Raw genomic sequence first — 56,233 nt, 5'->3', positions numbered from 1 at the left:
GGGGACCCGAGGGAGAGGGAGTTGGTGGGAATCCTTGGTCTCCAGGGGGGAGAAAGGCCATGCTGGGAGAGCCGGAACCCATTCACTGGGGCACCTGGTTCTGCTGATCCCCTCCTGCCCATGCCCTTGGCACACTTGGGATGCTCCTCCTCTGGGCAGCACCCCCTAAACCCACACCCCTCCTCTGGGAAGGCTGCAAAGCAATGGCACCTTCTGAATGATGGGGCAGGGCCTGAAGGCTGAGCTGGGCTCAGGCTAGGTTGTTGCTTTAGTTCTGTGCAAATTTGCTGTTCATGAAAGCAAGGGCCACACTGGCTGTGGCCAGGTGTAGTGTGCTTTGACAGTTTCCTTCAGCTCTGCCAGTGCCCCTCAGTCCCAGCCTGCAGCCCCCTGCTATTCCACTCCCAGGTTCCCCATGCAGCCTGCTGCCAATGACCCTCAGTCCCAACCTGCAGCCCCTGCTCCTCCAGTTTTGCCCTTCCATCCCTACACAAACAAAATTGCCAGTGCTGAGTCCTGCCCTGTCCCCCACCCCTGCTCCTCCAGTTCTGGGGTCTCCTCTGGGCACATGCTGCCAGTTCTGACAAATTCTGGTTTTTGTTCTTCGAGGTGGGCACATGCTTATGACCTGCAGGCAGAGATGCCATCAACTTGCTTCCTGGGTGATGTGAACCAGGAGCACCTGGTTCCAAGGCTGAGCGTTTGGACAGGGTCTGTGACTAAGAGTCTTGCACATCCCCTGCCTGGCAGCTGGACAGACCCAGAACAGAGATCATCTGCTCTCACTCCACTCAGAAATCCTGCTGGGCGGGGAGTCCAGGACGGCTGAGTCTTGAGCACTAACACAGCCAGAACCCCCCGCCCTCCGCCTGGGTGCAGGAGTGAGAGACCACAAAGATCTCAGACCACTGACCCTGCCAGCGGCTTAACCCCTTCGGTGTCTTGCGGGGACAGACAGTACCCACTGGATGAAGGAAAGCAATCTGGGTGCTGTGGACACACAGGGACCCAGGTGTCCTGCTGCCTCCTTGTCTCTAGCACCACTTCAAACCGGAAGGGACCAAAAGTCCGATGCATCCAGTGGCTGTTTGTGGCCTCCGTCAACTGAGCTTGTAATGCCAGGCCTGGTCCCAGGGGCTATTTGTGTGCAGGACGGGCCACTGGCTCAAGGCCTCTTTGGCAGGAAGTGGCCAAAGACCAGATGGACCCTGGAGCCTGAATTCACCGCTCACATGAGGACAGGGCTGAGCAGACTGGGTACAGGCTGGGTAGGGGGCAAGCTTGGCCACATGGAGAAACGAAGGATTTGGTCTCTGGGGCCATGGAGCCAGCACTAAAGAGACAAGTGGGGAGGTAATATCTTTTTCTGGCCCAATGGCTGCTGGGGAGAGAGAGGAACGATCCTGGGATGGCCACGGCTACTACATGGCACACAAGCCGGCACTAATACCCGTACAAGACTAGCCTGGCCATCTGGTAGATGTGGCTATACGCATGGGTGTGGGCTGAGAAGGGTTAAACCCAGCTCCCCACAGGGTGAACCCAGGACCCTGCATTTGGGGGAGGGTGTTGGGGGAGTCCCTCCATGGCCAGGGGAGGGAGGTTATCAGGTCTCCAGCACCCCATCTGTCCGTAGCTGCATCTCAAAGTGGTGGGCTGGCAGTCGCAAGAGGGCAACGTTATCTCCGCCTCCTCTCCCCCCCAGCCCTCTCTCCATGTCTCCCTGGGGCTGTGGGAGAGGGGTGTTCACAGATTGCCAGGCCCCAGGCCATGGCCTCCTGTCACGGAGGCTGCAGGAGGTTGTTTTTGGAAGGTCTCACTTTCCCCCCTCTCCCAGCTGCGTCTCACCCTGGTGCTGGGGGATGTTCAGGAGTGGGTCCTTCCCCATGTTACCAAGGATTTGCAGGATTTGCCTGCTACCAAGAGGGGGCACTGTTGGACTATAGCCAGTGTTCACTAGCTCCTGGCTGCCCCCTGGGGGCTTTCAATCCTTCCCTGGCAAAGATTCTGGGAGAGCAGATTGGGATAGAGCAGATCCAAGCCAAGAGAAGGAGGCCTCTAGAAGACCATCGGTCCCAGCCACTCAGCCCCCAGGGGAGGGATTAGAGAGGCTGCACCGCCAGACCTACTCCTCCCAGCCACTTCTAACCAAAGGGGCAGAGGCAATGAGCATTATAAACAGGCCCTGGCTGAGGAGCTGGGGCTGGACTGACTCTCCTGATTTACCAGCAACCAGTGGCAGCTGGTAACAAAGGGTTAATGGGGCTAAGCCCCACCCCTTCTGTCATTACTTTAAACAAACACACTCCTTTGTAGCAGGTGCGGTGCTGTTCTCCTCCCCTGCCTATTGGGATGGGGAGCAGGGGGTGGCTGATCCAAGTTCCTTCCGCACAGCAAGGGAGAGACATCAAGTGCCTTCCTCTGTGGAAAGCTAGAGCAGGGCTGGGAGCAGCACGTACTCCCTTTTCAACCCCCAGCCTCTGAAGAGCAGGTGCAGTGCAGAGAAACAGCTGGGGGAACTGGCCAGGCTGTGATTTCACGGTGTCTGTGCCTGATGCAAGAGGGAGCAGGGGGGCTTGTGAGCCAGCTTTGGGGCTGAAAGGGGCCTGTGACCGCCGGAGGCAGGGGCTCATGATCTTGCCTCAGGCAGGAAGTCTGGGAGTGGAGTGGGATGGGACTGTGGACTCATTTTCAGGAGGAAGAGCAGCGGGAATCAGATGAGCCCCATATTCTGTAATTGGTTAATTTGGGGCCAGAAATATTTTCATTGGGGGTGGTAGCTGCCTGCCAGCCTCAGCACTTACCTAAGGTACCAGCTGTCTCTGCTCGCCACCAGTGACAGGCGGAATGGGCATCCGGGGTAGGGGAAAGGAGAGCAAGTGGCAAAGCATTCTCCATCTTCTCTTAAAAGGGCACCACTGCAGGAGATTCAACTTAAGGAGCCTTTTGGGGTTGGGCAGCTATGTCTGCGGGCCAGCCTGTGGCTGGAGAAGGCTATCAAGGCCCCTTAGAGAGCTGCATGGAAGGGGTTGGAGTTGACGCCCAAATGTGGGGGCTAGTCCGAGGTTTGGACCCTAGAGCACCTCTGACAGCTAAAGGGCCAGGTGAGTGCTGTGCTGGTAGCACGTTTGGAGGGGCCTGTCTCAGCTGCGGGCAACTGGCTTGGGGATGTTGTTGCTCGTGGACGTTCTAAGGAACATGACCGGAGCTACTGGCCCAGATACACAGACGTGCTGCTGAACTCTCTGCAGGTTTGTGCAGTGCTTTTATATACTGTAAAGACCCTTGCCCTGCCACTCCTGGCCTTGTGCTGACTTGTAAGCACTGGGAGAGCACAAAGCCACAGTGATGGGACATAGTCTCCAGGCCCTCTCCTTTATCCCTGCTTGGCTGGCCTGTGACTTTCTGGATCCCCTGCCATGTCCTAATTAAGGAAGCATTCGCCCTGCCCAGTCTGCGCTGTGAATCTGCAGCGCTGAAGAGGATGAGGGGAACAGCTGCAGAGGGTATCAAATGTAAAGAGCTTGGCAGAACATTTACTGCGCCCCCAATTACGTCCTTCCTGGGGCTCTACCTGTGAGTTGTTGCAATTTAATTGGGCTGCATCCAGCCCTGCCTGTGAGGAGAGGAGTGACTGACTGATGCCTTCTCGGTGTCTGTTCTAAGGATTTGCTCTAAAGGACCAGGAGCCTGGAGACCCAAGAGGCCACGTGGGATGGGGGTGGAAGGACCTGGAACTGCTCTCCAAGCCGCTTACGCTGACATGTGCTTGCCACTAAAGAGAGATGGTTTTCTGTGCAAAATGCTCAAGTGTAGCTTTCTTATGTCTTCGCTTGATAGCCGGGCTCTTTGGAAAGATCCAAGAGCTTCCTCCGAGCAAAGGACAATGGAGTTTTCATCAGGCTACTGTGGAAGTGGAAATGTGGCAATGCCAACATCATCCCAGTCTGCTGGGGCAGCCACAAAATATCAGGAATCAGGTCAGAGGGTAAGAGACCTGCTGGGCAGGGCTAGCATGCCCCACTGTGATAGCATTCTTTGGGCTGCCAGTCGACACGTACATGGCAAGCAGAAACTCAGGGCAGCGAGTTTACAGACTCTGGCTCCGGTGCTCAAAATAGTCCAAGCCAAACGTCTACACAGCTCTGAAGCGTAGGGAGAGGGCTGGCCTGAGCCAAACGTCCACACAACTACTTCTAATGCCATAGAGCGAGCCCGGATCTGTAGACTTGCTGCCATGGGTTTCTGTTTGCCATGTAGACCTCCCCCGGTGGCAAAGTTGAAATCTGATGTCTCGTCACGTCCCTATAGCTAACAGGTCTGACTGGAGCTTCGTTCCCAGCTGCCACCATCCTGAGCTTTAATGAATGTATTTACCAGCTGCCCACATGGTGCTTAGCTCTTGCCAGTGCTGCTCACGCTGCCCTTTCATGCTCAACTGAAAAGTACCCACAAATTGAGAAATAGTCTAACCTTCTATTGTTACATGGGAAGAAAATGTTGTAATCACTCTGGGTTCTCTGGTGATTCCCGTGCTGCTCTTGTGGCTTAGGCTGTCTCCAGAAACCCTTCAGGGAATTTCTTATTTTTACTTAAGAAAATCTTTGTAGTTCGGTTGCTGTTGAATCATTTCCAGTGAGGACACTGGCCTTTTCCATGAGTCTATTGTCAGGGATGGAGAATCCTCCAACCCTTGGTAAATTGTTCCAATGGTTAATTACTTTCACTGTTAAAAATTGGCTCCTTATTTTGGGTCTGAATTTATCTAGCTTCAACTTTCAGCCATTGGATCACGTTATATTTTTCTCTGCTAGATTGAAAAGCCTATTATTAAATAGTTGTTGCCCACATATGTCCTTATAGACTGTGATCAAGTCAACCCTGAACCTTCTCTTTGTTAAGCTAAAGAGATTGAGCTCCTTGAATCTATCGCTATCGGGCAGTTTTCTAATTGTTTAATTGTTCTCATGGCTTTTCTCTGAACCCTCTTCAATTTATCAAGAGATGGGGGTAAGGTCCTTCGAAAGGGAATTCACAGACTGCTGTGGGGCAAGTTCCTATAGATCTGCCAATGTGCATCATCTCTCACCTGGAGGACTCCTGCTATGGCAGATAGGGGAGCTCAGTTTCCATGGGGCACTCAATCACTGGACTCTCTGAGGCAACCAACAAGGATACCCCTTGGAGTGGTGTGTGCTTTTTATTGTGGACATCTGTGTGTTAGGAATTGGACCGAGGCCTGCCAACTCTTTAGCAGCCTGGGTGAATGCCATTAGAAGGTGACCACTCTCAGTCACTCCCTACCTGGGCTGACCTTGACCTGAGAACCTATTAGCGACAGGCTTTAATAGCAGTCTCCCGAGTGAGCCAGTAGTGTCCCCAAAAGCTTGTTAAACAATGGGCCTTAGGTTTTTAATTTGTACTTAGAACTCCCGTTGAAACTCTTGAGAACAGACCTTGGAATTTGAGTCACTGTGAACGAATTGAACTGGCTGGCCTGTAACAGGGAATGCGATGCTGTTCTAAAGATTAGCTACCCTACATACTGAAGTTGTTTAGATACATAAAATGATTTTTTGGAATAAATACCTTCTTAGTAGTTGATCTGATATTATAGGAATAATAACCTGACACCATTGGCTGAAATTAGGCAGCTGCTTTTCTGTTGCTTATCCTGAGCCTGAACAGGACAGAAAGTAGCAGTATTCTACCAGTACTGAGAGCAACTGTTCGCTCTCTTCCTTTTCCTGGGATTTTTTGTCTCTGCACTTCTCTTCTGTCTTTCTCCCACATTCCCTCCTTTTATCTTTGTATTTCTCCACTCCAGTTTTTACTTTTTCTTGATTTGTCACTTTAAATCTTTTTTTTTTTTTTTTTTTTTTTTTTACGATCTCCTTCCCCTTTCTTGCCTCTTTGCCAAGATCAATGTTAAAGAGATTGCAGCAGGGAATTGACTAATCCTAGGCCCCAATCCTGCTACACAGACTTGCCAGCATGCTTAACTTCGTGCACTGTAAGTGGTTCTGTTGACTTCATTGGAGCTACTCCGTGCATAAAGTTAAGCATGCACACATTACCAATTCTTGTGATATTTGGTAGTTTTGTTTTGTTTTTTTCTTAAGGCACCAGCTTTAAGAGAATCTCAGCTGTCACTTCAAAATTTTAACTTTTCTGATTGCAGAGAAAAGCTTGTAAATGTGACCGCTATAGGCTCAAAACCCAGAAAGCAAATAAAAAGTATCCACAATGTATTATTTATTTAAGACAATTTCATGATTTTCTGGGGCCTCACTCATGATTTTTGAATGTACTATGCATAAATCTTTGCAGGGTCAGGGTTTAGGATTGTTCAGTTTTTCTCCTGCATCAAACTCCCTACACACAGAGCTATATTATTACAAAGGGAAACCGGCTAAGTCAGTTTCTGCATAAAGCTGAACTAGATGCAATAGGAAACTGACTAGGATTAGTCAATTTCCTTTGGCCTCCACCTCCCCTGCTGCTGGGCTCATCTTGGACCTGTCCCCTCCCCCAACTTTGGCTCCTCCCTTCCAGCTGCAGAGCAGCAATGTGAAATTAAGACTATTAATTTGTAGGGGGAATCTGCAAAGTTTCAGTACGTTTTACCAGCCCCTGGCACCACCTGTTCCTTTTCCTTCATCAGTGGGCCTACTTCTTGCTTTCACACTTGATGTTTACATCACAAGAAGTTTGATATGACTCAGGCTATGTCTACGCTACAGAGGTGATGCTGGCGGTGTCCTGGAGTTAGACACAGTTTACGCTGACAAGTTTTTCTGCTGCTGTAGGAATGCCACCTCCCTGGACAATGCCAGTGATGCCAACAGAAATACTCTTGGGTCTCGCTGTATCTACACTGGGGGTTTTCAGGGGCTCTGTCGTCAGAGGTGTGGTTTTTTTTTTTTTTCACTTCCTGATCAACATAGCTATGCTGGTACAAATTTTAAGTGTAAACCAAGCCTGAGTCTAACCACCACTGATTTGGTCCATATTCACCTCTGTTACAAGGTTAGTTGCTTACCCCAAGAGCTCCTTTCTGTAACCTGTTGCTACTGTGGGAAGCTATTTCTTGTTACTGTGGAATAGCTTTATTGCTGTGTCCAGTCTTGGCTTCACTAACATTACTACAATATTACAGTCCTGTCCAAACACACGTACCTACTGCTGGAGAAAAGACCTACCACTGGAGTTTGTGTTAAAATACAAACTTTGAGAGGAACACCTGGCTCCCGCATTATTAATTGGACATCTGTATTAACAGCTGGAGACTGTTTTGACAACATTGCTAGCAATTCAATTCCAACTGTATTTCTCTGATCTAGTGGTCAGGGCCATTGTCTGAGAGTCAGAAATCACAAGAATTATTCCTAACTCTGCCATTAGCTTTATGGCTTCGCACAAAACCCAGCGGACGTGCCCCAGTTTATCCATCTGTTACTTGGGGATGATGCTTACCTGAAGAGAAGGGGAAATTATTGTATAGTGGTTTGTCCAAGGATAATCTGAATTTCAAAGTTGGTGTCAAAGTCTTTCACAGTTTTCTTATATATGTTGTGTACATTAACTTGTATGGAATACTGTGTGTCCCTCTCTCAAGGGGAAGTATTGTATGTACCTTATCTTCTCTTAAATCCCTGGATACACTGACTGGGGCCTCTTACATGAGATGGAAAATTAAAACTGGCTCAGTTTCTCTGGCCTGGCTACATAAGGAAATTAGGTTGGTATAACTACATTGCTCAAGGGCATGAAAAATCCACATTCCTGAGTAAGGCAGTTAAACCCACCAAATCCCTGGTGTAGATAGCGCTAGCTACCACCTCTGGGGAAGGTAGATGAACTATGACTACAGGGGAACCCCATCTGTTGGCATAGGTAGTGTCTTCACTGAAGTACTACAGCAGCCCTACTTTAAGTGTAGACAGGCCCTAAGTTATCATCACCAACAGCAGCTGATAACAGCTCTTTTGTAGCACTCCTCATTCTCAAAGTGCTTTACTAAAGAGGGCAGTAGTGTTAGCCCCATTTTGTGGGGAAACTGAGATGCAGAGCGGGGACGTGACTTGCCCAGGTCTCCCAGCTCTGCCATTGTGCCTGCTGTGTATAGTACCCAAATCTCCTGAGTGCTAGTTTGATGCTCTATCCATTAGGCTGCACTGCCTCCCACTGTGCACAACTTGGGAAGAACAGGTATGGCATTCCTCTCCTCTTGTTTACCTCCCTCACCCTGTGGAGCTGGGGGCCCAGCTGGCTCAGCATAGGAGGAGTTCAGCAAAGCAGAGCAGGGCACATCTGCTACTTTCTCTTGTTTCAGGCTCCCAAGGGCCCTGAGGTGGGAGGCTGGCCTTCATGCACAGCCTGGCCTTGCCTATTGGTCTGGTCAGTCTGTGGGGCACAGACACACAACAGGGTGAGTCTCCTCCTCACACCTGCTAGTCAGACAAACAGCAAAGTAGCCTGTGGGTGGCTGGGTGCCAGAGGGACCCCTGGCAGCTGGGGATGGTGGCAGGTAAAGGGGGGATGCAATGACATCAACAGGGTGTGGGGGTGCAGCCAGGGCACAGTATGTACAGGGGGTAGAGCCAGGCCTTAGCAGGGTAGGAGAGCAGTGCTAGGGCAATGATCCCTTGCTGATGCCAGCTCGCCCCCTCAAGCTGACAGGCATAGATTCCCTGCCCCGGGATGGGCTGGAAGCAAAGATCCCACCTGAGGCCTGACAACTGGCAAAGCCAGGCAGTAAGGAAGGTAGGGGCTAGGAAAGGGGGCTCCCCAGGCAGGTGAGTGGCCCCGGGGAGGAAGGGTATGCACTGCCGGACATGCCCCTGGAGATTGATCCTAGGCAGCCTCTGTACTAGACTGGTGCACGATTCAAGCTGCGGGGGACTCTGGCCTGGTGCACTAGCCCCCAGCTTCACGCTGCCACCACTGGGAGCAGGGTGGGGAGAGAACCGGGCTGGCACCCTCCGCCAGGGGAGGGGTAATCTTGGGTCGGGCAGAGGCAGGGCCAGGTGTGGGGTTAGGGCTCCCGGTCCCGGCGATCCCCGCGGAGCGGTGCAGGTTAGGGGGCGGGCTGCCGGCCGGGGGGCACGAAGGTGCTTTCCGCGAGGGGGCGGCGCTGCGGCCTGTTCCCGAGCTCCGGCAGACCGGCCCGGCGCCCGGCAGACCGGCCCGGCGCCCAGCAGGGCCCACCCGCGCGGGGAGCCGAGCGCGTCCCGCGTCGCTCCGGCCCACGCAGCCGGGGGAGGCGCCGCTCCTGGGCGGGATGGATCGGCACCGCCCCGGGCCGGGGCTGGCTGGGCCGTTCAGCTGCTGGCCAGCCGCTACCCCGGGCCGGGCGGTGTCACTGCCGAGCGAGCCCGCGGGGACCGAGTACTGGCCTCCCTAGTGTGCCCGGCTCCCTGGCCGTGCCGGACACGGATCTGTGCAGGGGGACTCCCCACAGCGCAGACGCTAGCTGCCGCCTGCATCCCCGCTGCAGCTCTGGCTCCGGGTCCCCTCCCCGGCCGTGCAATGTGCGCCCCGATCGGCCATGCATCCTCCCCCATGTGCGGAGCCAGCCCTTCCCCTTGCTCCCCTGTGCGGGGCCAGCCCTCCCCCCAGGTGCGGGGCAAGCCCTATCCCTTCTTCCCCCGTGCGGGGCCAGTCTCCCTTCACCACCCTCCCCCCCCCCAATGTGTGGAGTCGACCCTGCCTCGTGCATCGCCCCATCTGCAGGGCCAATCCTATCCCCCCGTATTGACCCCTCCCCGTCCGGGGCCAGCCTCCCCCCCCCCCCCGCCCGTGCATCCCCCAATGTGGGGCTAGCCCTGCCCCTCCCCCCCATGTGCGGAGCAAGCCCTACCCCTCTCTCCCCTTCCCCCGTGCGGGGCTGGCCCTGCCCCTTTCCGCCCCGTGCATTTCCCCCATCCCCCATGTGTGGGGCCGAGCCTGCCTCGTGCATCCCCCCACATGCGCGGGGCCGGCTCTGCCCCTCCCCCGGCCGTGTATCCCCCGCCCCCCGTGGCTGCTCCGGGCCCGCTTGCCAAGCTGTCAGCTGATGGGCCGCATCACCCCGTAGTGGCGCAGGGAGCCGGGCAGCCCGGGCGCGGCTGGGGGCGGCGCGGGGGCGCGGGCTGCAGCGGGGTCGCTGCGGGAAGGCGGCGCGGCGCGGCAGGAGGCGTGCGAGGGGGCGGGGGGGCCGCGGGGGCGGTGCGGAGGGGGCCGGGGCGGCGGCAAATAGTCCTTTGTTTACATGGGCCGGTGGCTGGCGGAGGCGGCGCCGCCGGGGGAGGGAGCGCTGCGCTCGCACCAGCTGTTTCCCGCCTTGAGCGGCAGAGGCGCGGCGCGCTCAGCTGGGGCCGGCGCCCGCATGGAGTACTTCATGGTGCCCGCGCAGAAGGTGCCCGCGCTGCAGCACTTCAGGAAGTCGGAGAAGGAGGTGATCGGCGGGCTCTGCAGGTGGGTGCCGCCCGCGCGCCCGGGGGGGGCTCGCGGGGCGCGGGCCGGGCGGCGCGGCTGGCCGGAGCACGTGGGGCCGCGCGCGGCGCTGAAGCCCGGGGCCGCGTGCGGGGCCTGGCGGGCGCACCGCGCCGCCCGGCTGTGGCGCGTCTCCCGCCCCGGGTCGGGGTGCGGGCCGGGCCGCGCGTGCCCTGCCTGCCGGCCGCATGTTGGGGGAGCTTTAAAGAGGGGTGTGTTTACCACGGGGCCTGGCCGTGACTCGGCAGCCCTCCCGCGGGGGGCGGGCCCGCGCGCGCCGGGGCCGCCGGGACATGTAGTGCGGCGGCCGGGGCCCTGTGGGGGATGTAGGCGCCCGGCCACGCTGCCCCGCACAAAGCGGGCCCGGCCCTGGCGGCCGCGTGGGCCGGGTGCCGCGGCGGAGCGAGGAGCCGCCTGCGCCCCGCGGGGGTTGCAGCGCCCCGGCCCACGCGTGCGCGCCCCACGGCGCGTGCAGCAGCTGGCAGGGGCGGGCCCAACCGCCGCTCGCCACAGGCTGCGGGGAAGGAGCGGGCCCGGCCCAGCGCCCTGGCCATGTGGCCGCTCCGGCCGCCAGTGCTGGGCAGGTGCCTCCGGCGGCCCCTGCTCTCTGCCTGGAGAGCTGGTTACAGCCCGGGCCTTCGCCCCGAACGCGCCTGGAGCCGCGTGCGGGCTGCACGTGGAGATGCACCCCCTGCTGGGCCTGGGCCACAGCCCGCGGGCAGCTGGCAGCACCGCTGTGCGGGGCCGGGAGAGCCTTTCGGCGCCTCCTGGGGAGGCACGAATGATACCGCTCGAAGCTGGTGTCTCTCCCCACCCCGGGGGAAAATTAATGCCCCTTGTATGTTTGGACTTTGGAGATCCACTCTGTTGGGTGACTAAGTTAAACAGCACCGCTGTGGCCAGAGCAACGTGTTAAGTTAGTACATACAGCGGGGGAAACACTCAATACCTGCAGAAAGATGTTTCATTTACAAATTGGGGATATGCAAATTGCCAGCTGTATGGATACCTAAAGGTCTAAACGGATGTGCTAAGTAAGGCTCCAGAAAGTCCCTTTCATCATCATCTTTCATACTCTTGCCCATCTTAGGGGCCTAGAGGGATTTACTGTATAGAAAGAGTTGGAGTCTTACACTTGTGTACTCATCTTCAGAATGAAAACTGGGAGGGAAGTAGCCAGAATACAAAAATGCTGTAACTAACTTGGATCCATTTACAAAGGGGGACCTTCTATTGAGCAGCCTGCATGAGAAGGAAATTGTCCTTCGTGGTATTGTATTAATATTAATGAGGATCACAATTTGGTGTAGTCTTTATGTCATATGGAATTGCTTCGTACTTTAGCATAAACTAATACATATATATTTTAAAAAGTGCTTTCAGGGTATTCTCTTAATTGTGGGAGCAGCACTAAAAGTTCCTCTCTGCCTGCAGTATGCTGGCTTTATTTGAAATGTCTCTCAGCTGGCCTATTTCCTACTCAAATATCGGTCCTGGACAAGTGGTGATGGCTGTCTTTTTAGTTAACCGCAGCGGAGATTATAACCTGTGTTTGAAGGCCTGCCCCAAGGCGTGCCACCAACAGTATTCTTTCTGTGGCTCATTAAGCTCTCTAGAAATTTAGGATAGGAAAAAGAGGAATCCTTCCATAAGCACCTTGAAGCTGTATTAATCTAGAACAGTGGTTCTCAACCAGGAGTGCAGGGGCTGCGAGCAGGTTTCAGGGGATGCATCAAGTAGGACCAGTGTTAGACTTGTTGGGGCCCAGGGCAGAAAGCCTAAGCCCTGCTGTGCAGGGCTGAAGCCCAGGGCCCTGAGCCCGCCACCTGGGGCTGAAGCAGAAGCCTGAGCAACTGTGGGGGGGGCCCAGTGGCAATTGCTCAGCGTGCTACCCCTTAACACCAGTCCTGGCTTTTCTGTGTAGAGAATAGTTGTGGCACAGGTGGGCCATGGAGTTTTTATAGCATGTGGCGGGGACCTCAGGAAGAAAAAGGTTAAGAACCCCTGATCTAGAATATCATGCTTAGAAGGGCACCGACCATTATTCTGGGTAGAATTTTACGGAACAATGTATTCACTCATCCCCTGTGAAGCTTGAGAATAAAATCTGCATCTTTTCAGTTTCACACACATTGGATAGTTACAGGATAGTTGCCCATGGGGGGTGTTTTCTGAATTTTATTTTTTATTGTTGGGGTGGGGGAAGCACTGAGATGCATTTGTTTTAGATTAATCCACCACAATTTATGTGAGAGAACAGGTTTGTATCTGTGCTTTCACTTGGTGATTGGAACATTTTCCACTTGCCACTAGGATGACATTAACATCTTAGATCAGAGGTGGGCAAACTAGGGCCTGCGGGCCACATCAAGACTGCGGGACCGTCTTGCCTGGCCCCTGAGCTCCTGGCCAGGGAGGCTAGCCTCTGGCCTCTCCCCAGCCACGCCGCTGCTGTACCTCCAGCGCTCTGGCCCGTCGGGCAGTGCGGGCGGCATGGCTGGCTCCGGTGGGGCTGCGAGCTCCTGCTGCTCTGAGCAGCATGGTAAGGGGGCGGGGAGCGGTGGGGTTGGATAAGAGCCAGGGGGTCCTGGAGGGCAGTCAGGGGACAGGGAGCAGGGGGGTTGGATAGGTGTAGGAGTCCTGGGGGGCCTGTCGGGGGAGGGGATAAGGGTCGGGGCAGTCGGGATGGGGAACGGGGGTGGGGTTGGATGGGGATGGAGTCCCAGGGGACCTGTCGGGGCTGGGGTGTGGATAAGGGTCGGGGGAAATCGGGACAGGGAGCAGGGGGGGTTGGGTGGGGTCCTGGGGGGGTGGTTAGGGGCGGGGGTCCTGGGGGGGGGCAGGGTACAAGGAGCAGGGGGGTTGGATGGGTCAGAGGTTCTGAGGGGGGCAGTCAGGGGGCGGGGGTCAGGCTGTTTGGGGAGGCACAGCCTTCCCTACCCGGCCCTCCATACAGTTTCGCAACCCCGATCTGGCCATTGGGCCAAAAAGTTTGTCCACCCCTGTCTTAGACTGTAAGGGGATGACTTCCCATAGTCTCTTTCACTGCTGAAGGAGAAGATGAAGTTCTGCTTCAACACCCAGAATGCTGTAGGAAGGCTGTATCCCTAGAGTTCTTTGGAATATCGTGGGTTTGTAGAAACCCTGTGATCACTTTCTGTAGGAATTTCATTTTATTCTTAGACTTCTTATTGGTTTGGGTACACTTCTGCAGGAACAACTAGCACAGGTGAAAGTGAACCTGTTTTCAAATATCACCTTCATACTGATGAACAAGTCATTGGTATACAGGCTGGAAGACTGACTACTGCTTACGTCTCCATATGTTCAGTGTCTGTATACTGGTTTATTAAGTGGGTCTCATACTAAGTATATAACTTCAAGAATCTCCTATGAGAACTGCTTTTTGTTTAGACTGACTTGTCTCCTTCAGCTGTTTCATAGCAGCTTTATTCTGCTTAATAACTAGCCTGTGTTTGTACTTCACTTGGAAGATACCTGCATGCTAAGTGTGGCTATTTAATTTATTCCCAATAAATGACAGCTGAAGTTACAGAGACATGGACGGGGAGGTGAGAGAAACAAGCTTTTGCGCTTATTCAGAGCTCATCTTCGGGTCTGGGTGAAGTTACAGATATTTCATGATGCTGCCATAGAATCCCCTAATGCTGTGCTGCAAATTCTAGTCCAAGACTGAGTATGTCAACACTGGTTTATGTTCGTTTCCTCTGTCCTGTAAATGAAACATGGGGCAGAAGTATCAGGAACCCCAAGGCAGAACTGGTCCTCTGTCAGAGACTTACATGCAATTGGTACTCTTCGGATCCAGCAGATTGGATGGAGCCTGGTACAGTGCAGGCAGGTTCTAGGCAAGCTTCTTCCTGCCTAGCTGTATGAAAGAATCTTGCTTCTCATCTGCAGTGTCCTACCCTGCGCTGGATCTTTTTTGAGCAGAGACTGAGTCGTATTGAATTGTATTTTGGTGTGTTTGTGCATGCGGGGAAAGGGCTATGAATAAAAGTCTGAAGGGACAAGCATGAAAATCCATTGAACTCGCTTTATTTGTGACCAACGTCTAAATCTGCACTCTAGCCTCCCAAGGTAAAAGATCAAGGTACTAACTCCCACTGTCGTATTTAATCCACCAGGCTAGCTTCTAAATGCATTTTTCTCTGTTTAGTTCTGTCACTTTTTAAAAGTCTTTCACCAGGAAGAACAGTTGGGGGGGAAGGTTATGAGAGGTCCCCTGATGAGGAAATGGGTTCTTCCTCTTTCTCTCTTCTTAAGAACCTCTGCTTCCTAGATGGCCCTCTTGAGCCACCTTTGTCTAATTTCCCCATGGGCCAAAGGTTTAGACTTTCTCAGACACAGATAGCAGCTGGGGCTCATAGCTGTTCTCAAAGGAAAGCCGTAGCGGCCACATGTGAGACCTGAGGGTTTCACTTACAAAAAAAAAAAAATGTAGGCATCTACAGTCTGCTCCATCTTTAATATGGGGATGATGCTCAGAAAGGCTACAGGCCCACCTCAGGCCAGAATGGAGCACATCACTGACCCGTTAAAGATGAGGATGGCTTGGGATTTTTAGTGTAGAACAGTTGGATGAGTGGGTCTTGTTTCGGCCAACCCTGGGTTGGTCTTCTGGCTTGTGGGCACAGACCAGGGTATTTCTGGACGGATCCAGCTGGAGTTTGTGGGATCACTGATTGGTTTTGTGAGGATGCAGGGTAGGAAAGAGTTAACCTCAATATATGGGCCAGAGCAGCCTTCTCGATGGTCCTGCCAGCACCTGCACTGGAGTCATGCTTGCCCCATGAAACCCTGCTATCCACCTTTGGTATCCCTACAGAACTGCAGGGCCAGAGCCGATCTGCAAGATTATTGTTTGTCTTGAGCAGTGAAGTGGCCTTGGAGTTAGCAGTAAGAGACTGTCTTGTCTTCAGATCCTTCTGAATATATTTGTTGAATAGTCATGTGCTTTCATCTGTGTTTTCACTTGTGCTTTCACTCTTGCTGTGTGACCAATAGCACAATGGGGTTCCACGTTCAGTGACAGCGGAGTAAGAAGGTATTTCCCCTAACTGTCAGGCTGTGAACTCAGTATGGGCTCAGAGAGACAGGCTGGGTTCCTTTTTGCCCATCTTCCCCAATAACCAAGGCACTGCCAGATGTACGGCCCTGAGCGATACTTGTGCAATCCCATTGCCTTCACTAGGGTTGTTCAGGAAAAGTTAAAGAAGGAATTTTGGCTCAGCAGTTGATTTAGTTAAGAAAGCTGGTGTTCAAGACTGAATAGAGCAGACCTGTGCTCGCTGGGCTAATGTGAGCCAGTATGTACTTTAGGGGACCCTGAATATACATGGGCACAGGTCTGACAACTGCTCTTCGGAACAGAACTGTGCTTTAATATCGCACTCTTGTGGCGTGAACCCCAGTCTCTGTTCTCTTGTTGCTCCTCCCTTGGGGCTCTGGCTTTCAGAGCCTTGTTTCCTGGGGTGGTAAGAACGTGTCATTTATATAATGGCAAACCCTTGTTCAGGGGCTTTGCTCTTTTTTTCTCTCCTGTCACCTTGGCTTTGATGTGATGAACTTGTGGGTGCTGCCCTGAAGTTCAGCAGCTTCTTTATGACTTGACACTACTGGCTACTGACTGCACCCTTAGAAATTGAACTTCAGCCCACAAAAGGAGGAGAAGGTTGAGAGGTCAGGCTGAGTCTCTGGCCCTGTTGTGCCCAGGGGCTGGCTCATACCTGGTGTATTGGATTAGCCCATTTTGCACTTCTGTTGTATAACATGAACGAAAATGGGCAAATAAACAAATCTCCATTTGCAATGTCAAGCAATGTGATCTTTCTTCGCTCTAGGAAACAGTCACTAGTCTTTAATACTTTGCATTTGTATAGCTTCTTCTGTCTGAGGCTCTCCTCGCACTTGCAGTGTCTTCCCTTGCTGGTTGTCTTTGCAGGTTGATTGTAGCGTACTTGACACAGCTGGCCAGGACTGGTGCCTGCAAGACACATCAGGGTAGTTAACAGAGAGGAAAGTGGTTGTTAGGGTGAGTTAATACGGAATCTCTCGGGCTGAGATCTTGCTGGCTGTTAACAAGTGACAGTGGATAGCAGGTGGCTGGAAGCGCAATTTTCATTGTTCTTGAATGCCAGCATGACTTTAGTAACTGAATTCTCATGCAGTCTTGGCTATTGTACATACATAATGGAATAGTTCATACCCTTAGAAAGCTGCTTTCTATGTCTAATTCTTGATATAGCGGCTACTAACATCATGATGGGAAAATACACGAAATACAAGATAGTAATCAGAAAGACGTGGTCTGTGGGGGTGTTTTTTTTTTTTTTTTTAAGGCATGCATCTCATAGCTGGTCAGGGCTAGAAACCACCTCTTTAGCATTGTTAAGTAACATTCCCAGCTCTCCAATGGCCTAAAGCTTTTCGGTGATTTGCAAGGTATGTGACCTTTGAAATTGCCAATAGTCTTTCCTAAAGTATTGTCTCTGTCAGTGGGCCAGGATTGCTATTCCAAGGCCTGGCACATGAATCAGTCTCCTGTTGCTCTGCGACATGGGCCACATGTGCAGGTTTGTTAGGAGGGTGAGGCTGCTGGTCGTGCATTGCATGGAAGGCATGGAGGGGTAGATCCAGAGCTGGGGGTACTGTGTAAACACTGCTTCACCTTGTTGTGGAGTTCAACTTTTGGTTTTAATAAAATATATTCTGTATTAGCATTAAGGCAGCCGGTTCTCTCTTCCTCTCCCGGGCCTCAAAAATGCCCTCTGTTGAGGAATAGTCTGGACTAGGAATATGGGTTGGCATGGTTTTAAACACTAGTGTAGACAGAGTTTAAAAACTTGTGAGCCGGTCTTGGTCAAGCCCAGGTTCCCCTGCAGGACTGACCACAATGTTTCTTCCTCCCTCTCTTCCTCCAGCTAGCTGCTTGGTGGCGTTTGGTGTGGGAAGTGTTTTCCTGGCCAGTCTGCCAGATCACTCGGGAACGGAACGCGCAGCAGAGGCAGCAGGAAGCAGGCGGGAGCCGTGGCTTTGGGTGGGGTGGGGGCTGCCTCTGCTGGGAGTGATCATCTGGAAGCCATCAGCAAGAGGGGGAGGGGGCCTCTCATCCGATTCTACCAGGGCCACACACACAGGCTGGCCCTGCAGGGACCTCAGCTTAGATGCTTGGCTCTTTCTTACCATGGAGAAGTTGCGGGGGGGGGGGGGGGGGTGGCGGTGGCGGTGAGTAACCAGAGGCCCTTGCTGCAGCTCACCAGCTCTCTCAATCTTTTAATCCTCCCTCTTCCCTGCCCAGCCCTGCACCTTTCACAGCCCTCAAACACATCCTGGAGGAGCTGTGACTCCTCAGCTGCTGCAGTGACCAGCTCAGGGCCAGGCTCTGCTCCGCTGGTACCGGAGGGTCCCTTTACCTTGGTCTTGCTTAGCACCTTCGAACTGAAGCATTCCAAAGACTCTTCCCATCTCTCTGTATTGGAGTCATTGTGTCCAGTGATGAAATGGAGCCCCGCAGGGACTGAACCTAGCAATTTCATAGTGCAGGTAACCAGTCCGCATCAGGGTATGACAGCAAGGAGAGGCAACTGCGTCCAGTTGAAAGTGAATTGGTTGTTCAATGGAGTAGAATGCAATGACCAAGTTAGAAGTTGGGCAGACTGCTGGGGTGACGCCTTGTCTTAGAAGAGGTACCCTGGGCTCTAATGAATACGTATGTCTAGGCCCTCCGTACTAAGCCTCATCTGAAAGATGCAGTTTCCCTAGTCTCATGCCGGGGCATTGGGTTTTTTTAATATTAATTCAAGGAGGAGTGCCACCTACTGCGTCACCACTTTCTTCAGCACCTTGGATTTTCTTTAGTGGCCTCCTAGCCAAGCTTTGTTCTGCTCTGACCCTGCATAGCTCTGGAGGTTGCAAGAGATCCCAGCCTGCGGTGGTGTGGCTGTGGAATGAGAGTTGGGGAGCAGGCAGTCTTTGAATCACACCTGCTTGCAGTGAGGGTGGGGAAACTCCTCTTCTCCCCCATCCCTCAAAAACAAGATGGTGTATTGGGCTCAAATAAACTGTTGTCATTAATAGGAGCAAAGTCCCAAAGCAGTTAGTCTCTCAGTTTGGAAAGCTGATTGCTCCCCCAACCACTGGAATGGTGTGATGTCCCTCCCAGGTGTGGTCCCCATTCCTAGCTCTTCCCTCCCTCTGCCCTAAAATCACCTGGATGCTGCTCTGTCCTTCAGGGGCAGCAGCACCTTGTCCTCTACCTCTTCTGGGCAGAAAGTGCTTTATGTAGGAAGTATGAGGCTGATGGGGCCTGGTTAGTTTCTGCCGGCACAGTGGCCCAAGAGGGAGTGACTGACATTGACTAGGTTTCTGTCCTTCCTTCAGGAGGATCAGCACCATCTTTACCCATAGGACTGTCCCATGTAGTAGATCTTAAAATGCAAGGTCCCAGCAATCCCTGAATTTAAATACCCGGAAAAGGACCTAGGGAGTGAGTTCTAGCCTCAATTTGGATTAGCTGCATTCCCCAGACGCCTCCAAATTCTCATGAAAATGACCCCCGCCCAACTCCAGGTGTAGGTGTGATCTCAGGTTGTGATCACTGCCTGGAAAAAGGACTGTAGATCTGTAGCTTGAGGTGAAGTGCAGGAACGGCTGCTCCTCCATCTCAGGAGAATAGTCTTTTGTTTGGTTCCCTGAAAGTTTCGTTGACTACCAATCTGGTCCTTGCAAAACAGGTAGCATCTGGGAAGAGCACCCTCTGGGGCTCTATCCTGTAATGTAGTATATCGTGGTAAAAAGACAGGTTTCGGAGTAACAGCCGTGTTAGTCTGAATTCGCAAAAAGAAAAGGAGTACTTGTGGCACCTTAGAGCTTATGATGCATCCGATGAAGTGAGCTGTAGCTCACGAAAGCTTATGCTCAAATAAATTGGTGAGTCTCTAATCTGCCACAAGTACTCCTTTTCTTTATGGTAAAAAGAGTGAACCTTCATCTTCAGGTTTGGAGTTGGCATTGCCTGTCCTCTTGAGCATTGCCTGTCTCAGCTAACCCTCTGTCTCCCTCTCAGCCTGGCCAACATCCCACTGACCCCAGAGACCCAGCGGGACCAGGAGCGGCGGATACGCAGAGAAATCGCGAACAGCAACGAGCGAAGGCGGATGCAGAGCATCAATGCTGGCTTCCAGTCTCTGAAAACCCTCATTCCACACACAGACGGGGAGAAGCTCAGTAAGGTGAGGGGGAGTCTGTGTCTGTATGGCTGTGAGGGTGTGCACATGCTCCAGGGTGGGTGTCCAGATTCTGTCTGAGCTGCCAGAATCCTCTAGCTATTAACTTGTTGCTGGCCCATTGCTTTGTAGCAGTGACGTTCTGTCATTAAGTAACTCAATCTCCCAACCATGTGAATCTAAAAAAATCTCCTAAGTAAAATAAGCTCACGCAGAAAACTTCAGCTTGTAGTTAAGGTTGCTCCTGTGATTATGTAATGAGACGACGAACTTGAGGGGGGCGGGGGGAAGGTAGCGTGAGCACTGAAATTATAGTGAAGGTAAGTAATATAGAAGTTCCCTTAGCCTTGCAATTCATAGACTACACTAGTGATATGTTAAGAGTGTGTAGACGTGTTGTAGAGCAAATATGCAAGCTGCATTTTTCATGTCAAACCAATGAGTGGCATGGCAAGATAACTAGAAGATTTAGCAAAAAGAAAAGGAGTACTTGTGGCACCTTAGAGACTAACCAATTTATTTGAGCATAAGCTTTCGTGAGCTACAGCAGCTCACGAAAGCTTATGCGCAAATAAATTGGTTAGTCTCTAAGTTGCCACCAGTACTCCTTTTCTTTTTGCTGATAGACTAACATGGCTGCTACTCTGAAACCTAGAATATTTAGGTAAATTACTGTCACTGGCCACTTCCCTGCTCTTTAGTGAGTAGGGATTGTAAAACTGATGGTCTTGTTGCCTCATATAAGGCTGTTACCAGTGAAGCAATTTTACCTGTGCTAGTAGAATGTTCTGTGTGGGGAATTCCTGGGACACGCACCTGTGATGTGCCTTAAATACCCAGGACATTGAAACAATCAGGGTGGCATAAACATGGAACACTCTGTGTGCATACGTTGGTGCTAGGTCCCGGAGCGCTGCTTCTGTCCTGAGCAATTCCTCCCAGGAGTTCCGGAGCAGGGAGTGGTGGTGGTGGTGACAGGACTAGTTCATACATTTTGGGGGCGGGTTTAGAAGTATCTTAAACCCTAGAGAGCTGAGAGCCCTTTCCCATCTCCTGCAAGACTTAGGAGCGCTGCAGGAGACAAGGAGCAGAGTCTCTTATCTTTAAGAGTTCTTGGACTTTGCAGGACAGGATTCTTTTGCCAGTGAGCCCCTTACAGCTTCTTGCGAGCAAACTGGCTTCCGATGAAGCACATCACGGCCTAGGCACACAGCCAGTTAGGCACTGAAGCACTTAGTTTCTACTAATATAAGACCAAGGAGCCCAGCAGGGCTTAGGTGCTCCTAGATCTCAGTGTTGCTAAAGTTCCCCATGTTGTTGTCTGGGCTACCTGGCTTGCTCTGTTCCCTCTTGACCTTTCTGGAGCATATAAAGTTGTGGCAAACAGTGCTAGTAACTTTGGTCTTTGCAGCTGCTATTTATGGATGCTGCTGTGAATGTCTCGTGTAGAGCCACAGCTTGCTATGACTTTCCTTTTGCACCTGAAATGTCTTTTAAAATTGCAGGCATCTGAACAGCCCTGCTATTCAAAAAGGATTAATTGAACCCCTTTGGATTGTGAAATGACTCCTGTGACTTACATGGAGCCCTGCAGCCCACCCTACATATCCCGTCGGTGTGAGAATGTTTGTCACATGTTTGCTCTCATCCTTATGCAGGGCTGTAAATGCTGCTCCTGCCAAGCTAACTAGGCAGCTGTTAATGATGCTTCCAGAAAGGAAACGTGGTGGTGGTTTGGGGCCTGGGGGTATGTGTGTGTGAAGGTCTCTGCTTATTGGTGCAGCATGGGCAGCAGCAGGGTGGGCATCTGCCATGTTGGCCTGCCATTGTGCTTAGCTGACCTGGAGAGAATGCCCTCCCCATGGAGGAGAGGGGACTTGAAGTCTCATTCAGTTCTTCTCAGATTGAGATCAAAGGGGTCGGTTAGTGTCTCATACACTGGTAGATTTTGTAACATAGAAACTTGTACACTAGGAATTGGGCTGAGACCAAGCAACTTGCATCGCAGGCCACCAAGTAACTCTCAGATGCTAACCCCTGGCTCTTTGGGGCATAGGCTCTGGGGCTTCCAGGAGGTGCTGTGGGTGGTCTAGGAGGCTGGTGCTGGCATGGCCCATTGGCAGAGTGCTAGGAGCAGGTGTAAAGGCAGGTCCAGAACAAGTTGGGGTTCCAGCTGGGGAAGGAGGTGGCTCACGGCTACCACCAGCGCACTGAGGGCCAAGGTACATTTCATTCTCTGGGGGGAGCTCCTTTTAGCACTTCACAAGCACTGAGGAGTCTTTCTGGTCAGGGGTTGAGTGGGGAACACTTGTGGCTTAGGGGCCTGGGAAGCAGATGACTGGGGGCTCATCTTCACAGGGAGCTACTACACTGACAGGAGAGTTAATCTGGGAGTAGTGGCAGTTTGTCTCCTACCCCCAGTCGCCATTTGGTGCAAGGACTCCAGCTGTCTGACAGATGCTTTTTGGAAGAGGTACAGGAACAAATCTCCAGTTATATTTGTTGGTTGGGGGGGAATATCGAGGGGTGGGGGGCATGAGAGGGGGGGTGACGACACACTGACCTTCCTGTGCCACTAACCCTCTTTGCTGGTTCTCCCAAGGCGGCGATTCTCCAGCAAACAGCTGAATACATCTTCTCCCTGGAGCAGGAGAAGACTCGGTTACTGCAGCAGAACACACAGCTCAAGCGGTTCATCCAGGTAGTACAGCTGCTGCTTTTCTCTCCGCTATTCCCCTTTTCTACCTCTCTGCCAGGAAAGCTCCAAAACACAGAATAACCCAGGCCCCTTAGCAAGCATGAGAAGCATTTGTATTGCCCAATGTAATCCCCACCCATCCCGGTCGGTATTGGTTAGCTGATGGAATGTCGCTGGGTCTCCCTCTGCGTCACCTGGTGGAGTTACTCTGCTCTCTCTGGGTGTGTGGCCAGTCAGGCCTCCTGCTTCTCCCACAAACTCTTCTAGATCAGGAGTGGAAACCCTGCGGGGATGGGAGGGGAGACTTCCTGCCGCTTATCCTTGTGACACGGTGAAGTTGGGTATAGGCCTCTTCCCTGCCTGGCTGTGTATCCCAGTCATCTTGACCTGTCCCTGTGCTGGCGTGATCCAGATCTCAGAGCTTTGCTGCATCTGTTTTGCTGGGAAACTGACAAGAAGCAGCACAAACCTGATGTAACCTGCCCCTGCAGAGGGCAAAGTGAATGGGGAGTTGCTCACTGGATAGGATGTCCTTAAGCTGACTGGCTGCTCCAGGTGCCTTGTTGGCAGTGACTTTCCACTCTGATAATGTGCTCCGTGCTTATGTAAGTAAGGGTCTGGTCTGTTTAAGGGTGTGGTTTGGGTTCCTGACCTGCATCCCCCCTGCTCTCCAGCTCTGGGACCCCACACAGCTGTGCCAGTGCACCTTGGCTTAGCTAGCTGGGACTGTGCAGGCAGAGGCTGCAGCCATGTAGCTGTCAGCACTAGTGGCGAATGCATGATGAGCCCACAGCTAACTTTTGCGGGGGTTTTAATATTCTGGCAGGGCCAAAGGCGAGCTCGTTTTAACCCCTCACTGGTGGGATGGCATTCACAGTGCTGCACTCCTTGCTACTCCATTTCGGTGTAGCAGGAACTTGGGCCCTAGCTGGGGAGCTGACTGTGTTTTAAAACTGGATAAATCTGTTCACATGTGACCAAAATATTGATGGCTTTTACAGGCTGGGTTACAGTTCTCGGGCGTTTCTGGAGAGTTGTCCGAGAAGGCTGTAGCGTGGCTGGAGTGTGTCAGCGGCTCATCCCTGGCTGTGATCTTGTTGGCTATCAAGTGAAGCAGGATCAAGCCTGGGGACAGAGTTTGTATGGGAGACTGACACAAGCTCAGGGACACAGCAGGAAGTGCTGGTGGTGACTGAGGGGAGAGAGCACTTTCCCTGGGCATGGGTCCTGAGCCCAGCATTGTGCCAGAAAACCACTGTGCTCCTGGAGGTGTCCCGAGCTGCTCTACCAGATTGTTTGCTGAAATATGTGTCACTAGGAGTTTTAACCCCCCAATCTGGGCAAGTGCCAGTGGGGTAATTAGTAACTGCTGGGACTTAGCCCTTTTCATCTATAGGTCTTTTTTTCACAAAGGGGCGGGGTGAAGGTTATTATCCCCCCTTCAGAAGCTGAAGGATACAGAAAAGCAGTCTCCTGACGCTAACCATTGCCACTGCTGCCCTCCGTTTACCCTGATATGGGTTCTTCACTTGCTGTTGTCCTGTTCCTGTGTGCTGCTGTGTTCCATTCCAGAGGTGGCTGCACTTTGCTTTGCAATCTGTGGCATGCTCTGGGATCCCTGTGGTGATGGAAGGGTATTCGTTGACAGGCCCTGTGGTCACTGTTTGGTCCCTTTGCCTCTGACTTTGTTTTATTGGCAGGAGTTCAGTGGCTCCTCCCCGAAGCGGCGGCGGGCAGAGGACAAGGACGAGGGCATTGGGTCGCCGGACATCTGGGAGGACGAGAAGGCAGAGGATCTGCGCCGAGAAATGATCGAACTCCGACAGCAGCTTGACAAGGAGCGCTCGGTCCGCATGATGCTGGAGGAGCAGGTGAGGCCTGTGCAGGGGGTGTAGACCAGCCGGTGCAAGGAGGGTGCTCTGCTCTCCAGGCAGGGGTGTCTGGGGGAGCTGACAGCCTCTGAGGAGCCTGTTCAGGGTAGTGACTGGAGGAGGAGAGGACCCAGCCTGTGCCACCTGCTCACCAGCAGATTGACTCCTCAGGGAGGCAGCCGTCTGTGCTCCTGGCCCCTTGTGCTTGCAGCAGGGTAGTGCAGGCAGTCTGCAGTCTTGTGGCGCCCTCTAGTGCACGATTGCAGATCAACCCAGATGAGATGTGCTGAGACACTAATTTCTCTGAAGTACTATCTGCCAGGAATTTCTTTTTGTCTTGGTGAAGCGACTACAATTTGTAAGCAGGTAGAGTGGGATCCTGGCACTCTGCCGGACGCTTTGTGCCGTGTCCTGAAGAATATACGTGCTGCCTTCCCCGTGTTCCAGCCATTTTCCCCCTTGGCTCAGGAGCTCCCTGACATGCTGTTGCTGCCCTTGTCATTGTTTGCCTGTCAGTTGCCTACGTTCTGTGGTCACAGCATGTTCTTGTAGCCCATCAGGGCTCTGGCTGTATCCGCCTCAGCCTTGCTGGGCACGCTCATGTCTCTTGATGGGCCACGTCTTCACTGGTGTGTGTTGGAAGGCGGAGCAGGGCTGCTCCTTACCTCCAGGTCACATCTGTGTGACAGAGCTGTGTCTGTGATGGATGCCTGTGCTGTCTCCCTAGGCCAGGATGTGCAGGTTGGCTGTTGTCTACGATTTTTGCTCCTGGCATTGAAATGTGGGGCACCTCAGTGCCCTCCTTGAGGCACCCCAGGGAGACTCCTGGAAGTCCGGTCTGTGGCTGGCCCAGAGTGCTTCAAAGGGTAAATCTCAAAACTCAGCCCTGAGCTAGTCAAGATAGTGGAGCACCAAACTCTGCGCTTGCACGCCGTGATGGTGCAGACTGGGCTGTGAACTACTCGGTCCAGTGAAGCACACGGCTCCATTCCCATTGAAGCCACGGGCTCTGCCCAGTGCTGGTTCCTTGGTGCGCTTGGGCCTTCAGGCTTGAAGCCTGGATGCGGAGCTCTAGGTCATGAAATGAGGTGGAAACTCCACAGTTAAGATGGAGGTGCTGACGCTCCCTCTCTGAGGGCTCTGGTTCCAGGCAGCTTTGCATCAAGGCCTTCAGATTTCTCCCCCTCCAGAACTCATCCACTGAAAGGGGAGAAGGAGTGCAGATTCTGAGTATTGGTGCATGCTTGGTGCCTACCCTGATTGCTCCTGGTTCCCTGCAAGGTTTCAATGAGGCCTTCCTTATCTGCTCAGAAGCATCCCTCTAGCCTGGACCCAGCAGATGGAGTTGGAGCACTTGTGCTGAGGCAGTTGGCTCTCCCAGCACAGGAGATTTTGATATCTCTGCTTTCCAAATCTAAGGCCTCCCAACTCCTCTCCCAATCCCCTCAATAATTCCAGCTGCCTGCATCAGGGCAGGCAGAGAACCAGGCTGACAGAGGCTGCTCTCTGGACTCAGATGATGCTAAATTCTCTCCCACTGTGGGAACGCCAAATTCGTCCTATTCATGTGAGGATTCTGCTCTTTCTTGGTTCCTACTGAAGCTCTTCAAGATGGGTGACTTAGAGCTGAAGCCAGTCTGGGATTCCACAAGGGCCATGACTGTGAAGTACCTGGGCTAGGAACTCTCTCCGACCAGGTTGTCATGCTCATTTACTTCATTTTGGCTCAGCTGGTGAAAGAGGGGTGGGTGGCAGGCCCCTAACGCAGACCCTCTCGCAAGAGCTGGAGGGGAAAAAAAACTGTTCCCAGAAGATGGTGCTAGCTGGGTCTCCCTCCCACTCTGAGACCATGTGGTGGAGTTGGTTGTCGCTACGGGGAAGACCAGCCATGCTCATAGTCCTGCACCCCTGTGCTCTCAAGTGTGTCTCCTGGCTTGCCCCTTGGGTCGCTCCGAGTGAGGGTAGGGCAAGGCTGTGCTTGGAAAGCTGATTTGACCTTCCTGTTGATCTTCAGAGGTCCTTAGTGGTTGCCAGACTTGGAGGTTCAGGTGAGTGCTATGGACTCTTGAGATTCCACCCCAAGACGGTGTCAGATGCCAGCCTATTGGCCTGCCAGCTCTCCTCACGCCCACCCTGGTGAGGCCTTTCCCCGTGTGTTCTGTGCTGAAAGGTCTTCGGCTTCTGCCTTGAGTGGACTAAAGCCCTAAAAGAGCCATCCAGGTTTTCGCAGCATTTGGCAGTGCCATGACTACGTCGAAGTGCCTGGAGTGATGCATGGTGCCATGGCCCGGCTAGCTTGGAACTTGGCTGCCGTTTCAAGGCAAAGCTGTCCCCGTGGGCAGTCTCAGTGTGTTTCTGTTGCAGAAATCCGGTAACACAGTGCTGCAGTCTCTTCTCCACACATATAGAGCCTCACTGCCTTGATTTGCTCTCAGTAGGGAATGCCATTTCAGCCTCTGAACCTGGTCCCAAGGCCTGGGACCCCTTGTTGTTCAGCCCTCAGGGAGGTCCTTTTTTCATTGCAGATGTCCCTTATTGCCTATCTTTTTGTATAAAGTTTTTTTTGTTTCTAATTTACTGTCTCCTCTCAGGTGCAAAACATCCAAGCAGCTGAGACTTTGAAGAGCTGTCTTACCCCACTGAGGTGTCTATATTAAAGCACAGCGTGTTCTTGCCACTCCATTGGCTGTACTCCTTCTTTTGGTCATTCTGTGAGCTGCTTATTGTGCGTGCACCTCCTGTGGGACGGTATCTTTACGGAGGAGAGAGTCCCCTCTCTTCAGAGAAGCAGAGTGAAAGGGATCAGTCAGACAGGGTTGTCACCTGCCCACCCAGTGCCTCTGATTTGGGGGCTCTTTTCCAGGTGTTCTGCTTGCACTGTGTTGCTGTTGGTGCTTAGGTTCTGATCATCGTGACTTGTTATGGGAACTTCACCTTCAGCAGAACTGAACGAAATGACTGGAGCTTTTGGAAGGCTGCATTTATATCCCCTCTGGAGCGTGACTGGTAGGGGGCCTGGCTCATGCCCCAACCTACTACCGCTGCCCCAGGGGCTGAAAGTCCTTTCAGAGCAGTGGGAGTCCTGTTGGTCTCATGCTAAGATCAAAGAGCAACAATCCTGTTGCAATGGTCTCCTCAGAGGAGTGGAGTTTCAGGTGGATAATTTCCCTGGTGGCCAAGCAGAGTGGAGGGAGTTGCCCGTCTCTTCCAGCGCTGGTGGTAGTGATGGCTGGAATTCTCAGTAGCATGGCACGTGGATCACACTGGTACGGGAGTTTGAAGACAATGAATTGGCCCTTGCGTTTGTGGAGCAGAAACTTTTCAGGAGTCCCCTGACTTGATCCTGTGCAAGACTGCACATAACAGACTCAGCCTTCCAGCAGGGGACATCCGTGCTGACCAAGGAGTGGAGCCCAGGCTCCAGAGTCATGTTAGATCTGCATCTGACTCATATCTTCCCTTATGGGACCCTGGAAATCTCCAAGCAGTGTTCACCTAACACCCAGCCTCACTGCATTCCTCCCAGAGGCACACTGTCGGGAAGACAGGCTCTTTCCTATCTCTTTGCTTCATTCATCCCTCTTCACTGCAGGAGCGCAGCATTAAGGAGTGTGTCGGCCACATGCTGCCACCTCGTGTACCTGAGGCACTGGTTGCAGGGGCCTCACCACAGAGGAACATCCTTTGGCATTTGGCGCTGGTTGCTCCCAGCAGTTGCCGAATTCTCTTGCTGCTGCTGCTTCTATGAGCAGCTCTCCCTCATGGAAGCCTTTGGGGGTGGGTAGTGTGAGGACCCGTGATGTGCTGTCGTGGAATCCCTGGCACTGAAATGGATTCCACCATAGTACCAAGCCACCAGACTGCCTTGGCGCCGTCTTGATAAGCAGGGTTGATGTATGTGTGAGGGTGGGGTTGTGCTCCTCTTCCACACCCAATGGTATGGGCTCCTCTCTCTGATTGGCTGGCAGGTGCGCTCCTTGGAGGCCCACATGTACCCTGAGAAGCTCAAGGTGATCGCCCAGCAGGTGCAGCTCCAGCAGCAGCAGGAACAGGTGAGATTGCTGCACCAGGAGAAGCTGGAACGTGAGCAGCAGATCCGAACGCAGGTGAGTGCGCTGACCCCGCCTCCCATCTCCCACCGCCCCAACCCCCTTGAGATCACATGTGGCCCAAACGCTGACCCTGTCCTTAGCTCCTCTGCAGGGAGATTTCAGATGGTTTTGCCCACAGCCTCATGTGCAGGTGTTTAAATCCAAGGGTGTTGGGGGGAGCGGCCCGATGACACGATGCACCTCTCATCAGGAAGACCTTGGAGTCTTTCCATCCTCGGGCTGGCTGGGGCTGAGAGCATGGCGTTGGCAATGCTCTCGGCTCCAGGGGAGGGGGAAGGGGCGCAGCGCGTATGGCCCTCTCGCACCTCTCCTGCTGGGAGGGGGCGACGTGGCAGAGAACTGTCTTCCCAGCTTGCAGGCTGAGGGCATCATTTGAAGCTGCTGCTGGGGGAAGGACTGGCTCCTGAGTGTGGCTATGGGGGCGGTGGGAGAACCACAGCTTGTAGCTTAGTCCTTTTGCTCTAATCCTCCATCCAGAAGTCTCGGTCACATTCCATAGGTCCACCTCTCTCTCCCTTGGGTAGCAAGAAGCTTTCTTCACCACTGGTGGTGGTCCCACCGGGGAATGACCATGTTGAGGAGGGCCTGGGTTATGTTGGATCAGATCTTGTGTCTGAATGCCACTCTGCGGGGGGAGAGCTAGACCTAGAGAACGTGACCTTTGGCTCTGCTTGGGCCCATGCCAGGTGTGGTCTGGTTAATGCTGGGTGGACAGCTCTGCTGGCTGGAGTGTGATGTCCCCCTAGCAGGTGCAGCATAGTTGGCAGGAAGGTGAGAATCTCCCTGAGTGCTGCCTGGAGGGGTCCATCCAGGAATAGGGGGAGTTCATTGCCAGTTCAGTCTTTGGCTCTTATGCTGAGGATAAGCAGGGGCAGTTCTTGGGTTCTGGTTTGCAGAAGTCTGTCTATGAGGACCTGATAGCTCTCCTCACGCAGGACATCTGTGAGCTAGCTGCCCTCACAACAGACCTGGTCTGTGTTTGGACTAGCAACCTAGCGCTGAAAGCACCTGCTCCACCGCAAGCCAGCCGGTTCCGTCAGGGCTGTCAGTGCCTCTTAACCTAGTAAGTGCTGATGTTACACCACTGCCCCCATTCAGAGCTTCTGACTCCACCCAGCATGTGATGTTTGTGCCCCCCCATGAACTTTCCATAGAAAAGCCTTTCCGTGCCCAGGGAAAATGAAATATCCTTAATCCTCACGGAAAAGAGCAGGCAGATGGATCGTGCGGGCTGTGAATGTCCAGTTTGGCCAGACCAAGCTAGCGTGCTAAGCATCCAGAAGTCAGGACGTGCCCAAGTGAAGGTTGCTGCATAATCTGACCGCTGTTCCCTCCTTGGGCATTAATGACCCTGTCAGTGCTGCAATCCTGATGGTCACATCATTAGGGTCTTCCTTGGAGCCTAACACAACGTGCTGGGGTGCCAGGCACGTGTGCACATGTTACCCTGAACACATAAGACTCATGGAGCAAGTCTGCAAGTCCTCCCTGAGGCACCCTAGGGGGAGACCTGTATGTCCAACTCCAGGCTGGGCTGGAGTGCTCTGGGGAGTAACCTCTCCAAACTAAAGCCTGAGTGGGATGAGACAAGTGTGGTTAAAACAGCATTGCTGCTGTCCCTCATTAGCTTAGTGCAGGGCTTGTGCTTTGTGTCAGTGGGATATTACTGTCCTGCCAAAGCTTGTGGAAGCACCTCTTGGACTTGCTCCGTGTCAGCTTGCCTTACACAGAAGGGGACTCTCCTGTTGCCAGTGACTTCAGCTCGATTCAGAGCGAGTGAGCTTCCGGCCCTCATTCCGTCTGCCTTATTGCAGGCTCTTCAAGGGAGATTGCTCTCCCAGAAGATCTCCCAATTCCTCCTGAAGGAGGGGATTGTCCTGCCAGCGTGCTTCCATGTCCATCTTGGGGAGGCCCTCCTACGCTCACACCTGCCTGAATGTGACACAGGCCATCGAAACGTGTGACAGATACCTGAATGTGCTACACCTGTTTTGTGATGGGCCATAACAAATTGGATATAATGGCTTAATTCCCCAACCAGTTCTTTAAAGGACAGCTCATTGCTGTGTGATCCAACCCAGTTTTAAAGAGAACTGGACTAACAAATTCAGTCATGTGCAACCATTGGGGCTCCCTGCTTGAGCCATCAGCTTGGTTTGAACCATGGACTTTTGGATCCCAGCACAGATCTCTACCATTTGAACTAAAGGAGTAACTTATCCTCTCTATGGACCAGCCACCAGATGCAGGGAGTTGGCACATTTTGCTATTCTTTTATTTTTTGCTAGGTTTGATGGGATGTTCATGCCACACTGGAAAGGAAGAGGTTAAAAGTAGCCTAGCAGCCAATCAGAGCCCAGCGGGCTTAAATAAAAGAGAGCTGCAGGGCAGAGCTGGGTCAGTTACTTCAGGGAGCCCAAGGAGAGAGGATGGTGTTCCTAGTGGGCTGCAGGATGGTAGCACCTTGGACAGAGCAGTTGGTGGCAGGGACTGGAGGAGCTAAGAGGTAACTCCGGCTAGCTACTGGGACTTGCGGGCTTGCGGCCCTGCGAAGAGGATGAAGAAGGTGCAGGGGGAAAACAGATGGTGACACGGCCGAGATGTGAAGAGGATACTGCGTGTCTAGGAGTGAGACAAGTCTGTAGGTGGAGAAGGTGGCGAGAGAGGCACCACCAGGAGAAGGCGTACCAGCTGAGAAAGCTAATGCCTGAGATGATTGGCAGGAGGTGCCACTCTGAGTGAACTCCGTCACATTAGGCAGCAAGCAAATGCTGGAGCTCAGGAATTCCTGGTCCGATTCCTGGCTCTGGGAGGGGACTTTGATTTAGTAGAGCAATGGTTACAGGAAGCCAAGCCCGTAGATTTGGCACTTTCATTCGGAGAGGCAGGGTGGCTGAATAGAGAAGACTTGGATCTACCATATGAGACCTGGGCTTAGTCTCAGTTTTGCGTGAAGGGTCCATGTGCAATCCGTTACCATATTGTAAAATGAGGGGCTGATACTCGATTGCCTCCTAAGTTAAGGAGTGAGGCTCCGCTCAGTAATAAGGGCTCTGAAGAGCACCGAAACAGTTCGCTAGAGATGAGAGAGAACTCCTGGCTCCCAGCTCCATGCACTTTCTTCTTGGCTACAGAGCGCTTGGGTGGGCAGTCTCCCTTCTCCTCCCCATTTCCCTGCAGGACTACATTGTTGTCTCAGCAGTCCTGAGGAACAGGCAGCTTGGATCATTGGAATGGGGAAAGTCCTGCAAAATCTGGTGTATGTGGGAGCGCTGCGCCGCATGTCAAAAGGTCCCTAGAGTTTGCTGTCAGCTCTAGGAAGGTCTCCTCATTTTAAACCCCATGTGCTGGCAGTGCTGTTACTGAAAGGACTGTGGCTAAGTGTGTCTCTCTCTGCCTTTCACATTGCCAGGACCTAAGTGATTTGAATTAAGCAGGCCATGCCAAGGGTTGAGGCAATACCTTCACTCCAGCCTGTCCTAGAGATCTGTTCATCACAGGTGTTCTGTAACATAGCTGTCACCTGCTCTGCATGTGTTTACTGGGCTCTGCACCTTGGTTTGGGCTCAAGAAGGGAATCCCAGTTTAGTCTCTGGGCACTAAGGTTTAGTTTCCCTTCTGTGGAAGCCAAACTTTGTGTGTGTCTTCATTTGGCCAGTTCTTGCCCCGCCCCCAAGCTTCTTTTGGTCCTTGCTGAACTTTCACTCCAAGTGCAGCTAGTGCTCCGACCAGCCTAGAGCAGCACCTTTCCCCGATCACACTGTTGGTGATGGCCTGGTGTTGCTGCTCATTTCAGCTGTGCTGCGTGTTGGGCCACACCTAGAGCTTGCTCTCCAAGAGTGAGAATCCTGCACAAATGACTTCTAAGAGAGGGGAAAACTCACTTCCCTTATCACTCTGTTTCTCCAGAGCCCTCCGGCAGGATTCCCATGGATGCATGGAAATTCCCTGTTTTAAAGGTCTAGCTTCTCTCGCACACTCCTGGGTTTGTGAATTTCTGAGGCACACTTTTTTTTGTGCATTGATCAACTTGTTTGCTCTTTGTGGGAGCTTTGCCTTCTCATACGAATTTTCTGGAATGGTCTGACGGCATCATTTTACCTTGGCGGTGGGTGGCACATAGCTGCCGGCAGGAAGCCTGACTTGTTCTTTAACCCCCTTCCACTGCTCTTAAGAACCAAAGGAGTTCATCAATCTTCCGCGAAGAGGCAGGAGTGAGAGCCCTGCACAGATAGTATTGGAAGTGAAAGTTCCTCCCCTTGTAATTCTGCTTCTCTGCTATCCTCTGTGAAAACGTAAAGATAATTCCCAGTACATTTCTGGAAATTCACAAATATGTATTTTTAAAATGTAACTAATACACACAGGGTGTCTGATACAGAGGAAATATATGTTCTAGTTCTGCTGTCAGACAAATGGAAGTTTTGATTTTTGCATACGAATGTAAAACTACACGTAACATACAAATTTAGGAGCCAAGTTTCACCTTATTCTCTCCCCCGCCACCATCCTTTTCTATTAAAAATAAAAACTCTATTGAAGTGTTTCTGTATTAACTTACCCTCTCTGTATTCCCGAGAACATGCTACATTTTTAAAATTCAGCTACAGCCAGCAATGCTGAGGCCTTCATCATGTTTCAGAAATAGTCCAACCTTTGTCAAAACGACTTCTTTAAAAAATGTGGCTCACTCAGTGCACGTGGCCTCATTCACTGTTCCCCATCACTCCCAGGCACTAATGGACACGTTACACCGTTGTAGATTTGGACTAACTCCTTTGGTTCAATTACTCCAGATTTACATTGGTGTAACCATGAACAGAACAAGGCAAGGATCTGCTGGACCCCTGCATGTTCATTGAGTGCTGAGTGAGGTGGTAAGTCTTGTTGAAATCTTTGTGACCATAAAGACTATAATTTGCAACGCTTCCTTTCTTTAACACTGTGTCATGCTAAAATACCTACATGTGCACAGCCCTCCTGAGCAACAGCCAGTAGTTAGAGCATGTGAATGAAATTCTCGCAAACCCTGTACTCCATAGGCCACGCTCATACCTCCAACAATCCCTCCCCTCTGTCTAACAGCTGGTATGCTCATGAACGCAACCTCTCCCTTTCTTCTCCATGTAACCTTTACATCTAATTGTAGAAAATTAAGTTTGTAATGTTCAATTCAGTCCAAGCTGTCTCTTAAGATTGTAGGGTTTTGTGGGGGGTTTTTGGACCACGTCATCAAGATTTTATGCGTGGCCTGATATGAGATTGTGTTTACACCAAGCACAGATGGTTTTGTCTTGCTTCACCAAGTTCCCTGCTTCAGAAGGGCATATGCACCTCTAACGTTTTGGGAGAGGGCTCTTTGCAGCAGCTGAGCCTGTAAGTTGTTCTTTTGATCTTTCTGGGCTCCTTTAGGTTCAGATCTAGAACCTGCTCTAGTAGCATATAAATCTGGGTGACCTTCTTTAAAAAAGGCACAAATGAGGTGGGTGTTAAGCCTTGCTCAGTGCCACAGCCTGATGCAAAATTCTAGGCTGTAGGGAGTTGTCATCCTGCTGGAAAGGTGCCTGTAAGGAACTCAGAATGGCCCCTGAAAAAAAGGGCTACAGCAGAGATCCAGCCATCAGATCTGGCTTTCCCAGATTCTAAGACTCCTGGCAAGGGTAGAGCTCCTCAGGTCCTGGCTGAGTAAAGTGGTCACCTGCCTGGGTGTGCCCATCAGATTTCATCTGATAAGAGTTACAGCAGCACCCAGTCACAGATCTAGTGTGTGCTTGTAAAATCCAGGGATGTGGATTGACCCCTACGTACTCCCCCCACAGGCTCCATTGGAACGCTTCCTGCGAAGTTCTCTCCAGAACAGTCACCTTCTGGCACCATGGGGATGAGTCCTTCTGCAGACTGGTGGTGTCATCAGAGCTGTAGACCCCACTGCTCAGCTCGGTACTATGGCAGTCTTGGCTCCAAGAGTTAGGCACCATCCCGTTCTGCTGTAGTTCCGCCTCGGGAGAACCTTGTGCAGGCACAAGAATGGCTTTGGAGCCTCGGCTGTCCCGCTAGACAGCCCCAGGATTTGTGAGATTTAATACACATGGCACTGGGCACCTCTTAGCCCTATGCTGCTCTCCTTCTGCATTGGCTTTGTCAGGGTTCCCTCCCCACTCTGAACCCTAGGGTACAGATGTGGGGACCCACATGAAAGACCCCCTAAGCTTATTTCTACCAGCTTAGGTTAAAACTTCCCCAAGGCACAAATTCTTTGCCCTTGGAGGATACGCTGCCACCACCAAGTGATTTAACAAAGAATCAGGGAAAGGACCACTTGGAGTTCCTATTCCCCCAAAATATCCCCCCAAGCCCTTACACTCCCTTTCCTGGGGAGGCTTGAGAATAATGTCCTAACCAATTGGTTACAAAGTCATCACAGACCCAAACCCCTGGTTCTTAGGACAATAGAGAATCAGTCAGGTTCTTAAAAGAAGGATTTTATTTAAAAAAAAAAAAAAAGGTAAAAATCATCTCTGTAAAATCAGGATGGAAAATAACTTTATAGGGTAACAAATTCAAAAACACAACAGAACTTCCTCTAGGCTTAGTTTCAAAGTTACAAAAACCAGGAATAAACCTCCCTCCAGCAATGGAAAAAATGATTTATAGGAGAAGGAGTTTTCTGACCTGATGCTTCTCTGCTTCCCAAGAGAACACACACAAAGCCTTTCTTCTCCCCTGCCCCGCCAAGATTTGAAAGTGTCTTCTTCCCCCATTGGTCCTTTTGGTCATGTGCCAACCAGGTTATTTGAACTTCTTAACCCTTTACAGGTAAGGAGGAATTCTAGGCTACCCTTAGCTGTAGGGTTATGACAGGCCTCTTCTACAAGGAGTGAAGCTGAGGTCTCCTCCTAAGATAATAAAGGTTCCTATGGGGATCACTCTACTGCAGCTGCCTCCTGAGTCCCTGGAGTAAGTGGTGGTGCTTTTAGGGAGCCACTTTCTCTTGCAGAGGAGGAAAGGCCTCTGGAGAGAGAGTCCTTGAAGGCATCCTCTTGACTCCTCTCAAGATGGGACTGACTCGACTGCTTCCTCCAGCCTTTGGAGCTGTCATGGTATTTCAGGATCTGCTGGGCAGAGTGCCGTTCCTCTAACAGCCAACCCCGGGAAGCCACTCAGGCCTTTGATGTCTTGGAGCTCCAGGCCAAAAAGAGAGAACAGCCCTCGCTGGCCACAGGCATTCCTTTGGAGGGGACTAAAAGGGTCTGGAACCCTTACCTCCGCTTCTGTCGCATGGGAAATGTCTTCCTCCTTCAGGCTAGATTCTAAGGGAGGCCGGCTTTTCTTTTCTTTTCCAGCATCCAACCTCGGGGCTAACTTGTGGCTGCTGCTGCAAATGGAAAGTCTAGAACAGGAGGAGTCGTCATCAGTGTCCAAGTGAGTGGATGTGTTTGGAAGCGAGATTGATCCTTCATCTGCCTGGACTCTGAGAGCAGCCAGTTATGAGGCAGTTATGGCCAGATAAATTCTCTCTTTCTGGTCCAAAGCTGCCCCTTGAGCAGTACGTTTCCTGAGGTCAAAAAAATCCCATTCCAGAAGCTCAGACACTGGGTGCCATCCCATGAGTGAATGCTGAGGTGCAAGTCTTGGAGAGCTGCAGTTACTGGTTAAGTGACTTTATTTTCTGGAGATGTTCCAGGAGGTGTCTGCTTCCCTCAGGTCTGTCTTTGGTGTATCTGGATGTCTCTCTCAGCACATGTTCCTGGCTCAGGATTTTTGGTCATTCTACTGCAGCTCCGGTATAAGCTATGAACTGACCTTGTGAAAGCACAGATCTCTTCAGCTCAGAGGCAGATGTGGTCTTGGGAAAGATGAAAGTCCATGGGTGCATCCCTGGGCTTGAGTCTCTGTTTTCCACAGGAAATCTTCAGTTAGATTCCATAAGGGACACCTAACAGCAGTCCTCTTCAGGAGCTGGCTGCCTGCAGAGGCCCAGACCATTTAGGAAGCTCTTCTGATCCAATCAAAAGACAAGTCTTGCTCTTTGGCCTCAGCTCCTGGTGGCACTAGAGGACTTCAAACCAGTCCTGGAACACTGAGTCCTCATGCTTTGTTTTACCCCTCCCTTTGCGGACCATTCCCAATATTTTCAGGCATGGCAAGCCATTTCTTCAGACTGCTGGTTCCTAGCGCTCATGGAATGCGGGAAGCCATGCTAATAGCCAAGCCCTCTTGCCCTGTTCAAGGATCCCAGTTACATGAAACTGCTCCAAGAGGAGATCTTGGCCCATTGGAAAGTGGGAGCCATAAAAGGAGTACAGGAACCCGAGCAGAGAAACGGCTTGAGTCCCAGTATCCTTATTTGCAAACGAAACTGAGGCCTGCACCCTATTCTAGACCTCAATGCATAGGACAAATACCCAAGGGAAATCCAATCCTGCTTGGTTTTTCTGGGGAGTGTAACCCCTGCTCTCAGGACTGGTAGAGGGAGGGCCCTAAGCCTCAGTTATTTTATTTCCATATCTCAAGGCAAAAGTACAGGAAGCCCCTCAGATTCACAGTGTGTAACTACCAACACCCGGGGGTGCCTTTGGGCTGCCATCCGCAGGGTGTTCAAGCACTTGGCTGTAGATGCAGCCTCTTTGTGTTGTCAAGACCTGCAGGGGTATCTGGAAGACTAGCTTGTGAAAAGGCAGCGTCAATCAGTGGATATGGCCCTGGAGTGGGAGTCAGTAGACTTGGGTTCCATACCATACTCTGCCATTCACCTGCTCCCTTGGGCAAATCACTTCACATCTGCGTTAGTTTGGGGTAATGCTACTTGCCTGTCAATGTAAGGCACTTATAGAGCTCAAAGTGAAATGTTCTACATACACCTTTACCCTGCTTATCCATACTCTAACAGCGGTGGTGTCCATGCCCTGGGGGAGACTTGCTCTCTCTGCAGATCTGAGACAGACAAATCCACCATGGTCCCAACTTGGGCTTGACCTTCCTGGGAGTCACCGTAGATTCCGGAAAGGCTCTAGTTGCCTTCCTCTAGGATGTCATCCAGGACAGTGAGCTAGCCACACGCAGGGTAGGTGGTCCGGTGTAAGATCTGAGTCCTAGGCCTGGCAGCCTGCACAACCCCCCTTTCCCAGTGTCATGGCTGCAGGGTGACAGCCTGGTGTGCCCACCAAGCACTCACCACGTGGACGTGATCGTTCCCCTTCGGTGTCTCGGAGGCTCTCGACTCTAGAGGATGCTGCCACAGAACATCTTGCAGGAGCGTCCTGCTCGTCAGGTGATGAGGAGGATACTTCCAGTCTAGCCTGAGAGCACTTCAACCCACCATTGCCAATGACATGAGTCCTAAAGCGTTGCTCATCATGAGCAGTCACTCAGACTCTGGGGCTTGTCTTGTATCTGCAGGTGGGGTCACCAGGAGGTGAACTTGTTTGCTACTCATCAGAACAAGCATCCCAAGACCCACCTGAGAGCAGGCAGTGATCCCCAGTGTGGATTGGATCCCTTTTATGCTAGCTTAAACTTTCCTGTTCCTCTCCTTCCCAAATATCGAGTAAGACTTGTCAGGACAGAGCCAGAGTGATTGTCACTGCCCCAGCATGGGTGCAGCAGAACTGGCTTTCCATTCTCAGAGCTTATGGCTCTGTCCAAATGCCATCCATTCACTCCTCCCTCTTCCTCAAGTCAAGATTTCTTATCCCAGCTGGGTAGTGCATCCAGACCTTGCAGCCTGTTGGGTCTCTGAGGTCAGGGGGACCTGTGCTTATCTCAAGAGATCAGGGGAGTGCTGTTAGATTCCAGAAAGCTGCCTGTTAGGAAAGTACCAAATGGAGCTAGATGCTCAAGGTCAAGGCCTTGACTTTGTCTGTTTCGGACTTCTCCTCTCTCTGCAGTTGCCAGGGTTAGCTTTGACAACCCAAAAAGCTTCCTTGGTTGCTATTCCTGCCTCCTGTGTTTCTGTGAAAGAGACCTCCCAGTTTGCCCCTCCCCTAGTGAAACCATTAGACGTTCTTGCGAACTTTACCCTTCACTCAGGAGCCAGTTGGGGCATGAACGTGGGGTTATCCAAATGGCCTTGGGCATCTCCCTGTCTGTGCCCCTCACTCTGAAGGGTTTGGAGCTGAAATGCTTGCTGACCAATTCCCCTCCTCTGACATCCCCCAAAGACAGGGTAGTGGTTGGGCCTCATCCCAACTTTGGACAAACCGTGTTGGACTTTCATTATGGCCTTTGATTTCGGTCAGTCGCTGCTGGCTGTCTTCCCCCAAAGCCAGCCTTGGGCTGGGGTGTGTTGGAATTTGTGCACCTTGAGGGTTAAGAGCTGGTAGCTACTGCTCAGAACTATGCAGTGTGGAAAGTCAAACCAGTTTGATCTGTGGCCTCTGGAGAAAAATCTGAGTCAAACTATGTTGTCCCGAAGGCGAAGTGGGTAAGAGTCTGTGTCTATTCCTGTGACAGGCCATCTTGAGATGACTTGCTTAGCATGATGGCAGCTCATCAGGTGTTTTCTAAAATTTAGCAGGGGCTGCTGTCAAATGCTGCAGCAAAGCGGATGCTGCTTTCTGGGGCTGAGGTTTGGTCACTTTTCACCTGGCAGGGCTTCTCGACCCCTCTCAGCAGAGGTCATTGCTGGCTGCTCTCCTGCAGTGGGGATCTGAGAGAGCCATTGCTGGGAAGGAAGGGATCAGCACAGCTATGCGAGGGCACTGTCCAGAAGTAACTCCTCTCCTTTGAGGTGGTCTCTCCATGTCCTTTCCTCATCTCTCCTCAGCCTGGTGCTGCTGGAAGCCAGCTGGGAAGCAGTGCTGGATCTGTCTAGCTTGCTGGATTTCTGGTTGCAGTACACATTCACGTGTGGCAGAATTGAAGCTTACTTTTTAATGGAAGTTTCTGGCCCTTGTGCTTCTGAAGATAAATGTCCAGACATGAACCAATGCAGAAATTCCTGAGTCTGCAGCCAGCCTGAAATAGTAGCTGGGGGAAGTAACTCTCCCACCACCCCTTTCAGTCTCATTGGGTGTTAGCTTAGGCTGATGCATTGGTAAGCAGCACTGATTTTATTACAGATCCTCTACCCAAAGGAATGGATTGGGCAGGGGTAGGCAACCTATGGCACGCGTGCCAAAGGCGGCATGCGAGTTGATTTTCAGTGACGCTCACACTGCCCGGGTCCTGGCCACCGGTCCAGGGGGCTCTGCATTTTAATTTAATTTTAAATGAAGCTTCTTAAACATTTTGAAAAACCTTATTTACTTTACATACAACAATAGTTTAGTTATATATTATAGACTTTTAGAAAGAGACCTTCTAAAAACATTAAAATGTATTACTGGCACGCAAAACCTTAAATTAGAGTGAATAAATGAAGACTTGGCACACCACTTCTGAAAGGCTGCCGACCCCTGGGACAGGGGCTGGACCATGCCACTCCTTTGTGCCCACAGGGGGCAGTGAGCCCTCAGCAGAGGGGCAGGCTCAGCTGGGAGGAAAGTGTGATCCTAGAGCAGTGGTTCTCAAACTTTTGTACGGGTGACCCCTTTCATACAGCAAGCCTCTGAGTGTGACACCCCTCCCACCCCCTTCTATTGTAAAGTGTTTTTAATTTATATTTAACACCATTAGAAATGCTGGGAGGCAAAGCGGGGTTTGAGGTGGAGGCTGACAGCTTGTGACCCTCCCCCCTAATAACCTCGCAACCCCCTGAGGGGTCCAGACCCCCAGTTTGAGAACCTCTGTCTTAGAGCAATGGGCTTGGTGTCAATACCTATGCAGGCTGGTTAGTGCCTCAAACAAGAGCACTCCCTGTGCCCATGGGCTTCAGTACCCAAGAGCCAGCACTGGAGGGCTGGGATGGAAATGGTTCTGAAATCTGAACATAATAGTTTGGTATTTAGGGGAAATTGGTGACGAGCTTCAGCCCAGCTGATTGGCTTGTCTCGGTGAGGTTCTCAAGGTGCTCTTAGCCATGCAAAAGGTTAGAATCTGTGTGAAGGCTGGGCTTTGCCTCTACAATTCTGGACTCCCTAGACTAGGTGGTGGGGATAGCATGGGCATGGCCCACCATAAAGGTCTGAGATCAGCCAAACCTACTGCGGTAGCACCCTGGATTTCTGAGGCTGCCAGCTTTGCAAGCCCTGAGAAGGGTGTGTGGGGTCAGACGTTTCCTCAGTCTCCAAAGGGTTCAAGGGAATGAAAGTGTTATGGACTCATTTCAGCCCTCTCCCCTGGCTGGGAGTGTAGTGAATTACCTTTTTTTTTTGTCTTTGCTTTTTTTGTCTCCAAATACCTGGACTCGGATCTCATCTCTAATACCAGCAGAGTATCTCACCTGGCTCCCAAAGCCACCTCTCTGATTTGGCGCCATGTGGACTGGAAGGGAAGGGGCTGTGGGTCGGGATTGAGGGGCATTGGCAGGTCTGCTTGCATCATTTGCCTGCCCCAGTTTATCAATTCTTCTGCCATCCCAGCTGTATGATCCCATAACCTTCTTATTTTTGGAAGTGTCGGGGGTTGCCAGCAGAGTCCAGATTTGTGACCCTTCAGGCACCCTGCCAGCCCAGCCTCTGCTCCTTCCCTAAGGCTGTTGGGTGGTTGGGGAGAGGGTACGTAGATTTGTGTTGTGTGTGGAGGGGCTGGTGATGGTGTGTTAGTGCTCTAAGGGTTTGACTTTAGGTTGCAGGTGGTTGGATTGTCCCTGGAGGCATCCAGAGGGCAGCTACCCTGCTCTGGAGTACGGCGGAGTTGACAGACTGGTTGGCATTGCAATGTCCTCCTTATCTAGTGCAGGCTGGTGTAGCCAGAGAACTGGTGGGCGGCCAGCAGAGTGCCTGGTTGGAGACCCCAGCTGTGCCCTCTGGGGACTTGCCAGAGCTGTTCACTTGGCTCAGTCCACAGGCAGCTTATGGCTGAGCTCCTACTCAAGGGCGAGGGGTTGGTGGCTCTTGTGAAGGGGGGAGGGGAGGGGTGTGTATGGCAGGCTCCTCCCACAATGTTGGCTGTCGACTGAGTGTTTCCTGGGCATGGAGCCCACGTGTTGGCTCCATTCCCTTTGTTGGGCTGCTGTGACCTGTCCCCTTCAGGGAGCTCCTCCTGCTTCCTGTGCCCTGGAGCTCATGGGCACTGGATTTATCTGTGCTGAAGGCATTGCTGGGCAGCTTCCATACTCAATGGCGTCTTTCTTTCTCTCCCCAGCTCCTGCCAGCACACGGTCCCCCAGCACCCACCCATCATCCCACTGTGATTGTACCAGCACCACCTCCTTCCCATCACGTCACCGTGGTAACCATGGGCCCATCCTCTGTAATCAACACGGTCTCTACGTCCAGGCAAAACCTGGACACCATTGTTCAGGTACAGGAGCAAATCTGGGAGGGAGGGAGTAGGAAGAACTGGGGGTATCTGTCAGAAGGGGAGAATTCAGGACAGGGCACCTTCCAAGGCCAGGATTGTTCTTGGTGGGGAGAATTTGGGGGCCCCTGGGGGAATGTCTGGGCTTCTCCCCATAACCCCAACACTGAGTGAACCTCAGTGGTGCTTGTGGCTGAGACTCCCATGGGCTCAGGCTTGGAGATGGGGTTGCTTAGGAGAGAGCCGTCTGAACAGCGTCAGACCTTGCTGTTCCCACCCCGGATGTGTGGGCAGCATCCCACCTGTACTGGGCCCTGGGAGAGCAGTGACGCTTCCAGGAGAGAAGCAGCACTTCTAGTTCTCTTCTAGGCTGTCTCAGGAGGTCTGCCCTGCAGTCGGAGGCATGATTGCTGCAGTTGGAGGTATACCTGACAGCTTTAATCCAGCTGGCTCAAGCAGCATGGGCTTCAGCCCGGATTAGCTGCTAAAGTATGGTCCGTGCCACTGCAGCTTCCCTGCTCCAGTAATCGAGCGAGCTAGATCAAAGGTAGCTTGGGTACGTGTGCACGAGCTGCAGTCACACCGCATGATCGCAGCATAATTACGTACCCTACAAGGGTCTGCAAACCCAGCTGTGTCCGGTGAGCAGCCAATGTGATGCTGAGTGCTGGGGGGTAGCCAAGGGCTGCTGTGCACTGTGCAGGCTGGATATCCCAGCCACTCCCCAGCATGGTTCAGTTTTTCAGGGGAGGTTGGAACCAGACTGTGGTGGCATGTGTCTGACCCGGGATGCAGTATGTCTCCATCAAAGGTGTCCAAGGATGGGGCTAGATCGCTGGCACTGCAAAGCAGAGTAGTGGCTAACTTTGGAGACCCAGCCCAGAACTAGCAGGGGAGGAGAGTGACAGCAGCCTTTCTGGAGGAGACTCCTCTGGAGAACACGGGCACCAGGGGATAAACAGGCATAACTGGGTCGGTTCTTCTCCTGATGCTCTCCTCCCTGCCTCCCCCAGGGATGTAAGCCCCCGTGGCCAGGGTTCCCTCTCCACTCCCCTCACTGTTCCTTCCCCTTGGCAGGCAATTCAGCACATTGAAGGGACGCAGGAAAAGCAGCTGCAGGAGGAGGAGCAGAGGCGTGCGGTCATCGTGACGCCCGTCCGGGCGTGCCTGGAGCCCTCCAATTCCGACACCGCCTCCGACACAGAGGGGGATGACAGTGACTCCATGGATCAGAGCAAGGAAGATCCCTCAGGGGAAGGGGAGCTGCCCTGACACCCCCCCAGCCAGCAGCAGGGAAAGGGGTGGGACTGGGGGAGGGGAATGTCAGAGAATATGCTGAAATTTTTAAAAAATACAATGCGATTTGGGTCTCTTTTATGACCTTTTTCAATACTGTAAATCGGAGTGCTAGAACCAGACACACTGAAAGTTCATGCTGCAGTTGAAAGCAAACCAGGGGGTGGGAGGGGGTGCTGTGTCAATGAACCAGCACTGGGGGAGGGTGGGGGGCTGTTTTTAACTAGAGATGGGCCAAAACTGGAACCCAGGATCTGAACTCAGATGAACTGTTTGGGAGTTCGGGTAACTGGGACCTGGAACCAAATCGCCTGTGGTTTTGTAAAAACTCAAACCCAACTTACAGTAATCTTGCAAAAGTAGTCCCGGCTTTATCCAGCACTGGTGCGATGGATGGTGTGGCTGGTGCACGGGCGCTAGGCTGTTCATGGGCCTGCCTGAGTTCTTGTTTCTTGTTTGTTGGTAGTTTCTCTATTTTAAAAAAGGGGGGAAAAAAATAAAAATTAAAGGGACACCATCAACTGAAGTCCCATGGCACAGAACAAGTTGCCTACTCTCAAGCCGACTAGTGGAGAATAGAGAGGAATGTGTTGAGGTTACTTGGCGCGTTTGGCGATGCTCTGTGTGTGGTCAGTTTCACTACTTCTCCTGCACCACTGGGCACTTCCCCTGAAAGAACCCACACATATGGCAACAGGGGCGAGAAAACACTTTCTAAAACAGGAAGATGGGATTGTAAGGCCACTGGAAGCATTTGGGGGGTGGGGGAGCAGGTGTAGTACTTGAAAGGACTCTGAACTCGCTTAAAAATTGACTAGATTTCAGTTCGGTGGTGTTGCTTTAGATTTAAAAAAAAAAAAAAAAAAAAAAAAAAGATCCCAACCTTACAAACCCACATCATTTCCAGCCCCGACGGCAGGAGATGCTCAACAAGACGATATCAATTTCATGTTCTTTATTTTTCCTTTGTTTCCTCCTAAAGCACTTAATCCATTTTGTGGGGTCTGCCCGGTCAGAAGAGCTGTTCTGTTCTGTGATTGTGTCGCTTCTGTTTCTTTTTTCTGTTGTGTTTTGGTTTCCTTTCTCCCCTCCCTGCCCCCTTCCTGTTTGGCTGTAGGTTTAGGCCAGTGTTGTGTAGAGCCTTGTGGGTATTTGGTAGGTTCCTCCCCGGCCACAACTGTTTCTCTGTTTTTCTTTCATTTTTTGTATTTTTTTTACGATTTTCAGGTCTTTGTGTTCATCGAGAAGCTATTATATTTTGTTAAGAAAGTGAAAAAAAAAAAAAGGCTTGTGCCTTTGTAAAGAAACAAAATAAAGTTTGTACTTTGTTTTTTAGAATCTCTGCCTAGTGTAAAATCTGTGGGCTATGCATGAGCTATGTAAGCACAGGTGAGGGACGGCTCTGCCTCCCAGAGCGGGCTCCAGTCCTGCAGCTGGTGCCAGGAACTCCATGGCATCTTCTACACCACGTGTCCCATCGTCGGCCCAGGAACTGCATCTGGCCACCTGGCCGCTCGTTCAGCCTCTGCAGAATTTTGACTTCCACTTGCCTTGAGCCTCTAGCCTGAACGGCTGTGAAGAAAACCTTTTGAAATGGGAATCAACTAACTTGATAGTATTGTTACCTGAGTCTGCAGCCAGCTTGAAACCCTGGCTCCAGGAGCTGTGAACTCCCCCTCCACTCATAAGCCAAAGGGTGTGTTAATGCTAAAGCGCACTCCTTTTCTGTGCCAGTGGTAACTATTCAGTTGCTGATCACTCACGCGGGTGAGATAAGACGGGTTAAGAATGAAATGCAGAGGGAGGAGAGGATGAGGAATGGAGAGAAGCCGAGGGGAAAACTAATGCAGACCGAGTAACGTGGTGGTGGTGAAGTACTCCCCAGATAGGTCCAACTCCTTAGCTGCTGTAAATCAGCATCATTCTATTGACTTCCATGGGGCTACACCAGTTTAAACCTACTGAGGAATTGGCCTGGGATACCTGACAGCTAATCTTTGTTATCTCACAGAGGCCGTGATATTCTACCCCTTAATTTTGTGCCAGCTCCCGCTGCCGTCAGGAACTCTGCTGTGGGTAGATGATAGAACCTGTCGTAAACTTTCTCCTCTCCTGCTCAGGGTTGTGAATCTGAGGCACTCCCTTGGCCTCGCCTTCACGCTAAGATTTTCAAAAATAGCTGCCTCAAGTGAGCGAGCTGCCTGATCCAAGAGCCCTGTGCATCTGCACCTCCCTTTCCTGCCCCTGAGCTGCTGGGTGCTCAGCGCTCATGGACATTCAGCTCCTCTGTGAGCCTAACTTCTTGAAGGTCTCTGTGTCACTCAGGCTTTCTGTGTGGGGTGGCAGATGGGCACAGCCACGTGATTGCTGCTCCTGTGCGTGCTCCCACACTCGCTCTTGCAGCTATAGCCCTGACTTTGCCATCCTGTTACTGGATCCTTGGGGGACACCCAAATAAGCTGCATTTCGAAATGCATTACAGCCCCCTCTCCTCAGCAAAGGTTTATGTGAAATGAGTAAGGGTTACAAATCATTCAATCAAAGAACCTCCTCTGTCTTCAGGTTTTGCACAGCTGCACATCACTGTAGCATTGGTGCACCTACTGGACACAATAGATAAGCAATAGCAAAGTCCCTAGTGAACTCTTTGGCTCTTTGCCCCCTGTGGGGGTTAGTGGAAGCCCTGCTTGGGATATGCTCTCAGTTTTTGATGGGAAGTAGGGGATGCAATAGTTAGAGTGACAGAGGAAGTTTTCAAGTGACCAGCCACCACACTCACCTTGTCTTTGGAAGTTCTTTCTGCCGGATGCCCTTGACTGAGAATGCTTTGACTGCCTTTTGCATAGTTCGATCTGTATTACCCCAGCCTCTAAGTCTCCTGCTTCCGTGGCCCCTTGGTTCGGGTAGGGCCCAGCACTGGGGTGCTGTAGAAATCCAGCGACCTGGCAGCAACAACCAGATCAATGTAGTGAGCCCTGTGAATGTGGTGACTTAGCCCTGGTCTACACTACAAGTTTAGGTTGAATTTAGCAGCCTTAGATCGATTTAACCCTGCACCCGTCCACACAACGAAGCCATTTTTGTCAACTTAATGAGCTCTTAAAATCTATTTCTGTACTCCTCCCTGACGAGGGGATTAGCACTGAAATAGACATCGCCGAGTCAAATTTGGGGTAGTGTGGACGCAATTCGACAGTATTGGCCTCCAGGAGCTATCCCAGTGCTCCAGTGTGACCGCTCTGGACAGCATTCTCAATTCGGATGCACTGGCCAGGTAGACAGGAAAACCCCCGTGAACTTTTGAATTTCATTTTCTGTTTGGCCACCGTGGCAAGCTGATCAGCACAGGTAACCATGCAGATCTCATCAGCAGAGGTGACCATGGAGTCCCAGAATCGCAAAAGTGCTCCAACGTGGACTGAACGGGAGGTACTGGATCTGATCGCTGTATAGGGAGACAAATCCATGCTATCAGAACTCCGTTCCAAAAGACGAAATGCCAAAATATTTGCAAAAATCTCCAAGGGCATGAAGGACAGAGACTATAACAGGGACCTGCAGCAGTGCTGTGTGAAACTTAAGGAGCTCAGGCAAGCCTACCAAAAAATCACAGAGGCAAATGCCCGCTTGGGGTCAGAGCCCCAGATATGCCGCTTCTATGATGAGCTGAATGCAATCCTAGGGGGTGGCCCTACAACTACCCCACACCTGTACGTGGACTCCTGCAAGGGAGTCTCACGCAACAGGGATGATTTTGGGGACAAGGAAGATGATAGTGCACACACCAGGCAAGCGGAGAAACTGTTCTCCCCGACAGCCAGGAACTGTTTATCACCCTGGAGCCAATACCCTCCCAAGCCGGGCTCCTGCACCTTGAAGGCAGAGAAGGCACTTCTGGTGAGTGTACCTTTGTAAATATAATACGTGGTTTAAAAGCAAGCGTGTTTAATGATTAATTTGTCCTGAAGACTTGGGATGCATTTGTGGCCAGTATAGTCTGTTAACGTGTCTGGGGATGGAGTGGAAATCCTCCAGGGACATATCAATGAAGCTCTCCTGGAGGTTACTCCCAAAGCCTTTGCAAAAGGTTTCTGGGGAGGGCAGCTTAATTGCATCCTCCATGGTAGGACACTTTACCACGCCAGGCCAATAGCACGTAGTCTGGAATCCTTGCATAAGAAAGCATGGCAGTGTGTGGTCCTGGTGTTTGCTGGCATTCAAGCAACATCCGTTCTTTATCTCTGTGTTATCCTCAGGAGAGTGATATATCATATATCATTCATGGTCACCTGGTTGAAATAGGGGAATTTTATTAAGGGGACATTCAGAGGTGGCCATTCCTGCTGAGCTGTTTGCCTGTGGCTGAAAAGAAATCATCCCCGCTGTTAGCCACGCGGTGTGGGGAGGGGTGAAGCGATCATCCCAGAGAATTGGGGGGGGGCAGTTTAGTTGGGTTTGTGCTGCATGTTAACCCGAAAACATCAGCCCCTCCTTTTAAATGGCCAATGTCTTTTTCAGTTTTACTCTCCTTTTTTTTCCTCCAGCAGCTGCAAATGTTTCAACGCTGCCACTAGCATCTCTGTCCCAGAAGCTAGCACAGAAAAAAACACACTTGCGATGAAATGTTCTCTGAGCTCATGCAGTTCACCCGCACTGAAAGAGCCCAGCAGAATGCATGGAGGCAGACAATGGCAGAGTCCAGGAAAGCACAAAATGAACACGAGGACAGGAGGGATGCGCAAGAGGATAGATAGCTGGAGCAACAGGAGAGGTGGCGGCAGCGTGATGAGAGGCGGCAGGATGCAATGCTGAGGCTACCGGAGGATCAAACTGATATGCTCCGGCGTATGGTTGAGCTGCAGGAAAGGCACAGACCACCACTGCAGCCCCTGTGTAATCAACTGCCCTCCTCCCCAGATTCCATAGCCGCCTCGCCCAGATGCCCAAGAATGTGGGGACAGGGGACGACGACACTCTGGGCACCCAACCACTCCACCCCAGAGGACTGCCCAAGCAACAGCATGGCATTCAATAAGTTTTGAAGTGCAGTGTGGCCTTGTCCTTCCCTCCTCCCCACCTTGCCCACCTCACCCAGTGCTTCCCTTCTCCCCCGCCCCTCACGGGCTACGTTGGCAGTTATCCCCCTATTTGTGTGACGAATTAATAAAGAATGAATGAATTTGAAACAACAATGACTTTATTGCCTCTGCAAGCGGTGATCGAAGCAGGAAGGGGAGGGCGGTTGGCTTAGAGGGAAGTAGAGTGAACCAAGGGGGCGGGTTTTCATCAAGGAGAAACAAACAGAACTGTCACACCATAGCCTGGTCAGCCATGAAACTGGTTTTCAAAGCTTCTCTGATGCGCAGAGCGCCCTGCTGTGCTCTTCTAACCGCCCTGGTGTCTGGCTGCGTGTAATCAGTGGCCAGGCGATTTGCCTCAACTTCCCATCCTGCCATAAATGTCTCTCCCTTACTCTCACAGCTATTGTGGAGCACACAGCAAGCAGCAATAACAATGGGAATATTGGTTTCACTGTGGTCTAACAGAGTCAGTAAACTGCGCCAGCACACTTTTAAATGTCCAAATGCACATTCTACCACCATTCTGCACTTGCTCAGCCTATAGTTCAACAGCTCCTGACTACTGTCCAGGCTGCCTGTGTATGGCTTCATGAGCCATGGCATTAAGGGGTAGGCTGGGTCCCCAAGGATAACTATAGGCATTTCAATATCCCCAACGGTTATTTTCTGGTCTGGAAAGTAAGTCCCTTGCTGCAGCTTTTCAGACAGACTAGAGTTCCTGAAGATGCGAGTGTCATGTACCTTTCCCGGCCATCCCACGTTGCTGTTGGTGAAACATCCCTTGCAGCACCATTGAAAAGTACCACTTGTGGTTTATGTACTGGCTGCCTTGGTGCTCCAGTTCCAAGATAGGGATATGCGTTCCGCCTATCACCCCACCACAGTTAGGGAATCCCATTGCAGCAAAGCCATCCACTATGGTCTGCACATTTCCCAAAGTCACTACCCTTGATAGCAGCTGGTCAATGATGGCTACTTGGATCACAGCAGCCCCCACAGTAGATTTGCCCACTTCAAATTGATTCCTGACTGACCAGTAGCTGTCTGGTGTTGCAAGCTTCCAGAGGGCTATCATCACTCGCTTGTGAACTGTGAGGGCTGCTCTCACCTTGGTATTCCTGTGTTTCAGGGTAGGGGAAAGCAAGTCACAAAGTTCCAGGAAAGTGCCCTTATGCATATGAAAGTTTCACAGCCACTGGGAATCATCCCAGACCTGCAACACTATGCTCCAGTCTGTGCTTGTTTCCCGGGTTCAGAATCAGCGTTCCGTGGCATGAGGAGGGCCACTGCAAAGACGGGGAGGGATAGCTCAGTGGTTTGAGCATTGGCCTGCTAAACCCAGGGTTGTGAGCACAATCCTTGAGGCAGGCCATTTAGGGATCTGGGGCAAAAATTGGGGATTGGTCCTGCTTTGAGCAGGGGGTTGGACTAGATGATCTCCTAAGGTCCCTTCCAACCCTGATATTCTATGATTTTATGATATGATATAATTTTGCGCCCTAGGTGAAACTTCCACCTTGTGCCCCCCTGCCCCGCACATTGGTTCATTCAGGGGCAAATCCCAACAAACCTTTATAGACCCCAGGGGCCAGCTGTGCCCAGCGGCTGCTCCCCAGACCAGGTTTCCCCCTTCCCCCTGCCTGAACTCTCTTGGAGGGTGCACAGCCCCCCCGCGAGCCCTGCCCTGCCCTCCCCACCCCACCCCGGCGGCCCCCTCCCCGAGTCCACTCACTGGCTTTGCTGGGCTTGGGCTACTGCAGCAGCCTGGAAGGGAGGAGCCGCCTTCTGGAGGCACCGGAGAGCCAGAGCGTCCCGCTTGCGGCGGCGGCGAGCCCCAGCCATGGAGGAGCCGGCGCGAGGCAGGGGGCAGCAGCCCTGCAAAGGTGGCAGCAGCAGTGTTAGCGGGGAGCAGCCCCGCCCCCAGCCCCTCCTGCCCAGGCTGTGGCCTGGCACCCCCCTCCCGGGGCCCCCATGCGCCCCCCGGCTCCCCCCTCACCTCAACAATCAAAAAAGAGGATGGGGGGGAGAGCCCTGCCCTAGTCCCACCCCCATCCACTCCCTCCCACTTCCCACCCCCTGACTGCCCCCCTCAGAACCCCCAACCCCCCCCACTCCTTGTCCCCTGACTGCCCCCTCCTGGGACCCCTGCCCCTAACTGCCCCCCAGAACCCCACCCCCTACCTGAGCCTCCCTGTTCCTTGTCCCCTGACTGCCCCCTCCTGAGACCCCACCCACCCTAACTGCCCCCCTAGGACCCTACCCCCTGACTGCCCCAACCCTTATCCACACCCCTGCCCCCAGACAGACTCCGGGACTCCCACGCCCCATCCAACCACTCCCCGCCCCCTGACAGGACCCCCAGAACTCCCGACCCATCTAACCCTTCCTGCTCCCTGTCCCCTGACTGCTCCGATCCCTCTCTACACCCCCGCCCCCTGACAGGCCCCCCCCCGAACTCCCGACCCATCCAACCCTCCCCCTGCTCCCTGACTGCCCCCCGGCCGGGACTCCCCTCACCATGCCCATGCCGGTCAGACACTGGCTCCACGTGGAGGCAAAACACGCTGCCGGGCTGCCGCGTGCACAGCCCCTCCCCCGCAGAGTGCTGAGGCAGCGGGAGGGGCGGCGGCGGCAGCTCCCATGCCCGGGAGCCACAGAGCCCGAGCGTGGCGAGGAGGGAGCCGGGGGGCGCATGGGGGCCGGTGCCCGCATGCACCTGCTGCAGCCTGCAGGAGCCCCGGGGGGAGGAGGCGCCAGGCTGCAGCCTGGGCAGGAGGGGCTGGGGGCGCGGCTGCTCCCCGCTAGCAGCGCCGCCGCCTTTCCAGGGCTGCTGCCCCCCTGCGCCGCACCGGCTCCTCCATGGCTGGGGCTCGCCGCCCCCGCAAGCCGACGCTCTGGCTCTCCGGTGCCTCCGGAGGGCGGCTCCTCCCTGCCGACCCAGGGCACCGCTTCTTGGCGCCCCCAACCACTTGGCGTCCTAGGCGACCGCCTAGTTCCCCTAGTGGTTGCACCGGCCCTGGGCATGAGCCTGCCCCATTGCCACCAGGATGGCCAAATTGCCGGGGCCCGTGCTTTGAGAGAAGTCTGTGTCCATGTCCTCATCATTCTCATCACCGCGCTGCCGTCGCCTCCTCGCCTGCTTTTGCAGGTTCTGCATATACTGCATGATAATGAGCAAGGTGTTTACAATGCTCATAACTGCTGCGGTGATCCGAGTGGGCTCCATGCTTGCCGTGGTATGGCGTTTGCAGGAGAGCAGAGTTGCAGGGGAAGCGGTGGTTGGATGACAGACCTATTGCACTGTCTGCTGCCAGGACACAACAGCTGAGCGGGCTGCACGCTTGCCGTGGTCTGGCGAGACAAGAGCAGCCTAGCAGAGTTGCAGCAGAATTGGCGGATGATGACAGTCATGTAGAGGACCTGCGAGACCACCAGGAGAGCAGAGATGACAATGGTTTGCAGCCCTACTGCACCGTCTGCTGAAAGCAGTATGGCGCCCACACAGAAAAAAGGGGCGAAATGATTGTCTGCCATTGCTTTCACGGAGGAAGGAGCGACTGATGACGTACCCAAAACCACCCGCAACAATGTTTTTGCCCCATCAGGCATTGGGATCTCAACCCAGAATTCCAATGGGCAGCGGAGACTGCGGGAACTGTGGGATAGCTACCCACAGTGCAACACTCTGAAAGTTGACGCTAGCCACGGTAACTATGGACGCACTCCGCCGACTTAATGCGATTAGTGGGGACACACACAATCGGTTGTATAAAATCGCTTTCTAAAAAATCGACTTCTATAAATTCAACCTAATTTCGTAGTGTAGACCTACCCTTAGTGGGAGTCTGCGACTGGCACTGAGAACAATGGTAGCAGAGCCATGGTTTCCATCTATGGGGGATGGAGATTCCTGGGCCTCAGGTAGCAAGTCCTTGCAAAGCCCAGAGACATCCTAATAGTCCCACACTAGCTCTGACAAATGGCATTCAGCTCCGTTGTAAGCCATGGCTGAATCCTGCTGGATCAAGACCATGGCCTCAGCTCATCACTCTGAGCCAGAGCACTGCACCCCAACCCAGTCTGGGACCTGCTGCCGGGCAGAGATCTGTAGATGTGTCCCTGAGCCAGTGGCTATCTGTCTACAATGCAAAAGGTTTGCACTGTGGTGCACTCAGGCCCAGCCCTTGACTTGCATTGGACCCAGGCTGCTTGGCTGCCTGCCTCCACCTGCCTGAGGGCAGCACACAGACCCACCCCATTTGGGCATGTTGCACAGCGTGAGGTGGTCGAAGATAAGCAGCCACTCTGCAGCCCCTGGTCGTTGGGTTGCCCAGGGCTTGGCGCTTCAGAAGCCTCCCAGCAAGAGGCCCCTAGGTCATGGAATATTAATGATCCCTGTCCAAGCTGCCAAAGTCCTTTATGAACCGCTCTGGTTCTCTTACATGGGAGGCTATTTTCCAGCCAGCTGGGACTCTCCGAATGAGTGAACTTCAGGCCCTAGCTCCTGACTGTCACTTTCTACCCGACTTACAAGGATGAGCGGATGTGGAACACAAGCCAGAATAGGGAAAGAACACATTCAAGAATATTTAGACGGTACATGTACTCAAGTCACTAGAGCAAGAGGAAATCCACCCTAGGGTACTTAAGGAACTAGCTGAAGCACTCTCAAAACCATTGGCTATTATCTTTGAGAACTCCTGGAGGCCCCAGAGGACTGGAGAAGGGCAAACATAGCTCCTATCTTTAGAAAGGGGAACAGAGAGAACCTGGGGAATTATAGACCAGTCAGCCTGACTTTGAAACCTGGAAAGATACTGGAACAAATTGTTAAACAATCAGTTTGTAAGCACCTAGAGGATCAGAAGGTGATAAGTAATAACTAACACAATTTGTCAAGAACAAATCATGCCAAACCAGCCTAATTTCCTTCTTGACAGAGTTACTGGCCTGGTGGATGGGGAGAAAGCTGAAGATGTGATATACCTTGTTTATTTGGAGTAAGGTTTTTGTCACAGTCCCACAGGCTGTTCTCATAAGCAAACTAGGAGCATGTGGTTTAGATCAAGGGTCAGCAACCTTTCAGAAGTGGTGTGCCGAGTCTTCATTTGTTCACTTGAATTTAAGGTTTCGCATGCCAATACTACATTTTAACGTTTTTTAGAAGGCCTCTCTCTATAAGTCTATATATTATATAACTAAACTATTGTCGTATGTAAACAAGGTTTTCAAAATATTTAAGAAGCTTCATTTAAAATTAAATTAAAATGCTGATCTTACACCGCCGGCCCGCTCAGCCCGCTGCCGGCCTGGAGTTCCGTTCACCTAGGCCGGCAGCGGGCTGAGTGGGGCCTGCGGCTGGGACCCCGGCTGGCAAGGGGCTGGCAGCCAGAACCCCAGACCGGCAGCGGGCTGAGCGGGGCCGGCGGCGGGGATCCCAGACCAGCAGTCAGGTGAGCAGCTCAGCCCGCTGCCGGTCTGGGGTTCCGTCCACTGGCTCCTGCCAGCCAGGGTCCCGGCTGCTGGCCCTGCTCAGCCCGCTGCCGGTCTGGGGTCCCGGCCCTGTCCACATAGAGTAGGTACCTACTTTCTCCCTGGTTCTGGCCCATTGTCTTCCTCTCTCTGTACTGAGATGAGGGTGGGAGTGCACTGAGAACAGGGCTTGGGGTGAAGGAGCAGGCTGGGAGTTGGGGTGCAGGGTCTGGCCAAGGGCTAGAATGACGGAGGGGGCTCAGGGTTGGGGCAGGAGGTATGGGTGTGGAGTGCTTACCTGGGAAGCTCCCATTTGGTGCGAGGGGTGCAGGTGGGAATGCGGGTGTGTGTGCGGGTGTGTGTGCGGGTGTGTGTGCGGTGTGTGCATGCAGGAGCTCCTGTTTGGTGCTCAGGGTGGGGCGAGGATGTGGATGTGGGGGGTGCAAGAGTCAGGGCATGGGGCTGGGGGTGTGTGAGGAGGGTGCAGGAGTCAGGGCAGGGGGCTGGAGGGGCTGGGTATGTGTGGGGGGTGCCAGAGTCAGGGCTGGGGTTGTGGGGGGGTGCAGGGGTCAGGGCACAGGGCTGGGGTGTGGGGGGGTGCAGGGGTGAGGGCAGAGGGCTGGGTGTGTGTGAGGAGGGTTCATGGGTCAGGGCAGAGGACTGGAGGGTGTGGGGGGTTCAGGGTCAGGGCAGAGGGCTGGGGGTGTGTGAGGGGGGTGCAGGGGTCAGGGCAGAGGGCTGGGGGTGTGGGCTGGGGTCGTGGGGGTGCTCCCAGCCCCCTGCCCTGAGCATCTCACGGCAGGGGGCTGGAGGGGATATGCCGATTCCTCCCCCTTCCCCAACATCCGTGGAGCAGAAAGCACGCTGTGCTGCGGCTCTGCTTTTCCCTCTCCCTCTCTGTAGTAAGGGCCATCAGCTGATCGGCCGCAGGGAGGGAGAGGAGGAGGGGCAGGAACCCAGCACGCTGGGGGAAGAGGCGGGGGGAGGGGGAAGCTTACCTGCCCTGCAAGGAGAGAGCGGTGGGCGGGGGCAGTGAAGAGTGGGCCAGGCTGGGCAGGATTTTTAATTGCACGCTGCTGTCCCCGCCAGACATTAAAAATTGGCTCACGTGCCATCTTTGGCACGCGTGCCATCGGTTGCCGATCCCTGGTTTAGATGATACTGCTATAAGGTGATCCTACTGTCTACTTTCATTAAAATGTTTTGCAAGATAAAGGTATAAGCGGGGATTTGTAGCCTGCTTTTCTCTGTCTTCAAGACACACTGGAGTGGAAGCCTGGTCCCACTGATGTTAATGGCAACACTTCTATTGAAGAGTCTCAGGAAGAAATTCTGGGAATAACACACTGCCCTTAGGTGGTATAACCGGTTGAAAAACCCAGGCTCAAAGAATAGTTACCAATGGCTTGCTATGAAACTGGGAGGATGATTCTAGTGGGGTCGTGTAGCCGTCAGGCTTGGGCCTGGTACAAGTCAAAATTTTCATTAATGACTTGGAGTGGAGATTAAAATTTGCACATGCCAAGCTGCCAAGCTGGGAGGGGTTGTGAGGACAGAATTAGAATTCAAACCAGCCTTGACAAACTAGAGAATTGGTTTGAAATCAAACAGCTGAAATTCAATAAAGACAAGTGCAAAGTACATCAGTTAAGGAAAAACCAAAGGCACAAGTACAAAATGGGGAATCCCAGGCTAGGTGGTAGCACTGCTGAAAAGGATTTGGGGATTATAATGGATCACAAACTGAGTATGAGCCAACAATATGATGCAGTTGCAAAAAATACTAATGTATTTCTGGGATATATTCACAGGAAAGTCGTATATAAGAGATGGGAGGTAACTGTCCTGCTCTTCCGAGCAGTGGTAAGGAGTACTGTGCCCAGTTTTGTGCTTAAGCTAGGTCTCTCTCTCTCTCTCTCACACACACACACACACACACACACACACACACACACACACACAGTGTGTGTCTGTCTCACACACACATGTACCACCTGGCATTTTGGAAAGTGCAGGGAGTGGTGCGCTCCAGTGGGGTAGTGTGGGTTCACCATCATGTTCAGTTTCCGCAGGGAATGTTTGCAGCCACTGCCATGTGTCTGTTGTGTCTTCTCCCTCCGCTAGTGCTGCCTTGTAGAGTGTGAGGCTACATTAACAACAATGTGTTAACCCTTGAGGGTTCAGCCGAATGTGAGTTCATCATTTAGCAGCAAGGCATTCCCTGGGAAATATCCCACCCTCTGACTCCAACCAATCTCAACCAAGCTTCACAATTATCATTGCTGTGTACAGTATTAAATTGTTTGTTTAAAACTTATACTGTGTATATGTGTGTATATATCTATATCTATACATAAAAATATAGTCTTTTGTCTGGCGAAATTTTTTTTCCTGCAACCTAACCCCACCTATTTACATGAATTCTTATGGGGAAATTGGATTAGCTTAACATCGTTTTGCTTAAAGTAGCATTTTTCAGGAACATAACTTCAACGTTAAGCGAGGAGTTACTGTAGTTCCCCTTTCTGAAATTAAATGCTACTGGGTTGGGCTTCTTCGGTATTTTCCCTCCCACAAGGATGTTAAATTTAATTAATTATGGTCGCTATTACCCAAGTAGTTCAGCTATATTTACCTC

The 56,233-nt window shown here is 52.4% G+C and overlaps 1 protein-coding gene across 3 annotated transcripts; it reads left to right on the top strand.

Annotated features, from left to right (window-relative positions):
* Positions 1-10,253: 10,253 nt before the first annotated feature.
* TFAP4 (transcription factor AP-4) lies at positions 10,254-43,080 on the top strand. Of its 3 annotated transcripts, none has more exons than XM_074964671.1 (7): positions 10,254-10,458; positions 19,565-19,730; positions 22,327-22,425; positions 24,123-24,293; positions 28,262-28,345; positions 41,591-41,749; positions 42,824-43,080. In XM_074964671.1, the coding sequence occupies exons 1-7, from the start codon at positions 10,370-10,372 to the stop codon at positions 43,016-43,018; spliced, it is 963 nt and encodes a 320-aa protein (XP_074820772.1). In that variant the 5' UTR covers positions 10,254-10,369; the 3' UTR covers positions 43,019-43,080. The 3 variants fall into 3 exon arrangements, with proteins under 3 accessions (XP_074820772.1, XP_074820773.1, XP_074820771.1); XM_074964670.1 differs by having other exon boundaries at positions 10,256-10,458; positions 28,262-28,399; positions 42,824-43,071; XM_074964672.1 differs by lacking the exon at positions 28,262-28,345 and having other exon boundaries at positions 42,824-43,079.
* Positions 43,081-56,233: the final 13,153 nt, after the last annotated feature.

This window comes from Natator depressus, chromosome 10 (genome assembly GCF_965152275.1).
Source record: "Natator depressus isolate rNatDep1 chromosome 10, rNatDep2.hap1, whole genome shotgun sequence".
In the NCBI taxonomy this organism is placed as follows: domain Eukaryota; kingdom Metazoa; phylum Chordata; order Testudines; family Cheloniidae; genus Natator; species Natator depressus.
Note: the sequence above shows the minus strand (reverse complement) of the source record. Positions and strands in the feature narration are given on the sequence as shown.

Bases quoted from the DNA above. Each gene is read 5' to 3' on its own strand.
- TFAP4 (XM_074964670.1), top strand. From the start codon at position 10,370: ATGGAGTACTTCATGGTGCCCGCGCAGAAGGTGCCCGCGCTGCAGCAC. The intron at 10,459-19,564 runs GTGGGTGCCGCC...TCTCCCTCTCAG, and splicing joins GTGATCGGCGGGCTCTGCAG to CCTGGCCAACATCCCACTGA. The intron at 24,294-28,261 runs GTGAGGCCTGTG...ATTGGCTGGCAG, and splicing joins GCATGATGCTGGAGGAGCAG to GTGCGCTCCTTGGAGGCCCA.